This window comes from Schistocerca cancellata, chromosome 4 (genome assembly GCF_023864275.1).
Source record: "Schistocerca cancellata isolate TAMUIC-IGC-003103 chromosome 4, iqSchCanc2.1, whole genome shotgun sequence".
Taxonomy (NCBI): Eukaryota; Metazoa; Arthropoda; class Insecta; order Orthoptera; family Acrididae; genus Schistocerca; species Schistocerca cancellata.
Genome location: NC_064629.1, coordinates 379,159,609 through 379,231,697, shown reverse-complemented (window position 1 = coordinate 379,231,697; position 72,089 = coordinate 379,159,609). Strand labels below are relative to the sequence as shown.

The following is a 72,089-nucleotide window of genomic DNA, read 5'->3' as shown; positions in this document are numbered from 1 at the left end:
ATCGGCTTTGGGCAAAGCAAATAAAAAACCATCTCGTTGGCATCGGTTTGTAGATGACACATTTGTGGTTTATTCCCATAGTAGAAAGGCTTTGGACGAAACTTTGATCATCTAAATAAAATTAATCAAAAAATCCAGTTCATCATGGAAATGAAAAATGATAACAGAATATCTGTCTTGGATGTTTTAGTTATGAGACAGTCCGATGGAAGTTTGGAACATAAAGTTTTTCGGAAAGTAACACATACCGACAGATATTTGCATAAAAACTCCGATCATCATCCACAACAAAAGAGAGGTGTTTTTAAAAGTCTTGTCGATAGCGCCGAATGGATATGCACATCGGAACACCTGGATGCTGAAATAAAACATCTGAAGCAGGCCTTCGAGAAACATGGCTACTCTGGGAAAGATGTAAAGAGAATTTTGCGACCAAGGAACAGAAGACCGAAGGACAAGGATCAACCACAATGACGAAAAAATACAATTTCTCTCCCTTTTATTAAAAAAAGTAACGGATCAGGTCAGTAAGACTTTACACAAACATGACATCTGACCGGTCTTTAGTCCAACAGAGAAACTAAGTGAAGTACTCCGATTTGTGAAGGATAAACGCCCTCCTCTGTCGACATGTGGTGCATACAAAATTCCGTGTACGTGTGGTAAATTTTATATTGGAACTACCAAGAAGAGCGTAAATACACGGCTAAAAGAGCACAAAAGTCTGTGCCCACTAGAAAAATAGAGAAATCAACTGTAGCACAGCGTGCCCTTCAGTCAGGAAACCATGAAGTGAAGTTTTCTGAAACAGAAATTTTATCTACAACGTCAAATTATTATCCACGACTATGTAGAGAAGCCATTGAAATTTATAAGCCTCAGGATAATTTTAATAGGAAAGAGGAGACAATGAAACTTAGCGACATATGGACAGCAGCTCTGCAGAATCGCTAGATAATTTTATCTTTGACAAGACGACAATCGATAGTTAAGTTTTATCTTTGACAAGGATTATCTCTGCTCATCACGTGTTACCTTGACCACGCCCCCTTTCCTACAGTATATTTGTCGCTCTTGGACGCCCGACCGGTCAGTCGGCAAGACCCAGCGGAGGAGCGCCTCTGAGAATATCCAGCGCAGTCCTGGACGAAACGTCAGGAACAGAAGAGTTTCTTGGACCATGACCTCACGTCCTGAAAGGTTCACCAGCAGCTCTTCTAGACGGTACTTCTCCAAATGCAGCATCTCTACAATAGAGGGGACAACAGACTTTAGTGGCTGGGTGTCACGACTGGGTGGCTATGACTTCATTTGTTCTGATTTTCTTGTTTAGTCGGGTAATGCAGGAGACTAGCCGGATTTACTATATTGCCCAGCTTCACCTTTCAGGTGCGTCCACTTTGTCAGCGTCCTAAATAAGCACTCTTTCGTTCTGAATGTACCTTCCTGTGAACTGGTGTTTGGACATCAGGCTGACGGTCACTTCCCTCTGTATGAGAAAATTTAGCTGAGTGTTGCAGGAACGGTTCATTGCTTTCGATTGAGTTGTGGTGCAAAAATATAATATTAAATATTTAGATGTGACCATACCATTACTTTTGTCACCCACTCACTATAATCTCCCATCCCTCCCCCCCCCCCCCCCCCCCCATACAGTCAATTCGCTTTACCGACTACCGTCTTCTCTCAATTGTTCTCCTATAATCAGTGTTTTTTGTCCTTCCTGATCCCCCTCAACCCCAATTCTAATCAGCCCTCTATTGTGCCCCACTCCACTCACATGTCAGCTGAACATCTATGAAAATCTAGCGCATCTTCCTTAATCCACACACACACACACACACACACACACTTTAAAAAGTGAAATGGAAAGATTAATATCAGTGCGTTCATGAAGCTGACTATACTCGCCCTTCACAGAAAACAACTGAATAAAAATAAACACTGTGCTTAATGGAGGACACATGAAACATGTACAGTAGTACTGCTTCTTTTGCGAAGTTTTCCAAATTGATGTGAAGTGAAATAATTACAAATACAGTGTAAGAAGAAGCGGGTTCATGAAAGGCGAAACTTTGTGAACATGAATGTGCAGTCAAGTTTCTTTTCCGCTTGCAAACTTCCGCTAGCAGTGAAACTTCAGAACGTGTAACCAGAGGTAAAAACACTGTAAGTAAATTGTGCGCCAATTTTGTACATAAATAATTTTAGTAATCTATAAATATCAAAATTTGAAGACAAGTTATTTACACAGCACCATATTTCCAGAATTACCACAGGAGATGCCTTATTAATGAAATCGTAACGCATGTGGTGAAAAATACTCTTTAACTGCTGTAAGCTTGGGACAGAAAAACCAATTATAATTATTATACTATTCTTTCTCTTTATGTGCGGTTTCTCCAGGTCGAGTTGCAGAAGGTATATACATTATGTGATCAAAAGTATCCGGACATCTGGCTGAAGATAACTTACGAGTTCTTGGCGCCCTCCACCGGTACTGCTGGAATTCAGTCAGGTGCTGGAAGGTTTAAGGTTTCATAGGGAATGGCAGCCCATTCTTCACGGAGTGCTGCCCTGAGGAGAGGTATCGAAGTCGGTCGGTGAGGCCTGGCACGAAGTCGGCGTTCGTAAACATCCCAAAGGTGTTCTATAGGAATCAGGTCAGGACTCTGTGCAGGCCCGTCCATTACAGGGATGTTATTGGCTTGTAACCACTCCACAACAGACCGTGCATTATGAACAGGTGCTCGATCTTGTTGAAAGATGCAGTTGCCATCCTCGAATTGCTGTTCAACAGGGGGAAGAAAGAAGATGCTTAAAACATCAGTGTAGGCCTGTGATGTGATAGTGCCACGCAAAACGACAAGGGTTGCAAGCCCCCTCCATGAAAAACACTACCACACCATAATGCCACTGCCTCCAAATTTTACTATTGGCACTACACATTCTGGCAGATGATGTTCACCGGGCATTCGCCATACCCACACTCTGCCATCGGATCGCCACATTGTGTACCGTGATTCGCCGCTCCACACAACGTTTTTCTACTGTTCAGTCGTCCAATATTTACGCTTCTTACACCAAGCGAGGGGTCGTTTGGCATTTACGGGCATGATGTGTTGAAACACGTATGTATTCAGTACAGTGATGGCGAGCCATGAGAGAATCTCTGACCAGAGAGTTATTTATCGTTGCTAGTCTGCGCTTAAGCGCGCGAGCGTGCAGTTCAGTTGCATGTAGCGAGCCGGCAGGAGCAGTTGTGGTACGTAGCGAGTCGCGAAAGCATGTAGTTCAGTTGCGAATTAGCAGTTGGAGAGTAGTAGTCAGTCAGTACAGTAGTGTGTGAGGAGTCGGCCGGGGTCGACATGGGTCTCTGGTCACGATTCAGGACGAGGTATATTGTTAAATAAGGTAATGAAGCAGCATTGCGCTCAGCTAATAATGTATTGTAATTGTAATTAATTTGTTCAAGAATTGCCCCAATAATAATTTTTTTTATTAAGTAAATCTTCTAAAGAAAGGCAATCATTCCCATTTAAAGAATTTTTCCTATGCATTTCCTCCAAGAATCAGAATTAAATATACGCCAGCATTGCACGGAGCTGTGCCGCAAAACAAGAGCAGATATTGAGGGAGTTTACTGATGTAAGAATTTTTGTTTTTTTTTTGTTCACATTTTATAATCGCACAGGGCCGAGGGACAGCGCAGCTGCCCTTATAAAATTTATCAGGTTCATTTTAGCGTTAATTTTGTTGGAAGTCAACACTTGGCTCCATTTATATTTAATAATTGTCATACATTTTTTTGTGGAGAGGTTACACTTAGCACGATGGCTCGATTTATATTTAATAATTGTCTTAGATATTTTTCTTGGGAGGTTACACTAGTGACATCCGGTCCAGGATCGTATTTCTTTGAGAATCTTCTGAAAAGTAGTCAGATATCTGCTCTCATTTACTTAATATAATTAATATTTGGCGCAACGCTTTTGCTAATTTTATGACTTTCTTTCCTCAGATCATCGGCAATTCGTTGCTCTGTTGTATTTGTGTTTGTTGCTTTTTGCATTGTGCTTATTTCTTTTGTGAATAATTGTGACTAGTGTAAAAATGCCGCGAAAGACTGTGAATAGTGCATCGCGAAGTATAATGAGTGAAATAACCGAATTAAAGAACTTGACCGATAGTAATTGCGACACGCAATATAATGATGACAATTCACCGTTTACTGACAATCATCCTAATGATGAACAAGCGAACTCAATTGTGTCCTCTGTTAATTTGACGACAATTGATGACGCGGGGCGTTCTGTTGTAATGAGCGCTGCCCAGATTAACACACCCGGTTTGCAGGATTTACGTGACGAACAGATAAATTTTTCTAATGAAAATGAACAGGATACACAAAGTAGGACGGATTTATTTAACTCTGAAATAGTGACTGACAATGTACATTTGACTGGCGAACATTTCCAAGAATCACAGAATAACCAAGTGGTTACAGAAAACGTGACAATTGCAGACACGCCATCAAACAGCACAGAGAATAGAGTAGGTAATGTTACTAAGGATGAAATTAGAGCATTGGCACAACAAATGGGTAATGTTACTGAGGATCAAGTTATCGCATTTTTACTACAACTCAGTGAAGGACTAAACAAAATTTTCAAACAACAGCACGAAATTTTCGACAACCATTTCAAACAACTTGATGAAAGTTTCGACAATCATTTCAAACAACTTAGCGAAACGATTGATGAAAGTTTCGAACTGACGAACGAAAAACAAGACAACCTTAACGAACAGAACAAACAAGTTAGTGAACAGATTACAGCTGTTATCGTGCAACGTCACGACACGAAAGAACAATCATGTGAGAATTCTAAGGCTTGTGCTAATAACAGTAATGAAGAAGTTGGAACTGTTGCACAAGAATTAAGTAGTACACGTGTACGCACAACAGAATCACGTAGAGACGAAATTAATGCAGTCACTGAACAATGTCGTAAAAACGCAACACAGATACACGACAAGTTTGATTTAAAGTCACCAGAAATTTCACACACTCTGAATACGGAAGTCGATGGTAAATTTGAACGACAAAACAACCAAATTGACGAACGTCTTAAAGTGACAGAAATGAAAAGTGTTTCAGTCACTAATACGTCTCAGAATACGCCACGTTGCGAGTATTTGTCACACTCAAATAGCCAGTGTCATTTAGGCAATTTACACAAACTACGTGACTTAGAATACGAAGTGACAGAGACAAATAAATTTTTATGCAATCGTGGACCTGTTCACACGTTGAGAGACGATAACGTTGATCACGAGCAATTCTTATCCATAAGAAAATCTGAAGTATTCGAAAATGACAAAGCACAGGTATACGACGAGTTTAATTTAAAGTCACCAGAACTTTCACACACTGCGGATACAGAAGTCGATAAGAAATGTGAACAACATACCAAGCAGAATGACGAAGGTATTAAAGTAACAGAAATGAAAAATGTCTCACTGAATAACACAGCACAGCGTACGGCACATTCCGATCGTTTCTCACACTCGTGCAGCCAGTGTAACTTGAGTAATTTACAGAAGCTACGCGACTTGAAATCCGAAATGACGCAGACAAACAGATTCTCACACATACCTGAACGTGTTCTCAGATTTAGAGACGATAACGTTGATTATAAACAGTTTTTATCTGTGAGAAAATTTAAAGAATTTAATAATGACAAAGCACAGGTACACGCTTTGAACTGGATACGTCAATTTATTTTTGTATTTTTAACAGCATTGCCTGTAATACAGAAACTACAATTAGCATGGATACAGCAATTTGTTTGTGAATTTTTACCGCCATTGCCTGTAACGCAAAAGCTGAAATGTATTTGCAGCGCGTAATCGACCTCAGGGGATTCATTACGCTTTAATGAATATGTGCCGTAGCGTGCATAGGGCCCCGAGCTGTAGTAGTGCTGTTTCATCTTTAGTTTTCTGCTGCCGGCCTCGGTGGTCTAGCGGTTCTGGCGCTGCAGTCCGGAACCGCGGGACTGCTACAGTCGCAGGTTCGAATCCTGCCCCGGGCATGGGTGTGTGTGATGTCCTTAGGTTAGTTAGGTTTAAGTAGTTCTAAGTTATAGGGGACTTATGACCTAAGATGTTGAATCCCATAGTGCTCAGAGCCATTAGCCATTTAGTTTTCTGCACTGCTGCCTTCTCTTCTACTATCCTTTATATCTATCAAAACAGCTCTTTAACTATTGCTCTATCTAGAATTAAGAAATAAGTCAAGAAAACACGATAAGACAAGTTATACCGAAAGTGACAAATTTTCATTAGGCACTCCAGAACTACTAACGTAACTTTAAAAACAGATAAAATCGTAATCATCAGTATGTATAGCATTTTCAGCAATCGTCAAAAATTTCAGCAGTCGCAAACGCATTTTGGTAACAATAGACATTTTTCACCGCAACAGCATGAAAGTCAGCCGCTTAGCATACGTAACCAACAATGCACTGTACAAGGTCAACCAAGCTTTAATGTTTCGCCGCGTGCACGTATAGTCCCTGGTACAAAAAATAGTAACGCATGGCAGCAAAGAAATAACTACGTACAGAAAACACAATATTTCAATTCTTATCGCAATGCGCCGTATAGAAATGACTATCACGACAGACGTAAAAATAATGAGCAAAATTTTCAGCATACATATAATAACAGTCGGTCTTACCAACAGCAAAATCATCCGCAAGAACATATTCTCATGAATGAACCCGATAGTAGGTATCATCCAGAACGTAATACGTCTGGAAGAAATAATAGAACAGTTCAAATAGTAGAAATGCCACAACATCATCCAGAAAATAATAACACGTCAGATAGAATCTGACTAGATACTGTACAGGTCGCATCTTCCAGTAACACAAACACTACTTTTGACATGCAGAATGTTGTTCACGAAAATGTAATTACTTTCGACGATATCAGAGATACTCTTTTGCAGGAAAGACCAATTGTTCAAAAAACCATTTCACACCCTGTCATCGAAATTAAAATTGGTTCATCGAAATTTTCAGCAGTAATCGATTCCGGCTCACGTATGTCAGTTATTAATGAAGAAACTTTCAACGAGTGTAATAAAGAGAATACTTATCCTACATTACCACTAGGCAAAACGAAAGTAAAAGGAGCAGTATCGAGTAAAGGAGTAGACGTTAAATTACAGACGCATTTATCATTTTGTATTGCAGGTCACACATTTCACTCAAATTTTTGGATTGTTCCTTTACTGACAACAGACGTTATTTTAGGTACTAATTTTCTGGTACAACACGACGCCATTATTGACTTTCAAAATTCCTATTTAATGTTGAAGGACGAGAATGTACAATTGGCTTTAGAATTCCAGCACTCTTTATCTGCAGAAGAACAAACAATTAATCGGACAGAGGTAATTTCCGCAACACATAACATAGACTGTAATTCCACATTGTTCACAGATACGTACGTACATAACTATAATACTCCAGACGAAGACGACTATGACGTAATACAGACGATTTCAGATAAAGTTAAGCAAAGCAGTGCAAGTGCAGACGACGAACGCACGCAACTACACAAAATTCTTTTTACAGCAAGCTCCAGTTTTTCGACAACAGATACACACATACTCTCATTCCAGGATGTAATTAACTCCATACCAAATGAATTCACAATGCTATCTCCATCTGTAATACTGAAAAACGTCGAAACACCTAACAAAATTAAAGAATTAGTAAACTTTCCTACGTCTCGTCGACTACGACACTGTGAAATAATTGACATTGCGCTGAAGAACATCAAACGTGCCGCAGAGCGTCGGAGAAGACAGCAAAAACAGGTTTGTATACGCCGTGACTTTCACGTTGGACAGAAGATATTAGTACGTACACACTATGTATCCAACAAAATTAAAGGTAGGTGCAGTAAATTTGAACTTTAATACGGAGGTCCATATCGGATTCGCAGCATTCTTCACCCCAATGTTGTACACGTCGAAACTATGAGAACCAAAAAAAGTAAAGGCAACCACCATGTCTCCAATATTAAACCCTTTATTGAATGAAGACACTTTATGATTTAACATGCTATGATGCCATTTACTAATTTTATGATCGCTTATGCAATTATACTCACATGACTACTTACTGATGATTATCGTATTTTTTTCTTGGCAAGTGCCCGGCAAGGTAAGGCTAGCAGGTCGCTCTTCTTGTCGTTACACATCAGACCGTGCACATTTTCCATTTTTTTGTATGTATGATTGTTTTCCTGTTTTTTTAATATACATTATGAAATAGCTAAGACATAGCAAACACCAGTTGACTTTGACATTTTGCTTTAAGATATCTCAACATCGTGACTACTTTACTTTTTTTTGCTGCTGCATTATGATATTCTGTGTACATTTTGCTTTTGAACACTGTCTATGTTTCTGACATATTACGTTTTCTGTCATGTTATGCTGTATGCTCAGTTATGTTACCATAAACCAGTCATTATTTAATGGGTATATGATTTAAATGCAAGACATTAATCTTTGTTCATCATTTTCAGAAAGAAATAACGTGTAAAGGAAATAAATTAAACAGAAAATGGGAATTTCACCTACGGAATTGACGAAAGAAGATACAAAAACCTTATGAGGAAGAGTAAATGGATCAGAATTGACAAACATTAACAAGAATATACTATACACATCGCAGAATAGCAGTCTTAACTAATTTTTTCTTTCAGAATACGAGGCGATCGATGCAGGCTGTCTGACAGAACTACACATCTTAGTTTTAGTGATGAAATATGATAGAAATAAGGAATAATTGTATAATGAATAATGAGGTGATTTTTTGCAGATGATAATGAGTGGTGATGAATAATGATGAAGAATATGCTACTATGAATAATGAAGTTTTTTCTTTACAGGTGATGATAATAATGGAGTTATGATAATATAGATAATGAAGTGATGGATAATGAAGTTTTTTTTTCTTTACAGATGAGGATAATGTTGAAGTTGTGTATTTATGCTATGTAGTTGTTTAAGTATTTGTTGCAGTTCGTTTTGACAGTAGGTATTATATTGCATAGTAGGATGAATGAAGGTTTTGGAAGGGACAGCTATGGAACACATTTTTATACACATTTCACTACCTGTTAATTCGAAGTTCACTACTTTTCAGCATAGTATGCGTTTCTTCTTTCAGCTCAATAATCCATTTTGTATTTTTTCCAGGATAAGCTTTTCATGATACTTACTTAACCTGTTACTTATTAAACCTGTACTAGTACTTGCATTTTTTTTACCCAGTTGAGTCTATCATTTATAAATGTGATCACATATACTGCCTTGTTTCATAACCTTGCTACAGCTGACTCATGACGAACGACGTTACACATTTTCATTTGCAGCAATAACTCAAAAGCAAACAAAGTAATTACCAGTCCTAAATAATGCTACTAGTTTAAGAGAATTCTGAATAATACTGATCAGCTCTGAATAGTATGTCACTTCAGTAATGACTTCTTAATGATACAAAAAAAATAATGCTTTGTAACTGGCCAATAAATGCCACTGTTTATTGTAATAAGACTACTTATGATGCCCATGATTATTAATTATGTATAAATGCTATGACAGTAATTAACTGATTTTCAATAATGACTTCTTAATAATAATTCAAAAAAGATGCTTTGTAACTGGCCAACGAATGCCACTGTTTGTTATATTTTAAATTTGTATTATGTCACTTTTATGCTATATATATGAATACTAGTAGCTTGATGCTACACTCATTAGCTCCTGTTTTGAATAATGACTTCTGTTGGTTTGTAACTGGCCATTGATTGCCACTGTTCACTGTAATCAGATGATTTATGAACATTATTCTGTAATACTTAATACATGGTACAGAAATGTTCAGTAACTGGGCGATGAGTGCCACTAATTACTTAAATCAGTTGTTAGACTAGTGTAATTCTCATTGAAGACTAATATGTGGCTTAATGTCATTCACCTTCTGACCTGACTACTCTGAATTACTGCAATATCCATTTGTCCTGTATATCCTCTTGATCATGGAGCACTATATTTGGTTTTGCACTAATTCTACGTTGGTGTGCCTTGTAAAAGCGTGGTGTTGACACGACATGCTGTCCACCACAGTGAGCGATGGAGACGTTAATACAGTCCCACTGCTTGGTGTACCTGATGTACTGCCAAAATGATAACATGGAATATTACTACGACATTTCAGTGTCTTGGCTACGCTGATAAACACTTCTGGGAAAAAGAACTTCAGATTGTCTCACTTGGTGTTGTACTTCTGTGGAAAGATATGGACTTTCAGTGCAGCTGCGTGCAACCTAAAGTGCTACAACCATGATGCAATCCTTCCCTTTCCTATCCTAATTCTTGTAACATAGTGAAAATCTTTTTTGCTAACATGATTTGTATTCATGACCTGTACATTTTTTGTTAATTTGCTGATATATTCTGAATTTCAGTGCGTGTGCACTTTTGTCATTTTCCTAACATGATTTCTACTTATTGTATATACATTTTGTGTTTTGCTGATATATTCTGAATTTCAGTGCGTGTGCACTTTTGTCATTTTATAACATGATTACTACTCATTGTATCTACATATTTTTTTTTGATTTGCTGATATGTTCTAAACTACAGTACATGTGCACCTATGTCATTTGTCAATGAGATTTGTTGTGAAAACTTTGAAGAATTTTTCAGTGCATGTACACTTATGTCATGTGTTAATATGTTTTCTACTGAACTTCAGTGCCTGTGCACTTTTCTCATTTTTTAGTATGATTTGTACTCATTCTGTATACATTTTGTGATTTCCTGATATGTTCAATACTTCAGTGCGTATGCGCTTATGTCATTTGTTACTCATTGTATATACATTTTGTCATTTGCTGATATATTCTGTACTACTGTGCGTGTGCACTTTTGCCATTTGTATGTTTTGTACTCATTGTATATATTTTGTCTTTGTCTGATATGTCCTGTACTCAGTGCATGTGCACTATATTTACTATATCTGTAGATATTCTGTAATTCTAAAGTTAATTAATTATGAAAAAATTTGTTGCTCATGGCAAATCCAAATGACTCACCATCGCTGCCAAATTTTTGCCCCCCCCCCCCCCCCCCCAGTGGAGGGTTATGAAACACGTATGTATTCAGTACAGTGACAGCGAGGCATGAGAGAATCTCTGACCAGAGAGTTATTTATCGTTGCTAGTCTGCGCTTAAGCGCGCGAGTGTGCAGTTCAGTTGCATGTAGCGAGCCGGCAGGAGCAGTTGTGGTACGTAGCGAGTCGCGAAAGCATGTAGTTCAGTTGCGAATTAGCAGTTGGAGAGTAGTAGTCAGTCAGTACAGTAGTGTGTGAGGAGTCGGCCGGGGTCGACATGGGTCTCTGGTCACGATTCAGGACGAGGTATATTGTTAAATAAGGTAATGAAGCAGCAGTGCGCTCAGCTAATAATGCATTGTAATTGTAATTAATTTGTTCAAGAATTGCCCCAATAATAATTTTTTTATAAAGTAAATCTTCTAAAGAAAGGCAATCATTCCCATTTAAAGAATTTTTCCTATGCATTTCCTCCAAGAATCAGAATTAAATATACGCCAGCATTGCACGGAGCTGTGCCGCAAAACAAGAGCAGATATTGAGGGAGTTTACTGATGTAAGAATTTTTGTTTTTTTTGTTCACATTTTATAATCGCACAGGGCCGGGGGACAGCGCAGCTGCCCTTATAAAATTTATCAGGTTCATTTTAGCGTTAATTTTGTTGGAAGTCAACACTTGGCTCCATTTATATTTAATAATTGTCATACATTTTTTTGTGGAGAGGTTACACTTAGCACGATGGCTCGATTTATATTTAATAATTGTCTTAGATATTTTTCTTGGGAGGTTACAGTGTGACTTACGAGCAGCCGCTAGACCATGAAATCCAAGTTTTCTCACCTCCCGCCTAGCTGTCATAGTACTTGCAGTGGATGCTGATGCAGTTTGGAATTCCTATGTGATGGTCTGGATAGATGTGTGCACATCACGACCCTCTTCAACTGTCAGCGGTCTCTGTCATTCAATAGACGTGGTCGGCCTGTACGCTTTTGTGCTGTACGTGTCCCTTCACGTTTCCAGTTACTGTCACATCGGAAACAGTGGACCTAGGGATGTTTAGGAGTGTGGAAATCTCGCGTACAGACGTATGACACAAGTGACCACTTTCGAAGTTCGTGAGTTCCGCGGAGCGCTCAATTCTGTTCTCTCACGATGTCTAAAGTCTACTGAGGTCGCTGATATGGAGTACCTGGCAGTAGGTGGCAGCAAAATGCACCTAATATGAAAAACGTATGCTTTAGGGGGTGTCCGCATACGTTTGATCGTATAGTGTAGCTTATCTGGCTGTACTTGGATGCCTAAGCTTGCATCTCGTCAGGAGTCTCAACGGTTTATTGCTGTCAAGACGCTGAACGGTATGGTGGCCTGACAAATAACCCTCTGACTTCCGGAAATCGATCAGTATGGTGAGAGCTTCTTCTTCAGCAACGAAATAGTTTATCTCTCGAGTGGTGAGAGATTGGCTAGTGGAAAATCTCAACTCTGTTACCTTGACCGCTAGCATTAGTTAACATGAAGAATGGTTTAGAAAATTTGGTATGGTTTGTAATTCAGCCTTCTGCATCTGTAAAACTGTTTTGCACTCCTCTGTACATTTCTGCATTACACTTTTCTTCGATAACTGCTTCAAGCAAGAAACATGAACGCCTGGGAAGGTGCAAGGCTCAGGTAAAAACTGAAAAGCTGGAACGTGGTCGTAGACTGCTTTTTCGTCGTGATATCAAGGAAGTTCTTTATCACATTTAAGATTCTACACCCTTCAATTATTCTTGTCTCACTGATCACATGAATGAGGAATGTCAACTCCTTCCTGCAAAACCCTCTCTTATTAAGCTTCAACTTCATTCCTCCATTGTGTGTCACTATAACACTCGATCTTGCAGCTGACAATTTTCATCCCAGCTGGGCATAGCTATAAGAACGTAATCAATATACACAATCAAATTTTCCATACGTTCTGGCCTCATGCATAGGCCGTATAAAAGCACATACTGCGATGTTTAACCCACTGGATACTACAAAAAATCGGTAACACAGCGCATGATGCGGGAAAGTCGTATAATTCTCTGTTTTGGGAGTTAACTATAGGATCCCGTAAGTATACGTTAAGTCCAGTGATGTCAGATATTCAGTACCATGGAATTTATGAAGAAGTTCATAAATGTTACTAGGACAAGTGCTTTCTTTTTATTACCTCATTTACCTTCTTTGCATCTAACACCAAACGAATGTTCCCATCGTCTCTCGTACAGCAACCAAACGGTTAACATACTCACTCCTGACGTTCGCAATTGTACCATTTCTGTATTTCTTTTCTTAAAGTTTCCTCTCTTGAAAAAGGTGAAAGATTATAATTTCGCCAAAACCTTTTTTTCGAGCTTATTTATCAAGGCACTGGAAATACATAACTGATTTATAATCTTTAAATCTCCCTTCATTTGCACTGATAAAAGGTCCATTGATTTTACTTGGTTGAATATTTCTTCCTTTATGTGGCCCTGCACAGCACCAGGACCCTTTCTGTTCTGGGTTTGGTCATCCTTTTATGGTCTGTATATTATAGTCTATAAACACCTGATGTAAAAACCCATCTTTCATTTTTTTATTTCTCTTCAGTTGTCTGAAACTCTGTCCTCTGAGAATATCAGAACGTCATGTGCTTTTGAAAGAAAAGGTACTGTCAACTAAATCTCTTTTATCCTATTTCTAGTCTGTGCATTACAGAATTCAGCTCACATTTGCATTTTTTCAAAAAATGAGAATCCACTATCATGTTCACACTGAGGGTAGGAAGGATGAGGAACTCGCAGTCTGTTTCAATGGTTTCGATCTTAATAGACAGCATAAGTTTGTACTTTAGTGTTTTTAATAACTTTCTCTTTGTGTGAATATGTTTAAACCAGGCACTGGCATTGTTATCACGTTCTCTTTACTTGGAAATGTTTGGTAGTAGCTTTGGTTTATAGTGGGAACTTGTGAAACACTATCAGTTAATAACTCAGCTTTAATAGTTCCTACACATACATTCATTACAGGTTTGAAGGACTCTGAGATGGAAATACTGCTGTTCTGACTTAGTGCCTTAAACTGTCATTACAGGGAGCACCTACATTTTTGACTTCACTGGAGTTAAGCATTGGTACTCATGCAATAATACGTCGTGAAGTGACAAGTCACATCTTAGTAGCTGGTGCCACTCCCTGCGTGTGCTTCGCTGTTCTTTCCTGAGACAACCTCCACGGCTGTATGCATTTAGGTTTACCTTGAAGTAAGTACCTAAAATCGATGTCCTCTATTTTACTGGACATTTCTACCTCACAGAACTCTTACATATTAATTTCCGAACTGTTTTATCCTCTGGAGTGAGCTCGATCAGACCCAGATGACTACTGTTATTTTCTGATGATCGTAATTGCCAAACTCACCATCTCAGATTTGTCCAGTATTTTCCCGCTTTTTATTCTCCTGAATTTTATTGCCAAAATTAAATAAACTACCAGAACAAGTTCAGTATTCAAAACGTGGTACAAATATTTCACTGTACCCTTCCGTGGAGACATCATCAACTTCAACGGCCTTGCCATCTTGGCCTCATTCACTTACTTTATCTTCAAATACATACTAAGACAAAAAAATGAATTTATCTGAATGGGACGGAAATCAGTAGATCTGATATACATGTACAGAAACAAAAATGATTACAATTTCAGATAAACTGGATGCTTTATTCAAGAGAGAGAGCTTCACAAATTGAGCAAATCAGTAATGTGTTGGTCCACCTCTGGCCCATATGAAAGCAGTTATTCGGCTCGACATTGATTTTTAGACTTGTCGCATGTCCTCCTGAGGGATATCATGCCACATGTTGCCCAACTGCCGCGTCAGATCGTCAGAATTCTGAGATGGTTGGAGGGCCTTGTCCATGATGCTCCATGGGTTCTCAATATGGGAGAGATCCAGAGACCTTGCTCGCCAAAGCACGGTCTGGAAAGCACGGAGACAAGGAGTAAAATCTCTCGCCGAATGCATGTGGGCATTATCTTGCTGAAATTTAAGCCCAGAATGGCTTGCCATGAAGGGCAACAAAATGCGGAGCTGAATGTTTTCCATATACTTACCAATCCCTACCTTGGCTAGCAATGTCATCATATCTCCCCAACTGACAATTTTGGAACAGGACCCTCCAACCAACCTGGGACTATCCAACGGGCCAATTGGACATAATTTAGCATGATGTTTCTCAGGAGGACATTCAACAAATTTGACAAACAGTGTCAAGCCAAATAATTGCTTGTATAAGGGCCAGAGGTTGACCAAGGCATTATTGACTTGCTCAATTTTTGAAGCTCTTTCTCATTCAGTTTTTGTGAAACAGTAATAATTTTTTTCTGTAAATCACATCTACCGATATTTCTTAGTGGTGCATACAGTTTTTCTTTTTTTGTGTATTGAATTTCGATTAACCCTTGCTTGGGCTTCTGAAAATTCCGTATCTGTAGCCGATACCTAATTAAGGCATTTATTAGTCCAATGCCAGCTGGCCGGGGTGGCCAACGGTTCTAGGCGCTACAGTCTGAAACCGCGCGACCGCTACGGTCGCAGGTCCGAATCCTGCCTCGGGCATGGATGTGTGTGTTGTCCTTAGGTTAGTTAGGTTTAAGTAGTTCTAAGTTCTAGGGGATTGATGACCTCAGAAGCTCCCATAGTGCTCAGAGCCATTTGAACCAGACCAATGACATCTATTAGTTTATTTTGCTACATGGACTAGTCTTTATATCTGTAATTCTGGTTAGCAACATGTCCACTATGTTCACGACCTTGACCTTGACGCACACCCACTCTACATTCTCTATCTGCACATTAAGTTAATGAGGTATGTCTCATCTTGCAGAAGCTGACTTTCCCGTTTGACGTCGTCTTCGCTCTACTAGTTTTTGATATGCTCTAGAAATTTTATGTGGTGGGCGTTATTAATCCTAGGAGGCGACGTGTCTGTAGTTGCAATATTTGTTCTGGGCTGGATGAAAATTTCCGTGTCCGTACTTGCGTTTAAATACTTGAGACACATCTAGTAATATTCATCAAAGCTATTCATGGAACTGAAATCTGATTGATACTTATCCCCCCTCCTGAAATCAGCTAATAAAAATAGCTGACTTTATTTTGACCAATAATTGGCCAAGAAAAACCTTTTATGTTAAGTTCGGCCTAGTTGTCGAATATGGGGTGTCTAGAAAACCTGCTTTCTCGGATCGCTAGACAACATTCAAACAAATCGTATTAATGAGTTTTATTACAAAAGAAAAGGATTACAGTACTTGACTTTGTCAATTACACAGACGTGTTGCAAGCAAAGGGCGACATGAAAAAAAAGCAATGTTCTTCAGTATTAACAATTCTTAGTCGCTGCTATACAAATCACCAGTATTGACGCTACTATTTAACTGGGTCGCAACCAGTCGGGCGCGGCGCTTATGTCCTCTTCGCATAGAGGCCACTGCTGTCGCGGTGTCATCCTGAAGAGGGATCGGCCAGCGTGCGATTGGCTGACGTCTTCTCACCGCCATCTGTTCTCTATAGTCCCCGACTGGCGTGCAGGCGCTTGACTTAACGCCGTAACATTTTAAATTCGTTGATTCACACAAATTTCCACAATCATCAAGACAGTAAGTGGCAAACAGTTAATGAGACCGGGTTTAACCAAACCTTGACGTTATTTACTCTGTACAGTGAGCAAGCAGTAAAGAAAGCCAAAGAAAATTTGGGAGAAGGGCTTGATGTTCAGAGAGAATAAATAAAAACTTTGAAGTTAGGCGATGACAGTCTGCTCGTAATTCTGTCAGAGATAGCAAAGGACTTGGAAGAGGAGTTGTTAGGAATGGACAATATCTTGAGAGAAGGAGACAACATTAGCATCAACAAAAGCGGAACAAGGGTAATAGAAAGTAGTCGAATTAAATCAGACGATGCTGAGGGAATTACATTATAAAATGAGACATTAAAATGGAAAAGATGAGTTTTGCTGTTTGGGCAGCAAAATAATTGATGATGGCTGTAGTAGAGTTGATATAAAACGTACATTGGCAGTGGCAAGAAAAGTGTTTCTGAAGACGAGAAATTTGTTAACACTGAATATGATTTCAATGTTAGAAAGTCTTTTCTGAAGGTATTTGTCTGGAGTGTAGCCTTGTGTGGAACTGAAATGTGTACGATAAACAGTTCAGACAAGAAGAGAATAGAAGCTTTTAAAAACGTGGTGCTACAGAAGAATACTGACGATTACATGGGTGGATCGTGTAACTAATAAGGGGATACTGAATAGAATTGGGTAGAAAACAAATTTGTGGCACAACTGAAGAATCAAGGAATAACAAATTTAATATTGGAGGTAAGTGTTGGGTTTAAAAATTGTAGATAGAGGCCAAGAGATGAATATAGTAAGGTGGCTCAAATGGATGTCGGTAGTAGTAGTTATTCGGAGATGAAGAGGCTTGCACAGGAACGAGTAGCGTCGAGAGCTGTATGAAATCCGTCTTCAGACTGAAGACCATAACAACAACAACAACAGCATCGTAAACCCTGCTTCACCTGTGACAACGTACAGCTACTGAGAAACATTTCTTGAGGGCTCAGTTGGGGACTATTGTTAGTAGACAAATTACTCATGAATGTGTCTACGTTATTATTAAAGCCACAACAAACCACGCACTTGTCTTTCTGCATCAAGCGTTCTATTTTCAGATAGATAGATTTTCATACTACCAATCAATGAAAATCTCAAAGCATTTTACCCATCACTGTCTTTTTTAATGGAGAAAATTTTTCCCTTTCTCGCTTCAGACGTGACGAGAGTATCATCAAAAGTTACAAAACACTTGATCACTCACTTCAATTTCTACATGCCGAGGTAGCATATGTTCTACTATTCAACACTATGCACTAAATTTGAATCCATCCCGTCGCTCATTATGCTACTCGAAGCCACGTGACGAGTGAATTCTTCAGAACTAAAAACATCAACATGAGATACAGAAGTTTCTGTACATAAATTACCTGAAATGTACCTGACATACGGTGTCAAGAGATTAGCATGTCCGCTCTTACCGTCTATAGTGCTCTGGAATTTCGCAATTGCGCCTAGTAGCCGCAATAATATATACTGACCAATCACTCCTAGAACTGCACGACGCGCTGCGCTGCGATGAGTCGCTGGCTGTGTTTAAAAGACGTGATATATCGTCGTGTCGAATTCTGAGATACTCACCTGCATCCAAAGTTTCTCCCAAACCGGTAAAGGAATGCGGACGCACTCTGCAAGTCGTAAAATCTTGTTTGCGTGGCCTTCAACTGTCTGCGTTTCCTGGCTGCCGCCTTTTTTTTTCCTGTCATGATAGGCGGTTTTCAGTTTTTGCTGCTCCTAACTTTTATACCCTGCAAACAGACCTATTGCGCAACTGACGAAGCGTTTCCCAAAAACAAATTACTGTCCTCGAAATGCACATTAATTCCTGTTGCAGTTACATTAACACTATGGAAGGTATTTTAGCGTGTGCGACTCAACTCTCAACACAAGTTTTTACGCTCGTAAACAGAGTGTGGCATTCCAACCATTCGAAATGGTTATGACTACATTATTCAACCGTTTCCCAGTCGATGCATCATTTTCCACCTTCTCTCGACACTTAACTGTGATAATGAATACTGAATACAGTCTATCTGGTAGCCTGAGGTCGCGTTGGCGCTTAAGATTAGGTTCAGGAACGAAATAAGCTTGCTTAGGCGTCCGCAAAGGTGGGCAATAGAGCGCATTTGCACCCCCTCTCCCGTCCTCCGGGAATCTGGAGTACCGAGTTTTTATTCATTAACGAAATGAATGTTGTAGATTTTATTAAAACTTTTATTTGTCCAAGATCGCAATGTAGAAAACAGTGATAACTGGTTCAAACGGTCATCCTCAGATCAGGATAAAAACATGCGATGTCCAAGTAAAGAGAATATATAAGACACTTAGCCATTACTGTGTTAATGTTGCGATCTTGCCAAATTAAGGTTTTGACGAAATCCACAACTTTAGACTTAAAGATCGCTGTTGCCACGTTCACTACGTCACGTAATTACACACCGACGGAAAAAATCGCAACAGCAAGGAGTTGTGCGACATAAACGAAAACTGATAGGTGAGTTTCTACATCTGAAAGATGGTGTCTATTCAAAATTCATGCCAGTCACATAAGAGTGGCGCTAGTCGTGCCACTATGAGGATACAAATCAGGTTTGCTTTAAATACACGCTGTAACGGTCGTGAGCGTTAGTTATCTTTGAGACTCTGGACGTGGTGAGTTGACGTTAGTGAAGAATGCCTATAAGGCGATAAAGATGCCATTATCAACACATCACTGCGTTTGAACGAGATCGTGTTATAAGGACTACGAGAAGCTGAATGCTCTTCCTGCAATATTGCAGAAAGACTTGGCACGAATGTAGCCACTGTACGTGATTGCAGGCTGCGGTGGTCACTAGAATGCGCAGTCGCAGGAAGAGCGGGTATTGGCGACCACATGGCTGTACCGAGAGGGAAGACCATCGTGTTAGGTACATGGATCTGGCGCATCGTACTGCATCTGCAGCTGCAATCTGAGCGGCAGTTGGCACCAACGTGACATAACGAACTGCTATAAATCGGTTATTTCAAGGACAGATCTGAGCCAGACGTCTTGTAGCGTGCATTTCACTGAGCCCAAACCACCGCCATCTGCGACTTTATTGGCATCAAGTGAGACCTTATTAGAGGGCATGGTGGAGGTTTGTTTTGTTTCCTGATGAAAGATAGTCCTGCCTCGGTGCCATTGAAGGCCGTGTGTTCGTTAAAAGGACTGCAGATTTGAAAATCAATCGGTGATTCGACCTGCTGTGCAGCCATTCATGAACAGCAGTCCCAGGGGTGTTTACCAACAGGTTACCGCTCACCCATATGCCGCTGCAGCAACCCAACAAGCGCGACGGAGGGTCGGCGTGTTGCCTTGGCCTGCTCGATCACAAGATCTGTCTCCAATCGAGCACATATGGGACATCATCGGACAACAAATCCAGCATCTTCCATATCCAGCGATATCTGTCCCAATATCAACTTAGCAAGTGCAACAGGCGTGGGACGGCAGCCCACAAACTGACATCCAGCCCCTGTACAACACAATTCATGCACGTTTTCATACTTGCATTCAACATTCTGGCAGCTACAGTGGTTATAAATGTGCCAGAATTTCACATTGGGAGTGGATTATCTCTCTCTTACATAAGCCTGTGATCTTCAAATGTTAATCACTTAAATATGGTACCTAGACAAATGTATCCCCGAAATTTCATTAACCTACATTAATTATTTTTTGGTGTTGCGATTTTTTTCGTCATTGTATTACAGAATTCTCGTACTCTTATAGAAGTGATTTCACTAAACATCTCGTTTAGCGGATTGTGCAAGAAGCATAGCATTTAGTTTTTCTGGCACGTCTCGTCCTGAAACCACCAACTCGTTTATATTAAAAAATTACAATTTTAGAGTCTTCTGCGGACGCCGGTGTCCCATTTTACAGTAACTCGAGTTAATATTACAGCTGGTGGTCATCGTTCTGCAGTCAGATTGCCTACAAACCTACATGCTTACGTTATTAGAGGAACATTCCCAGGCAATCCGCTCTCTGCTTGACAGAATAGCATTACGTCGAAGTGTTAAAGAAAATTTGATCCCGGGAAGGTGGTTGTTCAGCCAACCAGCAAGAACACCGATGTACTACGGAGACTCAGTGTCCTCCAAAATTTGTGTTTGACAAATGATATTACCACGTCGACGTAACCTTTGCCTGGCACCGTGGCGCACAGAATCAAACACGGAAAACCACACAATCAGAACATACATTTAGTTCGTATTCGACAATAAATTATGGACCCATGGAAACTTTATTTTTACAGAAGAGGATAGCTTGAACTTACTTCTAATGGTAGCACCATGTAAAGATATTTTCTCCGCCACGCGAGGCTTGAAATGTATTCATCTGAACACCTCACCTACCACTAACGTGTTCGATGCGCAACTTCACAGTATGTGAATAGTATTACGCTTTCACAGGTCGCACCGTACCGTCATGCTTCTAACATCTTCCTGAGACGTCAGACATTCCTATAAACATTCATATAAAGTTATCACAAGGTTTATTCTGATTTCAGCTATCGATAAAGCTATAATTTTCTTCTGCACTTTTTTCCTTCCACACTGTCCCATGTCGTACTTGAAAAAAGGGACCTCTTTTTTTTAAAAAAAAAAACATTTAGTCAGTTAACTGCTTGTTCCATGGGTCATGTCCCCGATAAACATTACGATGGGACTGTGTCAGCAGAATAAATACTGAATATACAGGATGCTGTTAACTAAACTTTCGCTGCTTGAGAGGATCCCTATCAAAACCGAGTGATTGTAGAACAATGAAACTTTGTGGAAACATTTGTAAGGAAATATGGTGGAGAAATATCGAATAAATCACTGAAAGAAACACGTTCTGATTTCGACATGAGAGGGTAAAATTTGTGAATTGTGTAACATGTTTACGTTAAACGTTGCAAACTTTGCTCATTCTGACGACCATCTACATCCACGACAGTCTGGATACCATTTCACAATTGTTCGCAACACTTTTCGATCGGTGGACCATGCAATGTTCAACTGTCGTGATACAGCTCGTGTATTGCTTGAAGATCGCACACTGCGTCCAGCATTCTCAGCCATGGAACAGTAACTTCTTTAACAATTTGGGGTGCAATTGGCCGTTGGTCTCTCCCAGGAGCAATTACCAAATCGCCAGTTAATTCAAACTTCCGAATAATGTTTTTGAGCCCTTGTGCGAAAAGAAGACCTCTTCGTATTTCTTTAATGCTTCGATATTCGCAGAGCAGCAGCACTACTGCTGTTGCTTTGATAAAACAGCTTTACGAGTAAGGCTCTGCTCTGACGACATGTTTGAAACCTACGTCCTCATACCAGTACCGGCTCATAACGGCTAGTCATGACAATAACACTACTAACAACACAAATCGAAACATAATTTCTATAAAGTCGAGTACCCACACAGTAAATAGTATTCCGTCTACACTGGTTCAAGTATAACCACCCTATACAAATACTGAATTCTATGTCCCCAATGTTAACAGATTCTTATGGGAATAGTAGCTGAACCTAAATGTTGTCAACACGCACGCTATATCGTTTTACCTGTTTAAGTTTTCATCAATATGACCACCTAAGAACTGAATTTTCTGCACTGTTCATTATTTCTTGTTGGTATACTAGGTTAATAAGATGTAGGTTATTTTTGACAGTGCAGAACTGAATGAACTGCTTTTTTATGAGTTTAAACCTAGTACATTTGTACAAAACCAGTCAGAAACTTGCACTTTAACATCCTTTACTCTTACCTCTGTTAATGCTTCTTTCCTTGGTTTCACAAGAATGGTTGTACCGTCTGCAAACCGGACTAATGCTGCTTCCTGTCTCAAACAAATGACAGATCATTAACGTAAAGCAAGACTAGGAGAGGGCCGGCGATCGAAACCTGTGGGGCTTGCATTATAATTTCTCCACATACAGATAACGAAAAAAAAAAATGGTTCAAATGGGTCTAAGCACTATGGGACTTAACATCTGAGGTCATCAGTCCCTTAGACTTAGAACTACTTAAACCTAACTAACCTAAGGACATCACACACATCCATGCCCGAGGCAGGATTCAGACCTGTGACCGTAGCAGCAGCGCGGTTCTGGACTGAAGCGCCTAGAACCGCTCGGCCATAGCGGCTGACGTTCAGATAACGTGACATCCCTCTTTGTAATAGTCAAACAGTCTAGAGTAACTTTCTGCATACTCTTTCTTGAATAAGAACTACATCAGGGACGTACTGAACTACGCATTCCATGAGAACTTAACTTCTGTAATAAAATATTATGAATAACACGATATCTTACCATTTACAGATTTTGTTATGTGGACAGTAAATATGTAAACAATTGGCCAAGTAGAGTGGTTATTTTGAAATTGAAACTGTGAACGGCTAAATATCCCATTACTAAACAGGTGGTTGACAACCCTTTTTTTCTACAGTACGTTTTCAAGAATCACTTGGCGGCAGTTGTTGGCATCTGCAGCGTCACCTCTCTTGTAGAGAGATCTAACATTGCCATAGTCTAGTCTGTCTGGGAAACAACACGAATTAGTGGTCGATCACATAAGTGACTGAGAACATTACATATCATAAGGCCACACTTTTTAGCGTCTTGTTGGAAATATTACTCACCCCGCATAAACCTTTACTTTTGAAGTCGTGATGATCTTCCTTATTTCGGGTGAGAAAATAAGATTAATTTTTATTCCACTGCGTGCCCTCTTTATTACTTCCAGAGAGTAGTGTTTTGCTTTCTAGTAAATTTTTAAAAGTAATTATTTAAAATATCTGCTACATATGAACATTTATTTAACTGAAATAATATCGTCTTCTGTGGTTTCTTTTCATGTATCTCTTTCAACAATATTCCATATTGATTTGATTTTTAGGGTTCCGTACCACATTCGGTAAAAACGAAACCCATTAGCATCACTTTGTTGTCCGTCTATCTGTTGTCTGTCTGTCTGACTGACTTTTAAGACCTCTTTTTCTCAGAAAGAGGTAGCCGCATCAAGTTGAAATTTATGTCACACACTTAGTTCTGTGGCCCCTTCCCGATGTAAAACAAAATTCAAATGGCTCTGAGCACTATGGCACTCAACTGCTGAGGTCATTAGTCCCCTAGAACTTAGAACTAGTTAAACCTAACTAACCTAAGGACATCACACACATCCATGCCCGAGGCAGGATTCGAACTTGCGACCGTAGCGGTCTCGCGGCTCCAGACTGCAGCGCCTAGAACCGCACGGCCACTTCGGCCGGCGATGTAAAACATTTAAACTTCTTAGCCAATGCAATAAAAAGGCACGGCCATTTAAGTCACACACTCTGATACTCGCAAACTCTCACATCAAAACCTGTAGTATACATCCCGTTGACGTAGAATCTTGAGATTTGGCAAGAAGCAAGGTTTCACAGTAAAAATAAAGGTAAAAATCGGAAAACTGTTAATGTGTCTTTATATTACACGAAAAAAAATTGTTTTGGTCATTTTTTATCCGTCTGTCTTTCTGTCTTTCCGTCTGTTACGACCCCTTTTTCTCAGGAATATCCCATAGTGCTCAGAGCCATTCTGGGGAACAGGTAGACTTATAAAGTTCAGATCTATTTCACGTACTAGGGTCTATAGTCCATTGGCGGTGCATAAATTAAGCTTCTAAGTGTCTGCAAACAAAACAACGGCCATTTATGTCACATATTTTGATATTTGCCAACTCACTCATCAAAGCGTGTAGGGTACTTTCCGTTAATGTAGAATCTTGAAATTTGGCAGGAAGCAGGGTTTCACAGTAAAAGTAAAGGAAAACATCCGAAAATTGTTAATTTGTCATTGTATCACATGAAAAATATTGTCTTGGTCATTTGTTACCCGTCTGTCTGTCCGACTGTTAAGACCCTTGTTTCTCAGGAACAGGTAGACGTATCAAGTTCAAATCTGTGTCACGTGTTAAGGTTACAGTCGCTTGGCGGAGTATAAACTTTAAGCTTCTAAATCAATACAAACAAAAGATACGGCCATTTATGTCACATGTGTTGATACTCGCAAAGTCACTCGTCAGAACCTATAGGGTACTTCGCGTGGACCTAGAATCATGGAATTCGGCAACATGGGAGGTTTCACAGAAGAAGCAAGAGAAAAATCGTAAAATTTTTAATTTCTTATTATATCACACGAAAAAGTAATTTTTGGTCATTTGTTGTCCGTTTGTTAAGACCCCTTTTTCTCAGGAATTACAACAGAAAAAGCGAAATTAACACAAAAATTTAAACTTAAAATTTAAATATTCTCGAAAGTCTTAGAATTTCTGGAACTGATATCTTGCCGGTGTCGATATTGATAACGGGCAAAAATCGTCGAGATTCTCTATTCCCGTGATGGATGAACTATTTGTACACATAACTAAGTTTGTACAGAACCCTCTGAGAGAGAACTCTACTGGCACTTGTCATTTTATAGTCCGATCTGTCAGTGTCAAACATAATGTACACATTCCCGGATATTTTGCAACTTTTCTTAGTATGTTACAGTAAAGAAACGAAGCTAAATGTTCTTTGTTTATTTATTTTCAATATGCTCCAATACAGTATTTGTAATACTACATGTGTGTGTGTGAGTGTGTGTGTGTGTGTGTGTGTGTGTGTGTGTGTGTGTCTATGTCGAGTGTAATGTAATATTTGTGTTACATGATAATTGTGGTGTCACCGCCAGACACCACACTTGCTAGGTGGTAGCCTTTAAATCGGCCGCGGTCCGCTAGTATACGTCGGACCCGCGTGTCGCCACTGTCAGTGATTTCAGACCGAGCGCCGCCACACGGCAGGTCTAGAGAGACGTCCTAGCACTCGCCCCAGTTGTACAGCCGACTTTGCTAGCGATGCTACAATGACAACTACGCTCTCATTTGCCGAGACGATATTTAGCATAGCCTTCAGCTACGTCATTTGCTACGACCTAGCAAGGCGCCATTACCAGTTAATATTGAGATTGTAAAACCTGTACACTAAAGAGCGATGTACACCAATTACGGATTAAAGTTAAGTATTCCAGCAGCAACGTACCTTATTGGCTATATTAATTACATTGTCATTTTCCAGACCTCACGCCAGCCTGCGTGAGCTTAAAAGCGTGCATTTCGGCCTCCTCTAGCAACACGGTGTTGGCTCTTCTGCCAACACAATAATAATAATGGTGATGATGATGATGATGATGAGAGAAGGGAGAGGGTGAAACCCGGCGCCGGCACATAGCCTACCCTTCACGAATAGGACCAATGCCGCCAAGCTCAACGTCCCCATCCGACGGACGGATCACCATCAACAGTGTCACATGCCCTCACTTCACGAGACACACGAGGTTTGATTTTTAAATCACGACATTGGCACAAAGTCTGGTGATCAGGAACTCTACGCCACCACTGTTCCTTCCCTTGCCTGCCAAATACTGGCACTAAAACATTTTGCCACCAGGATTCGGATCGGCTTACCCCCTATGTAGCCCGACTGCACAAGCGTGCGTTGAAGCTAAATGGTTATCAGCTCCACAATATATGCGTCAAGAAGGACAATAGCAAGGAACCTTCTAAGGTTCCCTGAGCCCATAGAAAGATTTCCATCAGAAATTTGTTTAAAAAACTAATTCAGTTTCATAGAATGAAGGCTTTTACGACCGGATGACATAGCTGCTGGTAAACCTTTCGGGGTATGAGCTCGCGGTCGAAGACCAACAAAGAAAATAAGTCAAGTACTCCTATAAGTGAAGGATAAACGCCCTCCTCTGTCGACATGTGGTGTACACAAAATTCCATTTAAGTATGGTAAAGTTTATATTGGGTCTACCAAGAGGAGCGTAAAAACACGGTTAAAACAGCACAAATGTCTTTGCCCACTAGTAAAAACAGAGAAATCAGCTGTAGCTGAGCATGCTTTTCAGTCAGGAAACCACGAAGTGAAGTTTTCTGAAACAGAAATGTTGTCTACAACGTCAAATTATCATCCACTACTGTGTAGAGAAGCCATTGAAATTTATAAGCCTCAGGATAATTTTAACAGGAAAGAGGAGGCAATGAAACTTAGCGACATATGGACAGCAGCTCTGCAGAATCGCTAGACAGTTTTATCTTTGCCTAGACAACAATCGATAGTTAAGTTTTATTTTTGATAAGGATTATCTCTGCTCATCAAGTGTTACCTTGACCTAGAGTATTCATGTCGCTCTCGGACGTCCGACCGATCAGTTGGCAAGACTCAGCGGAGGAGCGCCTATGGGGATGTCCAGCGCAGACCTGGACGAAATGTCAGGAACAGAAGAGTTTCTTGGACCGCGACCTCACATCCCGAAAGGTTTACCAACAGCTAATTCAGTTTCATCAGCACCAAATGAATACAAAATTGCTATGCAAATTAAAAGGTTAAAAAATAATAAAGCTTGTGGTGAAAGTGGAATTGTTGGAAAACTCTTGAAAAGAGTTGGCCCAAAAGCCGTAAAATAAATTATGTTGATAATGCAAAATTTGGCAATCTGATTGCTTTTACAGATAAGTGGAAAACTGCATTGATACATCCACTGTATGAACGGGAGGCGGAACTGATGTTAATAATTATGTAGGAATTTCCCTTTTCCCAGTCCTATACAAAGTTCTGTCCACACAACTGGCACAATGCAGATTTCAAGTTTAGCACGTTCTCAACCTCTTTACTCAAAACGCCGTGTATAACCAGTGTATGCCCATGTACTTCTCTTTACGCCGCCTTTCTAAAACCGTTACCAAGCGCATAAGACACTAGGGGGACAGGGTTTAGATCCCTGCACAGCCATCCAGATTCAGGTTTGTTGCGAATTCACTATACTGCTTACTTAAAGTTCCATGACGAATCCTTTGACAAGCATACGTCCGAATTCCTTCTCCATCCTTACTGCACACGACGTTGCGCTACCTCTTTAGCGAGTTGGCGTTGACGCGATGTTAAGCTTTGTTTTCCTTCCATCTTTCAGATGCTTAGGTGGTACACATGAGCGTATCGAGGTTCTGAACTGTTAGAGGGGAATAGGGGGAGACGGGCTACTCCTATTAGTTTCGAGTTAAGAGATGAAATAATTTCGACATTTCATGAAAAATAGCTATGAGTACACGTGATACTTGTAGCCATCAAAGTATTACAGATATCGTGTAAATTTGAATGATGTTTCCAAGTCACAGATCGCAACTGAAGAGAGAGCGCGTAGCTCTGAAGTGAGATGTTGCAACAGCTTTGACATCATCAAGCGGTGTTTGCTGCCTGCGACTGGCAGTATATAAAGCGACAGGCAAGCTGCTGCGCCGCAGCGAACAGTTTCGTGCGAGCACCATGGCGGTGAGTACCATGTAACGAAGATACTAGACGCACTTCCTATCGTACGTTACCCAGCTTCTTTAGGCCTTCTCGGCACTCTTATTTTGCGCCTTTGGATAAGAGATATGTAACGTACCACATGGGTGATTCCGTTTCTCGCGTGTGTTGACACACAGTGTCGCATAGCGCCCACTATAGTGGACAGCTGTTAGTAGTCGCTTCTTTGGCGTATTCAAACAATCCGGAGACTGCAAATCCACTCAGTCCATTCCACTCGTCACTCCTTACTGGTGTTGTGCCCAGCATGAATTTGCAGCCTCATGACTTGTTGAAAAAACCGGAGAAAGGATGATGTAGGTTTCACGTCTCGTCGACGATGACGTCATTACAGGCGGAGCATAAACTTGGTTTGGGACAGAATATCGGCCGCGTCTTTTCCACCGGTACCTGCCTTCAGGGATTTAGGAATCCACGGAAGACTTAAACTTGGATGGCCGGACTATAAATCGAAGCCTGGTTCTGTAGAATGCAGACTGTGCCATTTCGCTCGGTCGAAGTTTTGTGGACCTTTAATGTCGTTCTTTAGTTACCAGTAAAGACCAAGTGTTAAATTATGTGTTGCTAGTGAATGCAGGGGAATTCGAAGAGAATAAGAAGTTGCAAAAAAATGGTTCAAATGGCTCTGAGCACTATGGGACTCAACTGCTGTGATCATAACTCCCCTAGAACTTAGAACTACTTAAACCTAACTAACCTAAGGACATCACAAACATCCATGCCCGAAGCAGGATTCGAACCTGCGACCGTAGCGGTCGTGCGGTTCCAGACTGTAGCGCCTTTAACCGCGCGGCCACTCCGGCCGGCTAAGAAGTTGCACTCTTCTTTTAACAATGAAACTCCAGAAGCTTCTCTTCTCACTTGCTCTTTCCAGAACCACTTCGTTTGTGAACTTGTCGATACATTTTATTTTGAGCATGCATCTATAGCACCACATTTCAAAAGAATTTAGCTTCTGGTCTTCCTCTGTCCCGATAGTCCATGTTTCACACCCATAGCATGCCACACTCTACACATATGATTTCAAAAATCTTTTCCTGATTGCAAGGCTGATGTTCTTAGATATTGAGATGTTTTCCTTCTTGTTAAAAGCAGCCTTCGCTTGAGCAATTCTACTTCTCACTTCTGCCTTGCTCCTTCCATCCCTGGTAACATTATTGCTCAGATAAGTAAATTTATATACTTGTTCAAGCAGTTCATTGCCTACATGAACTTGGACTTTCACTTGATCTTTTTTGTCGCATGCCATTACTTTTGTTTTTGCTTTATTAATTCTCATATTATATACTTCCCCCATAACTTTATCCATTCTATTCAGTAGGGCTACAAGATCTTCTTCACTTTCAGCTAGGACAGCTATATCATCGGCATATCTTATCATATCTATTCGTTGACCATGAATTACTACACCTGTCTGTGAATTTTCCCTTACTTTTTTCAGCGCCTCTTCAATGTATAGGTTAAAGATAACAGAGGATAGTGCGCAACGACCAAACACAACGATTAAAAAAAAAAGGTTAGCTGCCCTCTGTAATAAATAAACTGAGTAAATGGATGAACGATGAACTTCAAGGGGGTGTCATGGGACATCCGCCCCGAACAAACGCAACGAACAGTACCGAACAAAATAAGATTTGGGGGGAAAAAAAGTAGCGTAATAGAACATGAAGTCCATGAGTAAGTTGGTGTTTGGTTCAAATCTCTGCAATACGATTTTATTTCCTCGTTGAATTTGAAATATCATCATTTTTTATGAATAATGCACGTCTTCTTGTTTCTAATTACATATTGGACGCGAAATTCCTGTTTCCATTTCAAATACAAATTCTCAATTATCGATGTCTTATGAAAGACTGTTCATAAAACTTGTTTAAATTAAGAAAATATGACAATTTAATTTTTAGGGGAAAAATGAGAAAGCAAATCCTCTTTATTTGGACTATGTCCATCGTTTTATGCCACAGAGGTAGATAAGTCTCGTAGAAACATGAAAAACAACCATTTTCGCAGCATCGAGCACATCACACAAATACCGCATTGTTACGTTTGCTACTGTACCATTATGATATGAACCCAATAGATCTGATCTGGATCCAAGCTGCGGGATTTGGTTCGAGAAGTAACAAGACTGTTAAGCTGCCAGACGTACTGGAACTAACGCACGCAGCTTTTTCACACGTCACTGCCGAACGCTGGCGGGATGTAGAACGTCTCGTCATAAAAGAAGAGAAAATGCTGCGCCTGGTTGGCTTCGTGGATTCTGTTGTTGATAGGCTCGTTATCAACGTAGCAGGTGACACTTCCAGAACCGAAATGAATTTCTCGGATTCGCATAAGGAAGGAGCTAAGAGATTGTCATACGACTGACTGTAAGTAATACCTTCAGTGGCTTCAATATTTAACTATACGGTGAAATCCTTCAATACTCTCTTACGGTACACACAGATTATGCAGAAAAATTACCCTGTTGTTAAGTCAGAAATTTTCATCATTCGTGTTTTTAATTACAGCAGTATGTTAGTTACAAACGATAACGTGTTGCGGTTTTCGTCTAGTCGTCAAAGTAGCGTATTGTGGCAGATTTGCAGTGTATTATTTCATTCTGCTTAAAAAAATAAATGACATTCGAAGCTGTATTGCTCGTCTGCTCGCCTCTATTACGGTACGTCTTCACAGCAGCAGCTCACATCACAGCGGCTAGCTGTACCAGCTGACCGGCCAGTGCTGTCCAATGGCGCCGGTAAAGCTGTGGTCCCGTGTTATCACTAAGGCCGTGACCTACGTGGGCGACAGAAGCGAGCGATAGCGCGCGACAGCTTCAGGCAACAAAACACAACCGCAGGTATAGTTACGGAAGTGTCCTGCGTGAGCAACGTCTGTGTCGCTGCCTGTTTACATAAGGAAATAAAGCGAAAAGGAATGCTGTGCATGAAATTTACAAAGGGTGGAATATCCATGGAGAATTTCATAAATGTCATCAACTACGAAGATCACCAGACAAATTCTTCGAATACACGTGAATGAGCAGAGGAGCATTCGAATATCTCATCGACAAATTAAATACGTATGTTTTCTTACATGATCAAGAACTTTTAACTGCCAATAAATGCGGGCCGGCCGCGGTGGTCTAGTGGTTCTAGGCGCGCAGTCCGGAACCGCGGGACTGCTACGGTCGCAGGTTCGAATCCTGCCTCGGGCATGGATGTGTGTGATGTCCTTAGGTTAGTTAGGTTTAAGTAGTTCTAAGTTCTAGGGGACTGATGACCACAGAAGTTAAGTCCCATAGTGCTCAGAGCCATTTGAACCATTTGAATAAATGCGGAGGAATGACTACTACGAGACTAACTGCGCTAAATACAAATATAAGTACACAGATTGATAGCTATGAGCAAAAGCTCGGTGTGGTGTAGGGGTGGTATATACAGTTGGTGATTACGTGTTAGGAAAAGGTCCGGGCTTCGATTACCCGCCGTTCTTATATTTTTACTGAAAAAAATGGCTCTGAGCACTATGGGACTCAACTGCTGTGGTCATAAGTCCCCTAGAACTTAGAACTACTTAAACCTAACTAACCTAAGGACATCACACACATCCATGCCCGAGGCAGGATTCGAACCTGCGACCGTAGCGGTCGTGCGGTTCCAGACTGTAGCGCCTTTAACCGCTCGGCCACACTGGCCGGCTATATTTTTACTGACTCAGTTACAATTCTGTATGCAAAGTTTTATATATACCTTTTACACTGCATCGCTAAATATATTTTTAAGATCTTGCACATAACAACAGTGTTCATTGCGGATATGTATGTGGCCCGAATCATTGTACTGTAACACATCTACAAATGCAGACTAACTCTGACTGCTGACCTGAGGAGTGGTTGTCTGTGAGAACTCAAACGCTTTTCTGCAACTGGAGGAACCCGGCAGCATAATATACAGGGTGTTACAAAAAGGTACGGCCAAACTTTCAGGAAACATTCCTCACACACAAAGAAAGAAAATATGTTATGTGGACATGTGTCCGGAAACGCTTACTTTCCATGTTAGAGCTCATTTTATTACGTCTCTTCAAATCACATTAATCATGGAATGGAAACACACAGCAACAGAACATACCAGCGTGACTTCAAACACTTTGTTACAGGAAATGTAACATGACAATAACGATTTAATTCTGAAATTACTGTGTTAACATTTTGTTTTAATTTGCTTATGTTACTTACACTTTCCTTGTCAGTCAAGAAGACCATTAATACATAGCGCATACAGAACCGAAAAGCTTTTCCATTATTTCTAAGAAATGGTAAATTTGAACGGTTCGGAAATTTTACTATCTTTTCTCATTCAATATCATTAGACAACCTTTAGATGTCTACTTAGAGGGAGAAAAACTCTGTGTTGCAGTTTTTATTTGCAGTACAATATCCTATGTAGTTGTCACGTGGCAGCCAGGAAAGGACAGCCATCAACTTAGCTACACATTGTCTAATTCCAGTCTGTCATATGTGATTTTCACACACGCCTAGGTGAATTTAGAACTGGTAAAAGTGAAATTCATTTATTAGCTTTTAGAGATAATCTGGGTAGTTATTTCTGTGTTATCATGTAAGGGCAATCGTCTCTGTAAAGTTTTTAGGGATTTACAAATTGTTGGTGGTGAACAGCAGCAACCAGCCACAGATTGGTCATTGAAAAAGTACCGTTAGAGGTTTCAAAATGATAAAATTCATCTTGAGGCGGCTTTCATGCTGTTACCAGCACACATGTTACGTTTAGTTTACTGGTGGTTTTCCAAAACCAGGAACGGTACTTTTTCAGTAAAGTTGTCTGAAACCAATTTGTGGCTGGCTGCTGCTGTTCACTATTCATAATTTGTATCACACAGCAGCCACGGTCTTCAGCCATGTCTTTATTTGACAAAATTGCATTTTACGTGGTTATTTAAAGTCGAAACGTTAGATATGTAGTATGTCTCTTCGACTGTTGGAAAAGAAGAAAAATCTCTGAATTAATTATTATCTTTTATATCAGTACTGTAGATTAGTGAATAACAAATGAATATTGGAAAAGTTTGAGGAAAGTAGAAAAAAATACGTGAGTCACGAAATAGTTCTAGGGGACAACATGTACGAAATTTTAAGGTCACTATCAAGGTAAAAATAGAGTGTGTCTTACTTATACTCATGCTGGCACTAGCCCAAACGACATATCTTAACGGAAAGGGATAAAGAAAAGTAGCCAAAATGGATTTCTAAGAATGGGTGTTCGGAGTAACAGACTTGAGTTATGCTAGTAACATCTGAAGCATCTACATCTACATCTACATCCATACTCCGCAAGCCACCTGACGGTGTGTGGCGGAGGGTACCTTCAGTACCTCTATCGGTTCTCCCTTCTATTCCAGTCTCGTATTGTTCGTGGAAAGAAGGATTGTCGGTATGCCTCTGTGTGGGCTCTAATCTCTCTGATTTTATCCTCATGGTCTCTTCACGAGATATACGTAGGAGGGAGCAATATACTGCTTGACTCTTCGGTGAAGGTATGTTCTCGAAACTTTGACAAAAGCCCGTACCGAGCTACTGAGCGTCTCTCCTGCAGAGTCTTCCACTGGAGTTTATCTATCATCTCCGTAACGCTTTCGCGATTACTAAATGATCCTGTAACGAAGCGCGCTGCTCTCCGTTGGATCTTCTCTATGTCTTGTATCAACCCTATCTGGTACGGATCCCACACTGCTGAGCAGTATTCAAGCAGTGGGCGAACAAGCGTACTGTAACCTACTTCCTTTGTTTTCGGATTGCATTTCCTTAGGATTCTTCCAATGAATCTCAGTCTGGCATCTGCTTTACCGACAATCAACATTATATGATCATTCCATTTTAAATCACTCCTAATGCGTACTCCCAGATAATTTATGGTATTAACTGCTTCCAGCTGCTGACCTGCTATTTTGTAGCTAAATGATAAAGGATCTATCTTTCTGTGTATTCGCAGCACATTACACTTGTCTACATTGAGATTCAGTTGCCATTCCCTGCACCATGCGTCAATTCGCTGCAGATCCTCCTGCATTTCAGTACAATTTTCCATTGTTACAACCTCTCGATACACCACAGCATCATCTGCAAAAAGCCTCAGTGAACCTCCGATGTCATCCACCAGGTCATTTATGTATATTGCGAACAGCAACGGTCCTATGACACTCCCCTGCGGCACACCTGAAATTACTCTTACTTCGGAAGACTTCTCTCCATTGAGAATAACATGCTGCGTCCTGTTATCTAGGAACTCCTCAATCCAATCACACAATTGGTCTGATAGTCCATATGCTCTTACTTTGTTCAATAAACGACTGTGGGGAACTGTATCGAACGTCTGATGTTTTAATGGATAACTTGTCTCACCAAACGTCCGTTCTTTGACACCACATAAATTAAAGCGATTTTATTTTTCAGATAAATGCAAAACTCCGCTCTCTTCTGGTGCTGCTAGTGGTCTGCATCGCGCTAAACCATGGTAAGTTGCAAGGTGGTAATGCGAGTGGCAACACCTGCTGACAACGCGTAGACTGCTCAGCATTCATTTTTACTGTTAATTGATGAGGTCACATGCTAGCCAGTTCTGTCTGTAGATGCTCTGAAAAAATATCAGTATCGACGTACCGTTTATATAGCAGGATTATGGAACAGCTTCCTCAACAATTTGTATTTTTTTTTTGACACCCAAAAGGGGATAGATGAAAATTGTAATGATATTCATCATTCAGCACTGCCTTCAAACGTGCATGCCACTTGGTACGAAATAGTCACAGACAGAATCGAAAGCAGAGAATCCAGACATGGACGTGGATACTCGAATACCGGTGCACACCGTAAGTTTACAAGAAATAATCTTCTATTGGTCTCTTGTTCCTTCATCGAAGAATAATGGTTATTTGTGGATGATAACACACACACAGTTCACTATATTGTAACAGATGCAGCAGATGTGTTCCCTGTATTTAGCACGTCGGTTCAGTTTTCCCCCCACTAAGAAGTCACAACACACTGTAAAGAACGTTATGCATGACAGAGTTTGATTGTACTCTAAGTGTCGTATGTATTGTGCGCCAATCTACACTACTGGCCATTAAAATTGCTACACCACGAAGATGACGTGCTACAGACGCGAAATTTAACCGACAGGAAGAAGATGCTGTGATATGCAAATGATTAGCTTTCCAGAGCATCCACGCAAGGTTGGAGCCGGTGGCGACACCTCACACAAGGTTGGAGCCGGTGGCGACACCCCAACGTGCTGACATGAGGAAAGTTTCCGACCGATTTCTCATACACAGACAGCAGTTGACTGGCGTTGCCTGGTGAAACGTTGTTGTGATGCCTCGTGTAAGGAGGGGAAATGCGTACCATCACGTTTCCGACTTTGATAAAGGTCAGATTGTAGCCTATCACGATTGCGGTTTATCGTATCGCGATACTGTGCTCGCGTTGGTCGAGATCCAATGACTGTTACCAGAATATGGAATCGGTGGGTTCAGGAGGGTAATACGGAACGCCGTGCTGGATCCTAACGGCCTCGTATCACTAGCAGTCGAGAGGACAGGCATCTTATCCGCATGGCTGTAACGGATCGTGCAGCCACGTCTCGATCCCTGATTCAACAGATGGGGACGTTTGCAAGACAACAACCATCTGCACGAACAGTTCGACGACGTTTGCAGCAGCACGGACTATCAGCTCGGAGACCATGGCTGCGGTTACCCTTGACGCTGCCGGCCGGGGTGGCCGAGGGGTTCTAGGAGCTACATCTGGAACCGCACGACCGCTACGGTAGCAGGTTCGAATCCTGCCTCGGGCATGGATGTATGTGATGTCCTTAGGTTAGTTAGGTTCATGTAGTTCTAAGTTCTAGGGGACTGATGACCATAGTGCTCAGAGCCATTTTTGAACCCTTGACGCTGCATCACAGACAGGAGCGCCTGCGATGGTGTACTCAACGACGAACCTGGGTGCACGAATGGCAAAACGTCATGCACAAAATCGCGTATCGGTTAGCTGTATACGATCGAATTAGAATATTGTCATGTCACAACAATATTAAAAAGGACCTACATTTTTATCGTTACTGTTTTCTGTTGTATATGAGTTAAAGCTTTCAGATGAACTTGCAGGTGTTCAGTTCTTCCAGTTGTTCCTGATTCAAGTGACATCGGGATATTTCGATCATCATTTTTTTCATTTCTCCAGATGATTCCTGTACGAGTATGCGAACTCACGGAACACGAGCTACTTTCTGAAAATCATCTTCGGTATTTAAAAAGGCATCGCATAATGTTGGGACTGGTGTTTGCTGAGTAACTTCCGCTCCAGTTTTCTACTGGCCGCTCTGTTCTATTTTACAGGGAGCTCTACGTAGGTACAACATATTGTAACGTGGTCTCCCCGATGCAACGTTGGGTTACTGCGAGCGATATAGCTTCCTCCCGACAGTCCAAAGTACAGTTGAGTGGTAGACCCCTTTCTGTCCACTATCACTTTATTTAGTGTCATAAGGTCGGCAGTCTTGTTGTTATGAGACTGGATTAACAGTTTTTTCCTCATCTGCATTTAGCCCAGATATCACTCCAGCAGCGAACACTCGATCCGTACACTGAATCGAATTTTCCTAAACCCTTGCAGATTCCCTACTCTGTTTTAGGTAGTAGCAAACTGTTATATTGTAACAATGAAATAACATTAATGAAACTAATTAGTTACCAATATTTGGAAACCATTTGACCACGGTTTAATATTGAATGAAATACAAGAAGTAGAAAGCGTCAAGTTTTAGGACTACAGCAAGATCACAACTTTAATTTGAAAACTTACAGCCTAAAATTAATTAAGAGTCTTACTTCGGTTACGTGGATTTTCAGTATGCGTAGCTACTGCAATAGGTGATTTAAAATGAAGAAACTAGTATATTCCACAAATTTCCACCACTAATGAGATATGCAATGTTTTTTTGGGAAATCAAACTGATAATGATAGTTTTAGAGAAACCAGAAGCGAATTAAAAGAATTATATTTGGTGTTAGTTCTAAAACAGCCTACAGACACCTCTTAAAATTACTTTTTAGTTCATATTTATTGGTGTCCTTTACATTAAACAGTGTTTCTATTTCTCGGAAAATAGTGCAAAGCAGTAATATAACACTAGGAACAAAAACAACTTCTATAAAGACTTCAAGTTGTTAAAATTAACACAGAAAGGAGTCAGATACATGGATACACACGTATTCAACAACCTGCCACAGCATGTTGAAAAATATCTACACAAACCACTGAATTTTTGTAGGTTATTTCGTAATTAACATTAACACTGCCGTACAATAACATTTCATAATGTTATGTCATTTCAGTACCACAGGGTAGTGCAGCGTTAGTTTGTGGACTATTTTATGAACCTCAGTATAGCTGCAGCAGTGGAGCCGAGATGACCCCTTTAGCTGTACCAGTTTGTCTGATAAACAGTAATTTACTTTAGTTTCTATTTCTCGCGTACTTTTGCAAATAAATTAATTATTCCTGTGTGTTTTACTCTATAGACTAGTGTGGTAACTTACTCTACGTTTTTTGCGTAAATTTTTGTGTGTATCTTTTTGTGAGGCAACTTTCTCGAGTAGCTTCCAGACACGAGAAGCGCCACGCCATGTGACTCCGTTTTAATCTCGTCTAAGTATAGCGTATAGTTTAGATCAGTCATTTAGAGTTTGCGTGTTTGTTTCCTTGTAGTAGCTTTTGGGTAAGTAGAGTTTCTAGTAAAATACAACTGTGGATACATTCGTTTTTAGTAGAGAAACTTGCAGATCTTGCGATCTTAGGCTACAGTGAGAGCCCTGCAGAGCAGATTGTAATGTTTGTTTACCCTCCTCATTTATATTTTGCGTACATTCCTACCTCAGTAGCGCCACAGTCGCGTAATTTCCTGGTTTTACTTTCTCAGTTACTCCTGACTGCTTTGTGTTCTTTTGGAGTCTTATTAAGGTTTTTACGCAGCACAATGTGGCTAGAGACCGTACTTGTTGTGAACGGACACTAGAAGAATTGGCTGCTCTCCGTAAACAGCTGGAAATTGCGTTGGCCACATCGACAGGCTTCTGGTTACTGCTCAAAGCTGCGGTGACATCAGGGCGCCACTGACGAGACCTGTGACACCTTTGGTGCCATTGGATCCCTGGTGACCTGGTGGTCGCTGAGTCTTTTGATGTAAAATATCTGACAGGTCTGTCTTTACTCAAGAGTGAGTGGCGAACACTTGTGGTTTCGCGTGTCACTGGGCAGAAAGTGAAAGAGAGAACAGGCCACACGGCTGGCTCCATACGCCTTAGTAACACAGCGTGCTACCCAGTGCTGATAATACTTCTGAGCCAGCATGGGTTGCCTCTCCTGTTGGACCAGTGCCTGATTTTTCTGCCCAGTCCGAAGAAGCGCAGAGGGCGGGTATGCTAGTCATTGGGAGCTCCGACTTTAGGCGGGTAATGGAGCATCGCAGGAAAATAGCAGGCAGAGCGGGAAGGAATGCCGGTGTGCTCTCGGTATCTTTGCCGGAGGGGAGCGGGGATGGGGGGTGGGGTCTGGCCCAAGACGCAGAGGAAGCTCTGCTGGCTGCTATCGAGCACACTGGGTGCAACCTGCTGCAAATAGTGGCAAGACGGCTTGTCGACACCTGCCGCTTGGATTCTGAGGCCATCCTCGGTCCCTTTCGCCGGATGGCTCATTTGGTAAAAGCAACGAGCACTGCACGTAGTATGCAGGCTAACCTCACTATTTGTAGCAGGATCGAACGCTGTCCTCTGGTTAAGGTAAAGTGGAAGGTCTAAGCCAGAGGCTCAGACGATTCTGTGACGATATTGGATGTAAATTTCTCGACTTCCGTCATCGTGTGGAGAATTGTAGGGTTCCCCTTAATGCATCTAGCGTGCACTAAACTACTAGGGGAGCGGAGTAAGTGTGGCGTGCACAGGAGGGTTTTATAGGTTAGTGGAACACCCCCGCCCCCGCCGTTCATGTGCTCAGAGACGAAGTTCCTGCGAAACAACAAACACATCAGCCACAATGTTCTCAGGGGATGCTCGTCTTCGCAGATCGGATATAGAAAAGATTAAAGTGATACGATAATAAACTGCAGGAGCGTCCAAGGAAAGGTTCCAGAGTTAGTACCGCTTACTGAAGGCTATAATTCCGAGACAGAACTGCGAGAAGAAAGTTGGTTGAAGCCGGAAGTGAATAGCAACGAAATTCATGGACTGCGAATGTGAATTAATCTGGATGAAGTTAAGCATCAAAAGTCGCTCAAAAATGGTAATCGGGTGCTTTTATAGAACGACTGTGTCAGGAGCTTCAGAGAGTGCTTGCGTAATGTCATTAACGTCGACATCTGATCAGAATATCTTGTCCAAAAATTACTTCGAGCAGATAATTAGAAGACCAACTCATGAATTTATCATCTTAGACCTCCTAGCAACAAACAAACCCGAACTTGTCGAATCAGTTAAAGTAGAAGAAGGTATCAGTGATCATAAGGCTGTGATTGCAACTATCATTTCGGGTCTTGCAAGGAAAGTTGAGAAAAGGAAAAGGTAGGAAAATATTTTTGCTTAGCAAGAGTGACGGGATAGAGATTGCAGAGTATCTGAGTTGTCAACATCAAATATTCAGTACTGAGAACGAACATGTGCAGCACAAATGGAAAAAATTCAAATGGATCGCTCAGTACTCCTTAGGCGAGTATCTTCCGAGCAGGATCTTAAGGGATGGGAAAACTTACCGTGGTTTAATAGGCGTCCTAGGAAAATGGTGCGTAAACAGAGAGATTCATCACAGATTCAATAAAAGTCATAAACTTACTTTACAAACAAAAGCTGAACGAAGCGAAAAAGAGCGCAAGGAGAGGAATGAGAGAAGCGTTCAATGACTCCGACAGCAAAATTTTGTCAAATGATCTTACTAAGTATCCAAAGAGGTTTGGTCTTACGTAAAATCAATAAGCCATTCCAAACTCTCTATTCATTCACTCAGTGACCATAGTGGTGCCGAAACCGAAGATAACAGGAAGAAGGCCGAAATACTGAATATTGCCTTACAAAATTGTTTCAACACGGAAGATCATAATATAGTCTCCTCTTTCAATCATTGTACGAACGTCGAAATGGTAGATATTGAGATAACCCATCGCGGAGTAGCAAAGCAACTACAATAGTTTAGTAGTGGAAATCCATTAGGACCAGACGAGATACCTGTAAGATTATACAAAGATTATGCGAAAATACTTGTTCCCCTTCTAGCAGCAGTTTATCATAGTTCGCTAAAGCAACGAAGTGTACCTGGCGACTCGAAAAAAGGGCGGAATATTACCGTTTTGAAGAAGGGTCGCAGGACATATGCACATGATTACGGGTGTATAATGCTGACGTCACTCTGTTACAGAATTATGGAACATGTTTTTATGCTCAAGAATTATGACGTTTTTGGAGAACGAAAATCTCCTGTATAAAAATCAACTTGGATCCCTCAAACGGAGATCTTGCGAAACTCAGCTCGCTCCGTTCCTCCGTGAGATCCAAAGCGCTGTTGACAACGGCGGCCAGGTCGATGTCGAGTTCCTTGATTTCAGGAAGGCATTTAACACTGCCCTGCGCTGCCGGGTAGTGAGAAAAAGGCGAGCTTACCGTATCGGACCAGATTTGCAAATGGATTCAAGACCTTCTTATAGACAGGACTCAACACGTCGCTCTTAACGGAACAGAATCGATAGATATATAGGTAACTTCTGAAGTACCCCAAGGATGTGTGAAAGGACCGTTAACTTTTATAATGTATATAAATGATCTTGCAGGAAGCGTCGGAAGCTCTTTAAAACTGTTCGCAGACGATGGGGTTGTCTACACGAAAGTAGCAACGCCAGAAGGCAGTATCGGTTTGCAGAATGACCTGCAGAGGATTGATGAAGGGTGCAGGCTCTGGTAGTTAAACCTGAGCGTAAATAAATGAAAAATACTGCGCATGCATAGGAAATGAAATCCACTACTCTATAACTGCACTGTTGATGACAAATTTCTGGACACAGTATCTACCGTAAAATATCTAGGAGTAACTATTCAGAGCGACCTTATGTGGAATGACCACACGAATCAAATAGTAGGAAAACGAGATGCCAGACTGAGATTCATAGGAAGAATCTGAAGGAAATACAACCCATTCATGAAGAAAGTGGCTTACAACGCGCGTGTTCGACCGATTCTTGAGCGTTGTTCGTCAGTCTGGGATTCTTACCAGGTAGAACTGATAGAAGGCATAGAAAATATTCAACGAGTAGTGACACCAGAGCGTTACAGAGATGCTCAACGAACTCCAATGGCAGGCGGAACGAGAGAGGCGTTGTGCATCACGAAGTGGGTTACTACTAAAATACTGAGAAAGTTACGTTCTGGGAAGAGTCGCACTACATATTACTTCCACCCACATACATCTAGCGAAATGTTCACAACGAGAAAATTCGAGAAATTAGAACTAATACAGAGACTTACCGACAAGCATCCTACCCACGCGTCATTCGCTAGTGGGATAGGGAAAGGGGCCTGTGTTAGTGGTACCAGAAGTACCCTCCACCACGCACCATCAGGGGGTTTACGGAATATTGATGTGCTCGTAGATGTAGAAGCTGCTCTGTGCAAGATCTATAGAATATGGGTAATATAATGTCAATAGCCTCGTGCTAAGTATGTTAATTTCTTTCTGACTAATAGAGTTTTCACACCGAATACAACTCGACGCTAGCTGTAACTAAATCTAGAAATTAAAATTACAAACAACTTAAAATGGAGTGAACACATATATAATGTTGTGAGGGATGCAAAGCAAGGACTGCGTTTTATTGACAGAACGCTTAAAAGATTCGATAGGTCTGTAAAGAGGCTGCCAACACTACTAGCATGTCAGTGGGCATGACAGCAAACATTGAACGAAGCTAGAAATGCAAAGCAAAGGTCGTAACAGGTCAGTATAGCATGTAGGAAAATGCAACAGTTGAGCAGGGAAGTTAAGTGAAGATGGTTGAAAGGAAGATGACTATGTTCTTAAGATACTGTGGTGGATAAATGTAGATAACTGATATTCGAGCAATATTGCAACCAATTTTGCTGCCACCATCTGTTATCCCGTGCAGTAATGATGAGAATAAGGAGAGAGAGATTGAGGGGTGTACCGAGATCTGTAGGTAATGGTTACACCCTTCCTCCATACGTTAATAGAATTGGCAAGAAGTCGGCAATATTTACAGGAAGTGACCTCCGCTATGCGCTCCACATTACCTCTGTGCTCTGTCTGGAGCCGCGCGACTGCTACGGTCGCAGGTTCGAATCCTGCCTCGGGCACGGATGTGTGTGATGTCCTTAAGTTAGTCAGGTTTAAGTAGTTCTAAGTTCTAGGGGACTGATGACTTCAGATGTTAAGTCTCATAGTGCTCAGAGCCATTTGAATCATTTGATCTCTCTCTCTTTCTCATTTTGTCTTTCTCTCTCCAGCAATCTTTTTTGTAGTATATTGCTAATGGGTAGCGTTTGAAATCTTCAGGTCGGATTCTAATGTACTTAAGTTATCATGCGCGTTACGCGGTACTTTCATGACTACATCGGCACAAGGGAAAGATTCTGTGATCTAGGAAGAACACCACCACTGGCTTTGTGGCAAATTGCAGCATACGGAACACAAAATATCATAGAGTCGAGGCCCAGCAAAATGAACCGCCGTCAGCAAACGTGTTCTCCCTGAGGTTCATAAACGACTGGCGTCACTTTCCCCTATTTTTGTTGATAGAAATGTCCAGAACCAGGATGATGGAAGACTGATGCGGACAGTCTCGAGCGTAAGTTGGGGTACAGGTTTGTAGGTCTTTAATACTGTTCGAGGTTTACAAAACAGTGTCGATCCTCCACTATAAAGCGCACACATGGAGTTGAAAGTTAAATATTGTGCTTCATTAACATATTAGCAGCACGTCATATTAAAATAAAACAGCCGAATGTTTAGTACTCGACAATACGATTACTGTAGTACAACTCTACAGATATTTATTTTAATCAAAACTTTATCATTCAATAAACAAATTCCTAGTAGTGGCATGCGGAACTCAAAAGCAACCTGCATCTAGAGCCTATAAAATACTTTCCTCTCACAATGGTGCTTCTCCCTGACGTCTTTAAACGATATGCACTGTCCATAGGGTTATCTGTTTCTTAGTATATACTCTCTCTTTGTTCGTCATTAGATGTTCTGTACACGAGTATAGACTGTCATCCATCAACTACAAGGATTGAAGTTTCCGTTTTTTGTTATGTTTGTTCTGTGGTGTAATAGGTGTGTTATGCTTCTAATTTACATAAACAAACTAGATTGAGTAAGTTCTGTAAAGTGTTTCCAGGCTAATTGAAGCTATGCCAGCCCCCAGGCAGTAAGTGTGTGTTATGTTAACAGGAGTGAGTGCTGGACAGAGTGGCGTGTGTACCACTCCTTGCGGGGAAAACGCCTTCTGCAAGAAGGGTCTATATCCCAGCTGTGAGTGCAACGAAGGATTCTACGGCAACCCGTACAATGGCTGCACTCCCACCGGAGAATGTACAGGTATGCTGGCAACAGCATCGGGGCAGACCAGAGGCTGAACTGCTGCAAAAGCGCGATTGCAGCGTTCAGTCCCATGTCCAGTGCATAGATTTTATGTATCACTAATGAGTCGATCTATGTATGCAGCGTCATTACCTCATAAAGTTACGTAATGTACCATAACTATGTATGATATATGGCACGCTAATGAGAAGCTCTTCGTTATTTTATTCCTCCACAGATAATTTACTTAATGATATTTGACATGTAATCTTCACAAAAAGAGATTACAGTTAACATGTTAATTAATTCATAGGCACAGTCATACTGCCATTGTCAGGTTAACTGACACAGGATTTATTTGTTGTGTACAATGCTTTATTGTGCATTCATATTTATAAACAAACTGACTAATGATCAAAAAATGCTGACACACTAATTATTAATACTGCTCCACTAGTCACTGCTTGCACTACACACACACACACACACACACACACACACACATCACACATCTTGAGCATGGTCTATACCTTGACAATAGACTGTAGATTGACAGAACTGTTTATTATCGATTTGTGTAATTCTTCTGCCAAACCTTACACTGTGTTATCTAAACAGTTCTAGCTTATGTAGTATGCAGTATTTAAGCAGTATCCTTTAACTTAATTTTTAGATACTTAGATTTCAGTTTTCTCTTTTATATTTTTGGGAAATGTATCGCATAATTCTATTACCTGGTAGAAAATGATACTCTGTGTTTTTTTAATTAACTTTTTTCAGTAAATGGAAGTTAACTCTTGCTTTTGTTTAATGATGACGAATGCTGTTGTGAATGTAATAATTACTGATTTTCTTCTTAAAGTACATAACTGATTGGTTGACTTAGTCTTATGGTGCATTTAGAATCCCTGGCTGTTTAAACAGACCTTTACAGTGAGCTTAGTTACTATTTTTTGGACTTTATTATCGATGCCTAGCTCGTAGGGTGTAGTTGTCTATTCGCTATGGCTACGGCAGCGACGCGTCATGGCTTGGGCTCCACGAAATACCGAAATTATTGCCCACCATATTGATCAATGACGCGGCTCAAACGCCATCCACAGCTCACGTGATTGTCGGGTCTACTTTCAAGGTGCGAACATCTCCCGGATGTACTCAAGGGGGTTGAAATTACAGGGAGGGGAGGCACACAAGCACCGTGATGTACATAAAGTGTCCCTCATATCTTTCTGAAATACTTCGGGAGAGATGAGGAGCTGCGTTGTCTAGTGGAAGGTACAGGGCATGTAGGTGGACACACATATGCCTGTATGGTGCGTTCGTGGGAGATGCCGGCACTCGTAATAAGAGCCCATTTCATTCCAAATATTTATTCTCCACAGGTGAGTACCATTACCACCATCCTGAACAGAGTCCTTTTCGCAAATGAGATGTTTGTCCTTTCGTGCCGCGTCATCTGCGAGAAGCCGGCCGGGGTGGCTGAGCGGTTCTAGGCGCTACAGTCTGGAACCGCGCGACCGCGACGGTCGCAGGTTCGAATCCTGCCTCGGGCATGGATGTGTGTGATGTCCTTAGGTTAGTTAGGTTTAAGTAGTTCTAAGTTCTAGGGGACTGATGACCTCAGAAGTTAAGTCCCATAGTGCTCAGAGCCATTATCTGCGAGAACAAACGCATACCGCGACCCATCACCACAGGCGAGCTTTCTCCATGCTTCGAGTATGGAATGGCGGTATTCCGGAGCCAATGGTAACCTCCGTACCTTGTGATGCCCATTGGATAGAGGTACATATGTGGGTGTATGGCAGTAGCTTTTGCAGCCTGATGCTAGGAGATAGTGGCGTACGGGTTTACTACGCATCTGTTCAGAACTGATCTACTGCATTGCATACTCTGTACCTATTCCCACTGTCAGTGGTTCCCCTGTTATTAACACGGTATAGCCCACAACAGTTGTCTCTGGCGGCTACCACGTTAATAGCCTATATGGGAAAAGCCGAGTGTCTGTCCGGCTTCAGAGGCGGATAGCAGCATTGCAAGTAGCCCGCTAAATAGGTGTACACAATAGCGACGTCATTTGAAAAAAGAACCACAACCATGATGTGCTTCCTTACTGTGCTCCCTACGTTGCTCAGTAATTTGCTTCAACCCAGTTATACAGTGTTATCGATATAGATTCTTCCTCTCCTGAATCCTGATTATTTTTGTTTTAAGATGACCTCGGCAATTTTCTAATTCTTCTTGTACTAATTTTGGAGTATATCTCGTATGCTGTATTCAGTAAGCTTAGTCTGCGTCAGTTTTTGCAACTAACAGGTCTCCTTTGTTGAATGTAGTATCATCTGAGTATTTCCACAGCTGTGGAATGTGTTTCTTCCTCCAACATATGTTTAAAATGTAGAACATATTTCGATCGTTATATCTGCAAGATGTAGAAGTAATTTAGCATCGATATTATGGCAGAGTATAAATATTTGTTTTCAGTCTGATTTAGGGCTTATACCATTTGTTCTAGCTCTGTGTTATTCACTGCAATATCTCCTCCTCTGTCTGCTCTTCTTTCCTCCTCTCCAGCTGTCCACAGACGTTTATAGCGGCTCTTTTCAGAAGGGGGCTAGGCGAGCACCAGCGCTCTCGCTCACTCGCTCGCTGTGTAGTGAGCGTTCACGGTAAAATGGGTTGTCTGACGTCATTATGTAGCGCAGGGGAAGTGCAAACCGCGCGCTTTCTTCGGAGGAAAGGGCATGTATTAAGTTGGTTCTAGCCTTAAACGCGAGCGTATGTACTAAGTGGCTCAGTATTTAAAGTGGAGAGTAGCTCTTTTAAAATTGGTGAAAAGCAGCATCAGACCTTGTCAGTAACTTCAAAGCATACGTCAAACACACCAATATCAATTCATAACACGTCGGTGCAGTATTGCCTAGCTACAGTCAGAAAATTATAGACCCGCAGTGTGACAGGCGATTGAGTGTTAAGTTTCATACGTAGTCCATCTTTAAAGATCTTGAATAACCACCTTTTGCAGCGCAGACCGCTTCGAGACGTGCAATAAGAATGTCAATGGGGTTCTGGATGGTACCAACAGGGATGCAGAGCCATACCAACTCAAGTGACGTGGCCAGCTACGCTAGGTTTCTTGGTTGAGGATCCATGGCGCGAACAGCCCAGTCGAGGTCGTCAAACATATTCTTAATTGAATTTAAATCCGGGAAGTTTGGTGGCCAGGGTAGTACGGTGAACTCATCCTGTGAGCTGTGTAACACGTTGCATTGTACTGCTGGTAGATGCCATTGTACCGAACAAAAACAGACTGTATGTAGTGGTAGACATGGTCCCAAGAAACAGATGCATACATGTGTTGATCCAATGTGCCTTCCAGAATGGCGAGATCACCCAGGGAATGCCGCGGAAACATTTCTCAGACCATAATGTTCCCTCCTCCGGCCTGGATTCTTACAACGATTCTTGCAAGGTGTTTGCTTTCTGACGTTTCGAGGCCAGTTGGGCATACACCACGATTCATAGGAAAAGAACACTTGTGCCACTCAGTGGACATCCAGTTGCGGTATTGGCGTGCAAATTCCAGCCTTCGTTGCCGATGAAGAGCAGGTCAGCACGGGTACATAAACCGTGCGCCTGCTGCGGAGGCCCATACACACCAACGTTCACTGAACGGTCGTTGAGGAGACACTGTTGGTAGCTTCTCGGTTCACCTGGGTGGTCAGTTACTCAACAGTTGCTCGTCTAACCGTCCGTATACATCTCCGCAGCCGTCAGTCACTCCTGTCATCCACGGTTCGTGGTGTGCCACAGTTGCCTCGGCGCCGGATTCTGATAGCGCCATTTTGTCATACACGGGATACTTTAATCGCGGCGGCACGCGAACAGTTTACAGACTTAGCAGTTTCGGAAATACTTCTAACCTTGACCCAAAAGCCAATGATCATGCCCTTTTGGACGTCAGATAAATCGCCCCGTTTGCGCATTACGACTGTTTTCTGCGTCCCCCCGACACGTTTTATATAGCCTCTGCTGTTAGTGCTGCCACCTGCCGTCTGTGTGTGGTTATTGCACGTTGACGCCGAACATAGGCGGTGCCACTGGACCTGTTTTGTTCTTTTTGCATTATCTCGAATGTTGTAGGTGTTGGCTGCTGAGATGTTTCAAAGTCTTGAAAGCTGTATCTATTTCAGTGTTGGAAATGCACAGGTGTTGGACAAAAATATGAAAACACCGCGAGAAATGCATAGTTGAACATAAATGCAGATACTTGGATTTTGACGAAAAATAAGAAGACGACAGCTGCAAAAGTCACATCAGAATTTGACTGTCGCACTCGCGATCCCCGTCAGCACCGAAACAAGGCGAAGGGAGCTCCAGAAGCAGGGCGAGCTGGAATTCCAAAACCACTCATCAGTGATGCAAATGCCTACAACTGGAAAACGTTGTGCCAAAGTCACAAAATCTGGAATTTGGAGCAACGGAAGAAAGCCATTTTGTCGAATGAGTCTTGTTGTACGCCTTTTGTAACTTCTGGCCGATTTTACGTCCGAAGACTGATACATAGGGGGGTTCGGTGATGATTTTGGACAGCCATGTCGTCTTATTCCATGGACCTCACTGGTAATCATCAAGGTTACATTACTGCCGAGGATTATGTGATCATTTAGCTGATCAGGTCCATCCCATGGACTATTTTTCAGGAAGAATGGTATAATATTTCCTTGAAAACCTTACAGCACCTGCATATATCCAGTCCGAGACGACAGGAAGCTGTTTTGAATACAAACGGGATTCCTTCACCGTATTAGGCATTGTAATTTGCTGTATTTTTTATGTTTCCATGTTTTTGTTCAACCCCTGTACGTGTCTTAGCGTCAGCTGACAGTCTCCTGTATATTTATTTGCTCTGAGATGGTTGTTTTTGTAGTAAATTTCTAAAGGCTTCGTTCCATCTTTCTACATCTTCTTTTATATACTGATTTCAGAAGTTTACTTTCTGGTGTTTTCTTTTTTTCAAGGAGTCCAAGCGATTCTGTAGCTGATTTTTCAGTTATATTATCAACTTAGAGTTTTGAAATGTGTACACAGAGTTAGTCCACACAAATACTGCTCAGTATGTGTTTTATACGACTCTACAATCAACAGAAAACGTCTGTTCGTTTCCATTTCAAACAAAAGTGAATATTTTTGTATCCATTCGATAGCGGTCCCAAATTACTGTAGTACAATATTTGTTTCGTATTGACTCAGACAACAGATCGAAAATAATTACAAATAGATCATCGATGGAAAAGCGCTGCTGCAGACGGATAATGATGACTTTGTTACGGACCGCCTCAAGAGACGGCACGTCAAATATGAAGAGTGCTAGTTACGGCGCGTATCGTTGAATCCAATATTTTAGTAGACTAGTTTCGTAAAATTCAGCTTTAAAAACACTGTAACAATTCGACAATTGCTGTTAGCACTGGATGTCACACGTAACACGCAGTGGACAGAATTTATGTTTTGGCTGACTCCGGCCATGTACTTAAAAAATGTAAACTGAAAATACTTTTACGAGTAACACCTTTGTATTATGATCAGTGAATTTCCATCATTCCATTCAAGATAGTGTTAATAAATTATGGCAACATATGCCCTTGGTAGTATTAACAGGCGTTTCAGGTTAATAGGAGTTGCAACAGAAACCTTAGCTAGGGACACCCGAACTCTCCCCACTATTATGGCTTGCGACGTTGCCAGGCCGCCTCCCCCCTTCCCTCTGTTCCCCTCCCCCCTTCCCCACGACCAACTGCTCTGATAAGCCGACGGCACCACCTGGCTTCCCTTCGCCCATACTTCCTTCCTCCCACAAACCCTTCAAGTCGACCTTACCAGTTCCTTGTCAATGTGCAGCTTATGGAGTCTGCTAAAACCCAGACAATAATCACAGGACGAACCACTTTACTAGTACGAATTTCTGCCTTCCAGCTGAACCATAAATAACCATCCATTCAGCTTACTAAGAAATTAAAATTTCTACGACAAACCTTCGACTGGAGACTAACCTGTAAACCCCACGTACTAGCTGTCGAACAGAAAACGCACAATAGACTACAACTGCTAACAGCGGGAACACGGTTACTACACCCTTCCACCGTTATTCATACCTATTCCGGATCAGTACTTTCATATGTTAACGTAGCTTACATTTCCGCACCTCCCAAATGTTCTCACGCCCTTACAGTCTTACAGGGAACCTCTTGAGTGCCAGCTCAGAGAAGGCCAATGATGTTTACGGCATTCGACGCCCCACTTATTGCCTATCATGCAAGTACAATATTGCCTTCTAATGGCAATAGGGGGCGAGACTGCAGATATCCAATGGTGAGTACAGCATGAGGCTACGGAGCGTAGTTGAATTGTTTAGTCGACGAGTAACTCACAACAGTGCTACTGTGCTAGTCGTGTTAATATAAAGCAGAGCAATGGCAACGATAAACAAAGCAACCACTGCATTGTATCTACAACAACAGTTGCCGAAGTTGACATTTCGTCAGCAAGGAAGCCAAGGAATTTAGCAAAGTGAGAAAGAAATGGCAGATGAAATATTAGCGTTTTTGCAATATGAGTCAGTGGAATGTGTGGTGTCGTATACGCTCGACTATGCAGACAATGTGCATGAGGAGTATAATGATGACTGCACGTACTTCACAAGTGAAAGCGATATCGAAACAGTTGTCGAGCCATGTAGTTTATCATCCTTATCGGACAGGAAGCCAAAAACCCTGTCTCCGGTGAAACGAAGTAAAGGACAATTATTGTCCAAGGAGGGTTACTGAACACAATTACGTACATGGAAGATCATTCGCAGCATAGTAAAAAAAAAAAAAAAGTCAAGAAAAGATTTCGAATAAGTCCGCAGCAGTACGACCGTGTAGTGAATAAGAAGAACTACGGATATTCAAGAGAGGACAAGGCGTAGTTATTACAGAAACTGGTATTTTCACGTTTCAAGGACACTCGATACAGGATGTGTGTGATAATGACCTACTACGCTATGCACATCAAATTGCGAGCGACATAAATTACAGTGATTTCAAGGGCGGCAGTGGATCGTTGCATAACTTCAAACGGTCCTACAGAATTGGAAGACATAAGACAACGAAATTTCAAACAAAGCGTCATCTTGACGATGCTCAGCAAACTATGCAATCGGCCCGACAATTTCTAGATGAGATAAACAAATTTGTGCCATTGTTCAGTAAGGAATTTGTTTTCAACTCTGACCAGTCAGGATTTGAAGAAGAAATGCATATGAAAGGAACCTTGGAAATCAGAAGTACCAAGAGAGTTGTATCAACATCAACTAACATCAATGCCTTAACAAATATGCCGACTGTTAATCTCGATAGTAAATTGGCTGGAAAGTTATTTATTGTGCTACGAGAAGTTGGAGGCGCTCTGGCCCCTACGATTCTTTCTCGTGTGCATGATCTTGCAAGGGCGATAGGGAATATTTACGTCACAGCAAGCAAGAGTGCGAAAATGGGTGTAAGAGAACTGCAACTATTGTACGAGCACTGCTTTTGGCCAACAGCTGGTCAAAATAACTAACTTTTGCTTGATTCCTGGTCTGCGTACAAAATTCATACTTCTTTAGAGCTAACTATCTTTCCTGGAAAGTGCATGACATTGCAGTTCATACCAACTGGAACAACTAGGCAAATTTCAGCCTCTAGATGTTTGTCTTTTCTGTGCCTGCAGAACATATTGCACCATCTGCATCTACTCTTAAAGGATAACCAGTTTAACTATAAGCTCCACAAAATACTGTTTTGCATTCGATTGCATGCCATCACATTCCACATGTTCTCATCACCCCATTACACCCATATTAATCTAAATGCATTTTTTTTTAACCGCATATTACTTTCAACATAGGAGAGACAGCCAGCCGATTGCAAATAACCGTTTGGTACATTGACCTGGGTTTCGACACCTCTAAGGATGTCTTCATTAAACTGAAATTTTCAGAAACCCTATAAAGTAAGCCGGCCGGGGCGGCCGAGCGGTTCTAGGCGCTACAGTCTGGAGCCGCGCGACCGCTACGGTCGCAGGTTCGAATCCTGCCCCGGGCATGGATGTGTGTGATGTCCTTAGGTTAGTTCGGTTTAAGTAGTTCTAAGTTCTAAAGGACTGATGACCACAGCAGTTAAGTCCCATAGTGCTCAGAGCCAGCCCTATAAAGTAATCAATAGAAAACAGAGTATGACAACGTTAATCTAGATGACAATTATCATGACGTACAAACGCTGCTTACGTAAAATTACATTGCGAGAAAGCAATGATCAGAATTAAGAGCAGATATGCTTAAGTCAAAGAATAAAATAAAACAAGTTCCAGTCCCATAGTGCTCAGAGCCAAAACAAGTTACCAGCCTTTGACACGTATGCCTAACTAGGATCAACATCGGACTGATCGCCCCAATGGCTTACATTGCTGCCACGAATACAAGTTGCGCCGCCTGTCGGGAGCGGACAATGACATGTGCCCAATTGTGTATAGGGGTACGTATCACAACTGACTTTATACACTCCTGAATTGTGTATAGGAGCAATTGTGGACTTGAGATTGTGAAAGAGATTTTTTTTGAAAGTTTTTGTTAGTGGAAAAGGTAACATTTCATCCATATCTTTAATTACAATAACTTCCAAAAAATGTCATTCACAATCTAAAGTCCACAATTGCTCCTACACACAATCCAGGAGTGTGTAAAATCACTCGTGATACGTGTCCCGTTTATTATACAGCACAAACTGAAAGATCTTTTAGTGTAAGGTACAAGGAACATTTATTGGCAGCAAGAGGCACTAATGTACATAATTCCACTTTTGCTGATTATCTGTTAATTACCGGTTACGAAGCAAAAAGCGTTGAAGAAATTTCCATTTGACGTAGAGAAAAGACAGGTCATAGGTTCGACGTACTCGAAGAGCTGGAGATTTTCAAACATACTTCTAAGAACGATGGCCTCATCCTCAATGAACAGTTACAATTACGTAACAAATATTTTTTAATGGTTTTAATCCACTAATCGTGGAATTTTATTCCACTATTTTTTACTATGTCTTCCTGCCTCTAGCTCCGAAACATCATTTTCTTCGAATCTTATTGATGTACATTACTAAAATTACCTTCATGCAGTAATTTTTTTAGATTGTACAGCTGTTTGTATAATTTTTTTATATTATTCTGTACTTTACCTAATTGTAATTTCTGTAAAGCCTAATAGATGGCTCTTTGTTATACTTCATCTGCTTGACTAAGGTGTATTTTCAAAAATATATTTTCTCTTCCTTTGTTTTTTGTTTTTAAAATTAACTGTCATTTTTTCAGTTATTTCTGTTATAGTGTTTCAAATGGGTACATGTCTGTGTCCGCGCCCGATAGGCGGCGCAACTTGTATTGTATTCGTGGCAGATGTTGTTCCTAGCTAGGCATATGTGTCAAAGGCTGGAACGTGTTTTAATTTAATTTTTTACTTGAGCATATCTGCTCTTAATTCTGATAATTGTTTTCTCGCAATGTAATTTTACGTGAGTAACCTTTGTACATCATGATAATTGTCATCGTGATTAATGCTATTTGTCATACTTAATTTTCTATGTATTATTTTATAGGGTTTCTAAAACTTCATTCAGATGAAGACATCCTTAGAGGTGTCGAAACCGAGGTGAATGTACAAAACAGTTATTTGCAACCGATTTGCTGTATGATTCTATGGTGAAAAATCTATATGCATTCTTTAAGAATGCACGGATTCTAACTCCCAAGGAATTAACCTTCGATATTGATGGTGCAAACCTTTGTCATCACTGTGGTGCGCCATTTATCATTCTGTGTTCGTGGTGCAAGTTAATGGTTTGTTTTGGTAGCCGAGCCCGATAGTGCTTAACTTTGGTGACCTGACAGGAACCAGTGTTACCACTACTGCAAGACCGTTGGTAGTTAAGCCCTCATACCTCCTTAAATTACTAGAATACGTCTGGGAAACCTTTGGGTCTTGTAGACCTGGCTATCAAAATCCTATCGTGTTCTCACCAGACATGCCCCGCTGCCAGTCACTTAAATGTGATTGGCAGAGTGTCCCTGTAGATGCAGATGTACATCTACCAATACATACCTCATTTACTTCGCTTCCGCACATTCTATAACCTTTCTCAAGGTAACTTTAACCATCTATCGCTTCCCAATCCAGCAATCTGCACCACAGGTCTCCAGCCTTCTTACCAACTATCATTCCTCTTACTTCAATAAATCAAGGCACTGTTTTACCAATCCTCTCAACTCTCATTTGACATCAGACACCTACATTCAACTCTCTTCCCAGACCTCCCACAATGCTCACACTACGCTCCTGCTACCTAAATTACTTTACTTCCCACTTACACTCTCATCTAATAATTTGCAATTACCACGTGCACCTACTGATTGCTCTGCAGTGCATAATTGCCAAATCATGAACGTCTTCTTTTGCTCTTTCCCGTTTCTTCTATGGCGACGTCATTGTTCTGTGGGTTGAGACAGTGTCTGTGGTGGTGAGTAGCCGGATGATCTTCCTGACGCCACCACTCCCCCAGGGACAGAATCTGTGTACCCCATCTACTGCCTCTAGAGTACATATACGTTAAAGTGTGAGAATATTTTCTGAATGTTTGCGTAGCGTGTATCTGAGACGGGACCTGGCTTACCAGCCCAGCGGGATGTGATGAATCGACTGAAAACCACAGCCGCACTGGCCAATCACCAGCCCTCGTCGTAAATCCGCGAGGCGTATTCGATCAGGTGCACACTCCTCTCCCCATATCCCGGAAGCGACGCTTTAATGTGCTCGGCTATCTGGGCGCGTCGCCACAAAATTTTCGACATCGGTATATTACTCTATATATTTTATATACTTTTAATCCCACTCCGTCCAAACACATCTCGGAAGGCCCATCAGTACCGACCGGCCACCGTCTCATCCTCACACGATATCCATCACAGGATGCTTGTATGGATTGTCAGTTTTCGTAACTGGAGCCGCTACTTCTCAGTTAAGTAGCTCCTCAGTTGGCATCACAAGAGCTGAGTGCAAATTGCTTGCCAACAGCACTCAGCAGACCTGGACGGCCACCCATCCAAATGTTAGCCACGTCCAACATCGCTTTATTTCGGTGATCTGACAGGAACCGATGTTACGACTGAGCCGAGGCCGTTGACTTTAATCTCACTCATTATTTGCAAATAGCCCTGCAAGTTTTAAAAACTCATGTGGGATGAAGATCATCACACTGGCAGCTGACAGGCTGCAGTATGTTGGGGGAGTGGAGAGATCATTTAATAAGAAAAGTATTTGCAATGACTTTGCCAGACTGTCTTCTCTGTGGTGCTGTCGTGTTTATCTCCTGTGCTTGAGAATCGGAGCTCCAAGCATTCCGTCGGATGCTTCCCCAGATTCAGTCCTCCCCACCTGAGGGGCGTACCATGTGACGATCGGTAGACGTACTGCCACACGAAAATGATGGTAACTGTTATGCACATTTATTCAACCACTTGTAGACAAACCTGAATTATAATATATTGTCTGTCATGCATTTGTTAGCTTCTATATGTAGATTTGTAAAATGATAATGACTGTGATTGTGAATAATGCACATTAATTAAAACATTATTTGACAAAGTTGTGTTATAATAATCAGTGTATTAAACATTTGTTAGCTTTTACAAACAGGTTTTCTGATTCTGTTTCAGTGAATGAAGACTGCGAAGATCGCCTTGCGTGTTCAGACCACGTGTGCGTTAGCCTTTGCTCTCGCTACTGCCCTCTAGATGCACCTTGCTTCGTAACAAACCACGTCAACGTCGAATGTGAACACAAAATTAATCCCCCGTCTGAGTAATAAGTTCAAGCACTATAGTCTCTGCAAGTGGTGCAGATATTTCTACTTCCAAATAAAGCCACTTAGAGACCAGAATTAAATATTTTAATTTTTTTTAGACGTGTCCTGCAGTACAATGACATTTTGACGAAACTAATGAAGTACTAGGTGGTACTAATAATTTCCCTCATCTTTAGTAGTGTTCCGACTCCTATTACAAGACGATTAAACGCAGAAAAGCCATACTATGATTGCAAGCTGAATAAACTTAGATATACCACGGACTGAATTGTACTTATATTTCTGAAAGCTACAGTATTCTGAATTAATCATTAAAACTGTAAAATGTGTGTCTTATGTCAGCAATAATGACTAAAGTTTTAACCACTACTTCAGAATTACCATCACGGGAAAAATACCAGGAATTCATGGTGCTTTTACAACCTGATGTCACAAACCTCTAACAAAATTAACAAAATCTACAAAGCTAACAAACGTTAGATGTATTCCTGTAATATTATTTTCGATCTAACTCCTCAATTCATTGGCACCTACAATTGATGAATTTCGACAGACCAGTTGCCAAGGAACTATATCCCAAATGTTTAATTGGATTCAGATGTGGCAAATGGGTAAGCAGCCAAGAGGCAGTGTTTTGTTTCATGTAAATAAGGTAATAATATCGTGACAAAAATATTCTCGTCTGAACCCAGCTTTAAACTTAAAATTATCAAATACTGAAATGGAATTTTTTGAGGTTTGTGACAAGCTTATGATTTTTTAAAATAAATCACAGTTTTTATATATCAATCACTTCGTTCATATTTATTTCACAAAACTAGGCGAGAGACGCATTTTAGCTGCATGCTGCAATCTGCGGGTGACGAGAACTTACTACTACATTAATTTGCCTTTTGTTGTGCACATTATTTCCAGACGCAATGTTCGTGTTGATGTATCTGTTTTGACTTAACAACATCTTCGGAAATCTCGGTGTCACCTGGCATTTAATAATTGGTGAGCAATTAAAACTATGGGAAGGATAAAGAAATCCACTCTGAACTTAACCCTATTTCTATGTAGGAATTTGCTAAGTAAAAGCATGTGTTTTTTACAAATGAATATTGTAGCCATGAGCAAAATTTATGAAGACAGGTGGTCAGTCGGCGGCAAACAGAAGGTGCGCCAACAAGATGCCAAAATAGCCAGGTGATGGTGGCGCGAGGGAGGCCCCGGGCAACGTCAGCGAGCGGTACGACAGAATAGAGAGGCGAGAAGAGTGGACGAGAACGTCAGACGTCTGAAGGGTTAGACACGAGAATGAATTCCGCAAAGGATGTGAGAGTCATGTAACATTATTCAGATATTTAACAGTTTTATACAATACTGAGGGCATAAGATAGGAGCAATGAGTGAGTATAAAAATTAATGAACAAGTTTATATAGTGCAGTCTGTAAAAATAGTGTATGTTAAAACAGAAACAACAAATGCAACAAGTGACAAGTTACATATCAAAAAGAAAGTACTGAAGGTCTATTGTTTCACTGGATAACTTATATACAGGGTAACTTCAAGAAAAGATCTACGAGGCTGAGCTCACATCATCTTAAAGGTAACACAAGGCAGATATTACACATGTGTAGCAGAGTAATTCTTCTGAGACAAAAGACTCGAGGATTTCAGCGATAAGGATGAAAAGTTTCGTGTAGTAGAATGTTTTGATAACATCTCTATAGCAGTCAGATAACATCGTAGGAAAAGATATGGAAAACGCATTGCGCAAATAAACATTAAAGAATTAACATTTCAAAGTGCGTAAACCGTTCAGTAAAGTAACGTCACGTTGTATCTGAGTTCACAGGTCAGAACTACAGCAGACAGAAACAGTAAATACAGTTTATAACACAAAAAGGGCATGTAATATATGGCTACAACTATTAGGATAATAAGAAACCGACTTCACACCATTAGCTTAGGTAGTGAAATGTCGATTGTATTTTGGAAGTATTTGGTTCATTCCTGACACGAGCACAAACATAAACCTCTCTTACCAATAACTGGCGTGAAATGACAGTGAAAGCCCTTCAGAAATGCTAAACATATTGCGTAATGAATATGCTGTACCGATAGAAGGAACAGATATCACTTCATCGCACTATCATTAATTTATTCTCCATTGACTCCAATCATATAATACAGGGAATTTATTACAGGTGACATACCGGTATATAAGCGACGGTGCTCCAGAAAATACGTTCCCCCTTTGACACTGTTTCAGAATGGAGACCCTCCGGATGTTTGTTCAGAAGTGATAGTAGGAAACTTCGATGACAACAGAAGTCTGTCCGCAGCTCGTGGTCGTGCGGTAGCGTTCTCGCTTCTCGCCCACGGGTTCCCGGGTTCGATCCCGGCAGGGTCAGGGATTTTCTCTGCCTCGTGATGACTGCTGTCGTAAGTGTAAAAATTTACAGAAAGTCATTAACTCCAAAGAACATTTATGAAAAATGGACAACAGAGAAATGAAGGGATTTATAGAGTAGTAGAACTAAAAAAATATAATTTCTAAAAAAAATTGTAATTTTTGTTACTGTTAATATTTGTGTAGAAATTATTAATTAATTACATAAGCTATTATGAAAAATTTTTAAAAGCAAAAATGTTGTTTCGTTCCCTTTTGGTGATTTGTGGCATACAGGCAAGTAGAAATGAATTCTGGAAAATTAAAAGGAATTTCAAAATTAAATAAGGGATGTAAATATTTATTAATAGCAGCATAAGTTTCTCAAAAATCTGCTTGGACTATTCTAGTTAAAAATAACACAGATACATTTCAAGTGGTTTCGAAACAAATATATGGTTTTAAGAACGCTGAGAAATCATCAAGTAGATAGTGAAAGAGAATTATACAACAAAGATTTTCAAGAACTCATAAAAAATGTAATACTAACCATTACTCCAAACTTCTCAGAATTAAAAGCATCTATTAGTGAAAATTTTAAAAGAACAGTGAAGGAACAATTTGGAAAAAAAATTGTTGTTCAAGGTAATTACAAGTGAATTGAATAACTTCTAAAACTGGTTAATGACACAAATTTTCGACAATAGAAATGAAACCTAAAGAGGTCGATAAATTTAACTACAAACTGACTAAAATAGTATCCAACAATAGTAAACTAATATTTAAAATTACTGATTAGCTACATTAAAAATAGCTTTCTGTTTCATTACTTCATAACCATTATCATGAAAGTGTTATTCAGTAGCTTTTCTGATTATTTTGTCTTTCTTGAGATATATTGGGTAATCTTCTTTTAATGTTTGTTTTATTTCTTCTTCACTGAGATTCTCTAATACAATTTTATAAGGTATCTTGTCGTTAATGTTAGTTGTAATTTCTTCAAACATTTTCAGTGTCTCTCTAGTCTGAGGAGATATAAATATGTTGTTAAATATTTTTTCTCAAATTTCATCACGATTTAATTTTAGTATATTTAACAAGAAATCACTCCGTCCATCAATAAAAATAACAAAGTGGTATATAATGCCATGAAAAACCATGTTATATAGTTCTTTAGCTTTTTCTCTTCATTGTAATTTAATAGAAAATTCAAATGATATTTCAATCACGTCTTAATGAATACAATTCCACATGTAGTAATATTCACATGTTCTAAGCAGGCTGTGCACCAGGATTATATGCAGGCAATCTAGATTAAATTTTTTTATTGTTCCACCAACTTTATATAAATGATCTTTTTGTAATAATTTTGTAATGACAACATACATTACATCACTTTGCTCTATTTTCAATAATATTTTTTTTAGTATTGCTAACTCAATGTTTCTTTTGGCTCCTTATCTATAGCTTGAGCTTCGATTTTGAACTTCTTTCAAAATTTACTCCGAGTTGTTCTTTTTCTTTTTGTACGTAATATTCACCATATTTTCTAATCAATGATAAAGTTTCATTTGTGAACCATTGTTTACATTTTTTAGCTTCTTCTTTTTGTGATCATAAAATTAATTAATACCATCTAATTCAGTAAACAATATAGACCATTTTCCATTGCCTTTCAATACATTCTAATTGAATTCTTTTAAATTGTCTAATACATTTTTGTTATCTTCATTAATATGTTTATATGCTTTACAAATTCCGTTACATTCTAATATTTCAGCAACATCTACAGCTTTAAACCAAAAATAATTTTTAATCAATGTTATTACTATAAAATAGTTTGTTTGCTGATGAAGTTGATGTCTATGAAAACAGCGAATATTATAAGAGTTTATCATTAGAAATTTTTTTAATCTTAATAACTTTTATTTACTTAGATCTTTCATAATTTGTTTAAAACTGTATTAAATCATATGAATTAACTCCTGTTTTAAGTAACAAATTACAAAAACTTAAATATTCAACTACTAAAAATTTTTTATTATATAAATTTTTTCTGTGAAGCAAAAACGAAAATGTATTAAATTAAAAATTTTGATTGGTTTTATTGAAATCCATGCAAATTATGAAAAACCTCTATTTGGAAATATAACAAAAGAAAGAATGAGGAATTATCAGAATTAAGGTGAAATTCAGGAGAGTTAACAATGAAAGGTATAAATTATCAAGAAATTAAAAAAAATTGATTGCTTTTAGTGAAATCCACCCTCTAGAGACTAATATTCAAGAACCTGTAAAAAATACTATTCTAGAAATATGAAATATAATAAATTTGGTGATAAAAATCAGTTTGAAGCCAATTAAATATGGCAGATAAGATAACTTTAAAAAAATTCAATTCTATTAAGTTTATTCTTGCCATATATTCAATTAATTTGTAATAATTCTTTATTAATTCTTGACTGTTGTATTTTTAATTTTTGCAATAAAATTGTTCTGTTCTGAATAATGAAGAAATCAGCTGTTGCAAAGATCAGATTGAACCCCATTACAAATAATTAAAAACTCTTAGAACTAAAATTATATTTATCCTTAACTTCATTAAATTTACCTTTATCTTATAATCAGTTATTCTATTTTAATTTTTGATTCTTTTTATTTTGTTTTTATATAGTTCACTAATTTTAATTATTTTTAATAATTTTTAATTCTTTCACATTTTCATATCTCTAGTAAAATTTTTCTCTTATTAGTGGTGACAAAATTGACATATTTTACATTAGCTCAAATTCGAGATTATTGAAAAAAATATTTTACTAGATTTAATAATTTAAGGAAATATAATTTAATTGGTTTATAATTAAATTGAAGATAGTTAAAATAAAATAAATTTGTCGAGTTAGTTTCTTTATTTTGACACTTAAAATGATGATGAAATATTTGCAACTGATGAAACTAAAGAACTGGGTGAATTATTTACATTTTCTACTAATATATTTGAAAAACAAAAGGTTCAAAAGCAGTTAATGAATATAGAATTGATGATGTAATTGGAAATTGATTACGGACTACAAATTTAGAGATCAAATTAGTACTTCCTTGATCCATATGTCTGTATGAATACATTAAAATAAAAAATTATGGATATAGTGAGGGAAAGTTTAAAATGACATAGTGGATTGAAAGTAGATTTTATGTTATTATAAGATGAAAACTTTAGATTCTGAAGAAACAATTGAATTTAAATATCATATACATAATAACACACTCATGAATGAGAGAGATACAATGAATAATTTTAAAATGGAAAAAAGGAAATTATAGCTCAAATTTCAGAACTTCAGCCTTGAGGATATGGCTGGAGACTAGAGGAACTGTTGGTTTACAATTAGCAACTAATAGATAATTTCTGTTACCAACTTCACCTCACATCAAATTACTGGAAGAAACAAAACAGAAACATGCTTGTGTTAATTATAAAATAATGATAAAAAATTTCTTCTTTGGGCTATAGCATCAGCATTACTTCCAGTACACCAACAAAAAGGTAAAAATGCAGATAGATTTAGTTGATCTAAGAAATATGCTGTAGACATGAAGGAAATTTACCTAACATGTCTTTTCCTGTTGTAATTGATGACATTTCAAAAACCGAAACTAAATTAAAAGGTAAAAATGCACATAGAATTAGTTACTATAAGTAATTTGCTATAGACCTTATGGGAAAGTATGTAACATATCTTTTTATGTTGTAATTGATGACATTTAAAAAACTGACACTAAAATTAATGTATCTATTATTGTTTATTCATTTGATTAAAAATATCAAGTATATCCACTGAAAATAACTGAATGTAAAAAAATAAGTGTATTAATCTATTGTATTTCAAAGATGAAAATAACTCACAGTATTGTTGGATTAAAGATTTGTCTCGACTTATTTCCACTCAGATTTCAATGTACAAAAATTGAAATTTATTTGTAGGGGTATATTACATTTTCGTAACTGCCGCCTGCTTCACGTCTGCTGTGCAGCGAGCTACCTTAATTTAAGTATTAACTGTATTTTTCTTACTTGTCACTTCTTCTTGCGTGTGTATTTGCTTTTAGGAAGCTTTAATTTTCGAGTGCTCTTAATAGTGTTCCATAGATTTCGTGTTTGTTTTGAATACAGTCAGAGAGAGTCCCTTTAGTCAGCCATAGTGCCAGTAGTGTCAGTGTCGTCGTAACTGCCGTCTGCTTCACGTCTGCTGTGCAGCGAGCTACCTTAATTTAAGTATTAACTGTATTTTTCTTACTTGTCTTCTTCTTCCGTGTGTATTTGCTTTTAGGAAGCTTTAATTTTCGAGTGCTCTTAATAGTGTTCCATAGATTTCGTGTTTGTTTTGAATACAGTCAGAGAGAGTCCCTTTAGTCAGCCATAGTGCCAGTAGTGTCAGTGTCGTCGTAACTGCCGCCTGCTTCACGTCTGCTGTGCAGCGAGCTACCTTAATTTAAGTATTAACTGTATTTTTCTTGTCACTTCTTCTTCCGTGTGTATTTGCTTTTAGGAAGCTTTAATTTTCGAGTGCTCTTAATAGTGTTCCATAGATTTCGTGTTTGTTTTGAATACAGTAAGAGAGAGTCCCTGTAGTCAACCATAGTGCCAGAAGTGCTAGAGTTTGTTTTCAGTACTGTCCAGAGACAGGTAGTGCTATTTTCATTGTTTTCTACAAGAAGTGGCTAGCAACCACAGTTTAGTGAATAAGCAGCCGCCTTTAGTGAATTAGCAGTCTAGTTAAAGGTTGATTAACTCCCTTCAGTAAATTGTTTCCTTAGGATGGATAGGATGTGTGACTGCTGTGTACGGACGCAAGAGGAGCTGGCCACTGTTCGCGAACAGCTGAGCGTGTTGATGGCCGCGGTCAGGCGTCTTCAGGCTGCTGCCTCGGAGTGTAGCGGCAGTGGGGAGTCTGGTGCGTCGCAAGGTACACCCCAGGTGTTACATGCTTCACCCACTGTCCCTGCTGTCGAGACACCTTCGCGGGTACCGGGCGCGGTTGGGCCACCCTCTCCCCAAGGGGAGTGGCGGGTTCAGCGGCGTTCGCGGCGCACGAGGCGGAAGGTCAATGTGGAGGCTGGCCGTGTGGCATCGCCCGCTCTGCCTGTGAGGGGACATGTGGCTGCTCCTTCAGCAAGGTCCGAGCAGGCACACGGGGGGAGGGGTTTATTAGTTATTGGGAGCTCCAACGTTAGGCGGGTGATGGAGCCCCTTAGGGAAATAGCGAGAAGGTCGGGGAAGAAGGCCAGTGTTCACTCTGTCTGCTTGCCGGGGGGTCTCATCCGAGATGTGGAGGAGGCCCTACCGGCGGCGATAGAGAGCACTGGGTGCACCCGACTGCAAATTGTTGCTCATGTCGGCACCAATGACTCCTGCCGTCTGAGTTCAGAGGTCATCCTCAGTTCGTACAGGCGGTTGGCGGAATTGGTGAAGGCGGAAAGCCTCGCTCGCGGGGTGGACTCAGAGCTAACTATTTGTAGTATCGTTCCCAGAACCGATCGCGGTCCTCTGGTTTGGAGCCGAGTGGAAGGCTTAAACCAGAGGCTCAGACGATTCTGCGGAGATCTGGGGTGCAAATTTCTCGACCTCCGCTATCGGGTGGAGAAATGTAGGGTCCCCCTGAATAGGTCAGGCGTGCACTACACGCCGGAAGCGGCTACAAGGGTAGCGGAGTACGTGTGGAGTGCACATGGGGGTTTTTTAGGTTAGAGAATCCCCTCCCTAGGCCCGACAAGACGCCTCCTGAGACGCGACAAGATAGGAGTAGGCAAAATGCAACAGGGAATAACAATATTAATGTGCTAATAGTAAACTGCAGGAGCGTCTATAGAAAGGTCCCAGAACTGCTCTCATTAATAAACGATCACAACGCCCATATAGTACTAGGGACAGAAAGTTGGCTGAAACCAGACGTAAACAGTAACGAAATCCTAAACTCAGATTGGAATGTATACCGCAGAGACAGGCTGAACAGTGAAGAGGGAGGCGTGTTTATAGCGGTAAGAAGTGGAATAGTATCGAAGGAAATTGACGGAGATCCGAAATGTGAAATGATTTGGGTGAAGGTCGCGGTTAAAGCAGGCTCAGACATGGTAACTGGATGTCTCTATAGGCCCCCTGGCTCAGCAGCTGTTGTCGCTGAGCACCTGAAGGATAATTTGGATAATATTTCGAGTAGATTTCCCCACCATGTTATAGTTCTGGGTGGAGATTTTAATTTGCCGGATATAGACTGGGAGACTCAGACGTTCATAACGGGTGGCAGGGACAAAGAATCCAGTGAAATTTTTTTAAGTGCTTTATCTGAAAACTACCTTGAGCAGTTAAACAGAGAACCGACTCGTGGCGATAACATATTAGACCTTCTGGTGACAAACAGACCCGAACTATTTGAAAAAGTTAACGCAGAACAGGGAATCAGTGATCATAAAGCGGTTACGGCATCGATGATTTCAGCCGTAAATAGGAATATTAAAAAGGGTAGGAAGATTTTTCTGTTTAGAAAAAGTGACAAAAAGCAGATTTCAGAGTACCTGTTGGCTCAACACAAAAGTTTTGTCTCAAGTACTGATAGTGTTGAGGATCAGTGGACAAAGTTCAAAACCATCGTACAATATGCGTTAGATGAGTATGTGCCAAGCAAGATCGTAAGAGATGGAAAAGAGCCACCGTGGTTCAACAACCGAGTTAGAAAACTGCTGCGGAAGCAAAGGGAACTTCACAGCAAACATAAACATAGCCAAAGCCTTGCAGACAAACAAAAATTACGCGAAGCGAAATGTAGTGTGAAGAGAGCTATGCGAGAGGCGTTCAATGAATTCGAAAGTAAAATTCTATGTACTGACTTGGCAGAGAATCCTAAGAAATTTTGGTCTTATGTCAAAGCGGTAGGTGGATCAAAACAAAATGTCCAGACACTCTGTGACCAAAATGGTACTGAAACAGAGGATGACAGACTAAAGGCCGAGATACTAAATGTCTTTTTCCAAAGTTGTTTCACAGAGGAAGATTGCACTGTAGTTCCTTCTCTAGATTGTCGCACAGATGACAAGATGGTAGATATCGAAATAGACGACAGAGGGATAGAGAAACAATTAAAATCGCTCAAAAGAGGAAAGGCCTCTGGACCTGATGGGATACCAGTTCAATTTTACACAGAGTACGCGAAGGAACTTGCCCTCCTTCTTGCAGCGGTGTACCGTAGGTCTCTAGAAGAGCGTAGCGTTCCAAAGGATTGGAAAAGGGCACAGGTCATCCCCGTTTTCAAGAAGGGACGTCGAACAGATGTGCAGAACTATAGACCTATATCTCTAACGTCGATCAGTTGTAGAATTTTGGAACACGTATTGTGTTCGAGTATAATGACTTTTCTGGAGACTAGAAATCTACTCTGTAGGAATCAGCATGGGTTTAGAAAAAGACGGTCATGTGAAACCCAGCTCGCGCTATTCGTCCACGAGACTCAGAGGGCCATAGACACGGGTTCACAGGTAGATGCCGTGTTTCTTGACTTCCGCAAGGCGTTCGATACAGTTGCCCACAGTCGTTTATTGAACAAAGTAAGAGCATATGGACTATCAGACCAATTGTGTGATTGGATTGAGGAGTTCCTAGATAACAGGACGCAGCATGTTATTCTCAATGGAGAGAAGTCTTCCGAAGTAAGAGTAATTTCAGGTGTGCCGCAGGGGAGTGTCATAGGACCGTTGCTATTCACAATATACATAAATGACCTGGTGGATGACATCGGAAGTTCACTGAGGCTTTTTGCAGATGATGCTGTGGTGTATCGAGAGGTTGTAACAATGGAAAATTGTACTGAAATGCAGGAGGATCTGCAGCGAATTGACGCATGGTGCAGGGAATGGCAACTGAATCTCAATGTAGACAAGTGTAATGTGCTGCGAATACACAGAAAGATAGATCCTGTATCATTTAGCTACAAAATAGCAGGTCAGCAACTAGAAGCAGTTAATACCATAAATTATCTGGGAGTACGCATTAGGAGTGATTTAAAATGGAATGATCATATAATGTTGATTGTCGGTAAAGCAGATGCCAGACTGAGATTCATTGGAAGAATCCTAAGGAAATGCAATCCGAAAACAAAGGAAGTAGGTTACAGTACGCTTGTTCGCCCACTGCTTGAATACTGCTCAGCAGTGTGGGATCCGTACCAGATAGGGTTGATAGAACAGATAGAGAAGATCCAACGGAGAGCAGCGCGCTTCGTTACAGGATCATTTAGTAATCGCGAAAGCGTTACGGAGATGATAGATAAACTCCAGTGGAAGACTCTGCAGGAGAGACGCTCAGTACCTCGGTACGGGCTTTTGTCAAAGTTTCGAGAACATACCTTCACCGAAGAGTCAAGCAGTATATTGCTCCCTCCTACATATATCTCGCGAAGAGACCATGAGGATAAAATCAGAGAGATTAGAGCCCACACAGAGGCATACGGACAATCCTTCTTTCCACGAACAATACGAGACTGGAATAGAAGGGAGAACCGATAGAGGTACTGAAGGTACCCTCCGCCACACACCGTCAGGTGGCTTGCGGAGTATGGATGTAGATGTAGATGTAGATGTTAATAATAAAGAAAAATTACATAGTCATATTCCAAATTGTTTAATAAATAAGCTTCTCAAAGCTGAATTATCAGAGAAGAATTCATATGGAGAATTATACAGTGATAGCTCCATTTATTATTTCTGCCGAATTTTTAATGTTTACTTTTAAAAACGTATGATGGCCAACTTGATGCAGAAAAATCATACACAATGAAGTACCAAAAACATGATTCAAGTGGCTTTTATTGTTACATTAAATGTATGGACATACTTTATAAACACCAAAATATATAGAGGACCAAACTGACATAAAAAATTAATTGAATGTATGGAAAAAGAATTTTAAGAAATTGGTAATTTGTTTTCTGAAATTGAGTAATTGAAATCTTTAACATATACACTCACGACATAATAATTCAAAAACGTATTCAGTATGCAGATTTCATTATTTTTAAAGAAACAAAAAATTAAGATGTATACATGGAAAAATTTTAAAGTAAAAAATCTTAGTGTATATCATGATTATATCTCAAAACTCATATCTTGTTGTTATATTATGTTTTCGAAAATTTTACATGAAGTTGTATGTCAGACTAGGATTTCTTGCGATTTAGGTCCATCTTGGTATTTTACAACATCTAGTTTAGCTTTTTGATTCAGTCTTAAAAATGACTAAAGTTAAATTAAAATTATTAGATGTTTAAAACATGATTATAATAATGTAAAAATGAATTACATCTTATATATTTTAATGTGCAAGACATATTTCAAAGAAAACAATGAATATTTCAAAGATGTCACATTATTTTACATAGGCAGATGAAATAATTTCTGTAGGTGGACTGTAAGTCAATGTTTTCCCCAGGATATATTTGAATGATTATTTAACTGGAAAATATATAAATCCATTGTTTATTATCGGGATATGACTTCATTTGTTCATAAAGGAACTTTGTTATGGCAAAAAGAAAATTTGATACATTTAAATGTATGGCTCAAATCTCAACACACTTTTATCAAATTTGAAAAAGGATCAAATGACAACTACTAGAAAATTTTTTACAGAAAATTTAGTAAATTTACTGTTGAAAAGGGACTACAATGTATGGATAGTTGGAAACGATTTGAAGAAACACATTTTCCTTTAAAACATTATTTCCCTAGTTAAATGAATGTGGTGTTACGAGTCAAGAAAGTAGACATGGGAAAATTTTAATACAAAAATCTTGGTGTACATCATGATTTATATCTCAAAATGGATACCTCATTGTTATCTGAAGTTTTCAAAATTTTTACAAAACCTTGTATAAAAGCTTATGATTAAGGACCATCATGGTATTTTACAACATCAGGTTTAGCTTTCTGATCCAGCATTAAAAATGACTCAAGTTAAATCAAAGTTATTAGATGACTTTAACATGATTTTAATGATGATAAAATCTTTCCAAGTTGACAGCTGAGTCAATGCATCATTCTCCAGCAACACTTCAGCAAGTTACTTACGTGCCATCTTCAGCCACAGTGTCAGGTTCACATCTTGTCTGAATATTTGTAGCTGCTGGACCACAGGTTTCTCTGCATCCTCTGCACCTGTCAGGTCAGTCAGTCGCGAACGGAATCGGCGCAGCATCGTGTGGTGGGGGGGAGCCATGGGCACTGGGTCCTCATGTCTCGTCTTGGTGTGGCCTGTTTATTGCAACTGCCATCAACCTGCCTCCATTGGTGTGCTCTCGTCTTATTCTCGCTAATTTTGTGTTCCACATGGTGCTGAGTTTCAAGCCGCTATCCCATTTGACCAGGATATCACTAACCCATGTTTCCACTGACTCTTTAATAACAGATCCTAGAAACCTTTCACTCTATACAGCCTCTTGGTTCGTTCAAATTAAAACATGTGTTCTTCACTGAGGCTCCAATCTGCTACCATGGGTTTTTCCTTTTGTCCGAGGCAAACGCTTCTCACATGTTCAGAGATGCAGTGTGTGATGCCATGCTGCGTCTGTCCACTATATTGTTTTCCACATTGACAGGAAATGCTGTAGACACCCGGTTTCTTAGACCCCAAGTTGTCCATCATTGAGTGCAGCATGTTCCTGATTTTTGCTGGAGGATGGAAGATGGTTTTTATCTTGCTCTTCTCAAGAATCCTGGCAGTCTTTGCCATGGACAGCCTTGCATACAGGCAGAACGCCAGACCTTTGTTGTTCTCTTCTTCCTGAACACCCTCCTTCTTCTTCTTACTCATCTTGAGAGCACATCTAATCTCAATTTCAGTGTAGCCATTTTTCTGAAAGGTTTTCTTCAGGTTCTCGTCGCATACATCATTAGCGCTGTGGACAAAGGTAGTGAGCATGGATTTCCATTGCGCTGGGTGATGGCACCTGTTGGCGTTGAGGTACAGGTCTGTGTGTGATTTCTTTTGGTAGATTGAGTGTGTCATCCGTTTTCTTCTTTATTAGGATATCAACGAAGGGTAAGCACCTATTTTCTTCTAATTCCATTGTGAACTTGATGTTCCCGTCTATGTTGTTCAGATGGTTGAGAAATTCCACTATAGTGTCCGAGACATGCGGCCAGACTGCGAAAGTCCTAGAGACTACTGGAGAATCATTTCGACGAAGACTCAGTGGAATTATTCTGCCATGCACTCACGACAACTTATTTCCAATGTGGGGGAAAGTTTAACCAACAGGTGGATGGAATCGCTATGGGATCCCCACTGGCACCATGTATCGCCAACCTGTTCACGGAATACTTCAAGGAAACAGCACACCTTAAACCCAAGGCATATTATCTTTACATGGTCAACACTTTCGCGGTCTGACCACATGGTATGGACACTCTAATGGAATTTCTTAGTGATCTGAACAGCATACACGAGAACATCGAGTTCACAATGGAATTAGAAGAAAATGGGTGCCTACCCTTCCTCGATGTCCTAATAAAGAAGACAACGGACAGCACATTGGGACATTCAGTCTACTGAAAGAAAACACACACGGACCTGTGCCTCAACGCCAACAGCTGCCATCAGTCAGCACAACAGAAATCAGTGCTCACTACCTTTGTCCACATAACAAGGAAAGTTTATCTACTGAGATTCAGCACCTGAAGAAAACCTTCCAGAAGAATGACTAGACCAAAACACAGATTAGATGCTCTCACAAGATAAGTAAGAAGAAGGAGGAGGACCCTCAGGAAGAAGAGAACAACAAATATCTGGCGTTCCTCCCCTACACAGGATCGGTCATGGCAAAAAATTGCCAGGGTACTGGAGAAGAACAAGATGAAAACCGTCTTCCATCCTCCGGCAAAAATCAGGTATATGCTGTCTCAATGAAGGACAACTTGGCTCTAAGAATACCAGGTGTCTACAGCAATTCTTGTGCATATGGAAAACAATATATAGGACAGATGCAGTGTAGCATCACACAACGCATCTCTGAACATGTGAGATGCGTTTGCCTCAGACAAAAGGAAAAATCTGCTGTAGCGGAGTGCAACCTCAGTGAAGAACACGTTTCAATTTGAGCAAACCAAGAGAATGTGTAGAGCGAAAGGTTTCTGGGACTCTGCTATTAAAGAGGTAGTGGAGATATGGGTAAACTGGGATAGTGGCTTCCAAGTCAGCACCATGTGGAACACAACATTAGCGAGAATAAGACGAGAGTGCACCAATGGAGGCAGGTTGGGGGTGACACTTGGATTAAATATGTCGCACCAAGACGAGACGTGAGGACCCAGTGCCTGCGGCTGTCCACCACCATGCACTGCCACACCGATTGAGCTCGGGCCTGGCTGGACCAACCGGCGCCAAGGATGCAGAGAAACCTGTGGTCCAGTGGCTATAAAGATCCAGACAAGACGTGAACCCGACACTTTGCCTGAAGATGGAAAGTAAGAAGCTTGCTGAAACGTTGCTGGAGACGATGCATTGACTCAACTGTCAACTCAAGAAGATTTTATCATCGAGATTCGTCTAGAAAGCCTGCATTCTCATTTGATTTTAATGATGGAAAAAGGAATTAGATATGATATATCTTAATGTATTAGAGATATTTCAAAGAAAACAATAAATATTTCAGAGACTATGATTAAAATAAGAGATCACATTATTTTACATAATCAGATGCAAATAATTGATGTAGATGGGCTATGAGTCAATATTTGCCCTATGATGTATTTGAATGGGATAAGACCAATAATTCTAAAATAGTAAATGACATTTCTGGTAGTAGATTTATAATATGCAAAAAATTTACAAAATTAACATGTGGATTTAAACACAGCTCCTGAAAATACAATTGTGCCTGTAACTAAAGGAAAAAGTTATTAAAAACTTTCAATTACAAACATAATTTTGTAAGTCAATACAGAAATCTTAAATAATATCGTTCTCTTGGAAAGAAGATAGCAAAAATATATAATGTTTTAAGAATAGTATGAAAAGGATAGCTGCTACTAACCATGCCCCAGAGATGCTGCGTCGCAGATAGACAGACCATCAGAAAGGGAGCTTTTGGCCAATAAGGCGTTCTTCGAAATTATGCAGCATAGACACACACTCTCATGCAAACACAACTCATCCACACATGACCTTAGTGTCTAGCATAGAAGCCACTTTCTGAAAGTCTTTTTGTTGTGCCTGTCTGCAGCCCAGCATCTCTGTCATATGGTGAGTAACAGCTATCCTTTTCATAATATTGTTACATTCCATCCTGGATTTTCCATTGCTTGATACATAATGTTTTATAATATAACCAATCTGATGGGTTGAAAACTACATAGAGCTAAATACAGAAATGAGGACTAAAGTAAAAATGATATTAAAAAAATTTCTGCAACATGATGAATAATACAGTGTTTGAAAAAATTATGGAAGTGTATATAAAATTAGTTTCAGATGCAAAAAGTGAGACAAACTTATAGAAAAACCAATCTTCAATGGGAGAACAATATTTAATCAAACTCTTGCTACCATTAACATGACTAACATTAAACTCATGTTCAACAAACCAGTTTATGCAGGAATCAGCATGTTTCATTTGTTGAATGAATTAAGGTATAATTTTCATTTTAGATCTATGAAACAAAATTAGAAGCAAAATGAACATTGTTATCAAGATACTAACACTTACATTTATAACATACAAACAGAAGATTTCTGCAGAGATATGAAGAACATTATTGATAAACTTCATACAAATGATTATCCAAATGATAAATTTTGCAAC

The 72,089-nt window shown here is 40.2% G+C and overlaps 1 protein-coding gene across 1 annotated transcript; it reads left to right on the top strand.

The window, feature by feature from the left end:
* The first annotated feature begins 28,193 nt into the window (after positions 1-28,193).
* LOC126183528 (uncharacterized) lies at positions 28,194-56,628 on the top strand. The gene is made up of 4 exons (XM_049925597.1): positions 28,194-28,261; positions 34,752-34,812; positions 43,809-43,955; positions 55,716-56,628. The coding sequence occupies exons 1-4, from the start codon at positions 28,256-28,258 to the stop codon at positions 55,862-55,864; spliced, it is 363 nt and encodes a 120-aa protein (XP_049781554.1). The 5' UTR covers positions 28,194-28,255; the 3' UTR covers positions 55,865-56,628.
* Positions 56,629-72,089: the final 15,461 nt, after the last annotated feature.

Excerpts from the sequence above, each read along its gene's own strand:
- LOC126183528 (XM_049925597.1), top strand. Across the intron at positions 34,813-43,808 it reads CTGCATCGCGCTAAACCATG|GAGTGAGTGCTGGACAGAGT; the intron begins GTAAGTTGCAAG and ends TTATGTTAACAG. Across the intron at positions 43,956-55,715 it reads TCCCACCGGAGAATGTACAG|TGAATGAAGACTGCGAAGAT; the intron begins GTATGCTGGCAA and ends ATTCTGTTTCAG.